General features: G+C 44.1%; 2 protein-coding genes across 5 annotated transcripts; one reads left to right on the top strand and one right to left on the bottom strand.

The window, feature by feature from the left end:
- Nucleotides 1–39,581: 39,581 nt before the first annotated feature.
- LOC136462352 (uncharacterized) lies at nt 39,582–49,430 on the top strand. 2 transcript variants are annotated; one of them, XM_066461462.1, is made up of 5 exons: nt 39,582–39,763; nt 39,840–40,013; nt 47,103–48,300; nt 48,403–48,872; nt 48,979–49,430. In XM_066461462.1, the coding sequence occupies exons 1-5, from the start codon at nt 39,749–39,751 to the stop codon at nt 49,003–49,005; spliced, it is 1,884 nt and encodes a 627-aa protein (XP_066317559.1). In that variant the 5' UTR covers nt 39,582–39,748; the 3' UTR covers nt 49,006–49,430. The 2 variants fall into 2 exon arrangements, with proteins under 2 accessions (XP_066317559.1, XP_066317560.1); XM_066461463.1 differs by lacking the exons at nt 39,582–39,763; nt 39,840–40,013 and adding an exon at nt 40,053–41,448.
- LOC136462351 (probable chromo domain-containing protein LHP1) lies at nt 43,719–46,519 on the bottom strand. 3 transcript variants are annotated; one of them, XM_066461461.1, is made up of 5 exons: nt 45,903–46,519; nt 45,559–45,797; nt 44,326–44,365; nt 44,200–44,232; nt 43,719–44,054 (listed from the first exon to the last, which is right to left on the bottom strand). In XM_066461461.1, the coding sequence occupies exons 2-5, from the start codon at nt 45,769–45,771 to the stop codon at nt 44,041–44,043; spliced, it is 300 nt and encodes a 99-aa protein (XP_066317558.1). In that variant the 5' UTR covers nt 45,772–45,797; nt 45,903–46,519; the 3' UTR covers nt 43,719–44,040. The 3 variants fall into 3 exon arrangements, with proteins under 3 accessions (XP_066317558.1, XP_066317557.1, XP_066317556.1); XM_066461460.1 differs by lacking the exon at nt 44,200–44,232 and having other exon boundaries at nt 43,721–44,054; nt 44,307–44,365; XM_066461459.1 differs by having other exon boundaries at nt 43,724–44,232.
- Nucleotides 49,431–72,089: the final 22,659 nt, after the last annotated feature.

The following is a 72,089-nucleotide window of genomic DNA, read 5'->3' as shown; positions in this document are numbered from 1 at the left end:
TAATGGTTATCTGGATGGTATGGGATATGCTAAATCTAAGTTGGTAACTGGATGTTATTGGTTAATCAAGTGATTGCTATAGTATAGGTGCTTACCTAGATGGATAGGTCATAATAAAGATGATGTAAAGTACTTAAAATAGTTTCTTCATGATAGCTTATGCTTTTTGCAAATGAGTCAGCTAGCCCACTAAAGAAATCCTTGCATAATCCTTGGTGTCGCTTTATTTTGGTTTAAGACGGGTAAGTCTAGCTGAGTACCTTCTCATACTCAGGGCGTTGTTCCAATTGTTGTTGCAGATGGTCAAATGTACTACGGTTATTGCATTAACTTCCTGTACCCGATGATGGGTGACAACTAGGACCAAAAGCAACGGTCACTCCGTATCTCTCATCTGATGCTTTTGTTGGAGATGACTACCTACTAGCATTGTATCTGAACCAAAAGTGTGTGTGGCTTTAAAACTATTTGCTTCTGCTATTTAAGTTTGAACTTGGGTTGTAATAACTTTATGTTCTAAACTCTGATGTATCCAACTATCATTGCGAACTTTATGTAACATGTGACGGTGATTGCTAAACTTGTATGATCTTGGTTTGTATGTCGATTGGTTTGAATTCCTTCATGGTTTCACGGACTACCGGGTTATACGGGCTTAAGTTTGCTAAATTATCTGCTTCGGTGAAAGATTTCCTTAATCTCGTATAATTGGTCAGTTCTGTTACAACTGGTATCGGAGCAAGGTTTAGCAGGTTACTGTTCCCATGAGCATTTAAAACCAAAATTGTGTTTAAAACTGAGTTTTAAAACTTAATAGTGTGCCAGTGGTCATATCCTATATGCCCAGTTAAGGACTCTAGGTGGCTTATTTAAGTACTAACTTGGGGGTCTTCGCATCATATTTCTATTTCATTGCTCATACGACGTGCTATTGTATGAGTGCCATTCACTTGAGTGGTAATGTATGGATCCATTGCCTCTTCGCCTCGGTAAGTGAGAGTTGTGAGAGCATGATCGGATACACTGCCGATCTAGGGAAGTGCTTATATGATGCCGGATTATTTACATGCCATACGCGTGTTTGTATGAAGGTATCCAATGTGTGGGGAATTCCGTCCTGTGGTGACGTTGCCGTCGATAGGACGATGGTTCGGGTAGTTGCTACCGTTGTATGCATATCTGGGGATGCATGTAGAGCGAGTAGATTACTTTACTGCTTTCGTGCATATTTTTCATACTGTCAGGGTTTGGGCTGAAGTGGATCTTTTGTAGGTACATAACAACGCTATCGTGTAGTATGTATTAGCTACATTTATGAGAGACCATTGTATGCCACCGTCTATGCCGCTAGAAATTGTTATTTTTCCTAAGTTTGTGAGAACGTACGAAACGTGCATGCATCATGTTGTTACATATCATTCATGGCATTGTTCCTCCCCTAATAAGTTGATTATCTCATTTTGATAAAAATGACAACTTAACCTTGTTCTCACATGAGTAATAAAACAAAATTTGCTACAGATGGCACGCACAAAGCAGACCGCTCGCAAGTCCACCGGAGGCAGAGCTCCCCACCATCAGCTTGCTCCATGTACCCATCAGCACCACATGTTTCTTGGAGAGTTTGGGATGCCTACACTCTTATGGAGAGTGCTCAGCTATGTAGGCTATCCTGATGGAATGGGGCCCCGCTATTTTTGGACAAATGAGCAGTTGGGGGAAGGTCTCTTGGTTACTATGGAGGTCGTTGTTCGTCCCCGAGGTGACGGTTCTGAGTGGACTAGTTGGCATTATGAGTCAACTAGTAGGACCGCTAAAGAAGCAGCTGACAGGGTAGCCTTTCGGATACTGAGGGATATCATGGATCGTTTTCCTCAGGAGTTGGTAGCCGCTATAGTTGGAGTCTTTCCGAGGGGCAACCCCTCCACTGACTCATGGCAGCAAGCAAGAGGAAGATCTCTAGAGATTGGTGCAGCAGAAGGACAGAACAGTGATAACCCTGCTATGAGCGCCATGTTCGTAGTGATGAAGGCTTTCGATGGAGTAGAAGGTAGCCTAAGATGTGTGTCTGGTGCTCTTGGTCAGGCCCACGATGACCGACGTCAGCTTCAGAGGGATCATGACACCAAGATTGAGAGGCTCAATGCAGAGATGGCTCAGTTGACTCGTCAGAGGGACCAGGCGACCTAGAGGACTAGAGTCTATGAGGGAGATGTACGTGCACTAAGAGAGTAGGTTGAGCGTCTGACCACCGCCAACAGGAACACTGAGCGCATGTTGATCCATGTGCTCCACTAGAGGAATGAAGCCTAGTCTGCAAAAGATGTTCTGAGAGCTCGACAAGTTGAGCTAGAGCAGTAGCTGGCCAATGCAGAAGAGTACAATGACAACCTACATGAGGAGGTTCATCAGCTGAATAACTGGCTCCACCCTTACGTTCCTCCTAGAGCAGCAGAGATGGATCTAGATGAGGATGAGGATCCTGAAGAGCCTGAGGCACCAGCTGATGATGACAACGATGATGTGGATAGTGACAATGTCGACATCTCCGACTTAGATAGCGACCACGATGAGTAGGCTAGTAGTTGTTGCGCTAGCTACTAGGGTTTCGTTTGTGATGACCTTTTGCATGGTTGGCATGTCTGGCATGTAATAATGAGTAGAAAGACTAAGACCTTGATGTAATGTTGGAAAACTTGGATGTGTTTGTGGCGATATCTGAACATCAAAAGTCCAGTGTATGTATGCTAGCAATTTGGTCATAATGGACATGATGTGTGCGCTTAAGTAATCTAATTAGTGATGTTGTTTTAATTGGAATAACTTATTATGCCCCTATTTTATTGTATGAATTTATTCTCTCCAGTGAATTTAGCATGGCATAATTTTTCATTCACCTGCAATTTCTACAACATCGCCTAATAATTATTGTTGCTGAAATATGCATATGTCGAACACTCACCGTACCGTGTACGACGCTACTGAGGTAGGTGACAGTGCCCCTGGGAATGAGAACCGTGATCCACCACCACCTCCTCCTCCATCATACACCGTGGAACAGTTCTTCGCACAGTTCTTTGGAAGTCAACGCAACATGGAGGGCATGCAGCAGAACATGGAAGCTGCATTGCACCACATTGCTGACAACACCTATTGTGGGTTAAACCTAGGAGGACATGAAGCGAATTGGTATAGTAGTTTCAAGGACTTTATGGATACTAGACCACCAATTTTTAAAGAAGCAGCAGAGCCATTGGATGCAGAAGAGTGGATAAACACCATGGAAGATAAGTTTCGTGTTCTAAGGATGATAGAAGTGTTGAAGACTAAGTATGCAGCTCATCAGCTACAAGGCCCTATAGGAATGTGGTGGAAGCACCATCGCACCACTTTTCCCCCCAATGCCCACATTACTTGGAGGGAATTCACTAAGGCTTTTGTGGAGTTTACATTCCACCTGGTTTGACAGAAATGAAGTTTGGAGAATTTCTAGCACTGAATCAAGGCACCAAGACTATGACACAGTATCTACATGCCTTCAACAATCCAAGTCACTATGCCTCTGACATGGTGAATACCGATGACAAAAAGATCGCTAGTTTCAAGAGAGGTCTGAATCCCAAGATGATGAAGCACGTGGGTACCAACATAAGAACTGGTTTCAATGACTTTGTTAGTGACTGCTTAAAGCAAGAAAAGAACAACAATGTATATGCTACATCCAAGACTCGCAAGAGGGCTTTTGAGTCATGTCCGTCCTAGCCAAGGGCCCCAATGGCAAATCGTTCGGTGTATCGTCCGCCTACCCCTGGTGCAAGGTTCAGGCCACCCTAGTGGAGGAATCAGAATGCCCAGCAACCTTAGAGGAATCAGAAGCCATTCAAGATGGTGGTGCCACAAGCCAAGACCAGACAAGGCAATTCATTTGGAGCTGCTACTCAAGTAAGAGGAATGTGTTTCAACTACAATCAACCTAGGCACTTTGTGAAGTTTTGCCCATATCCCAAGAAGCAGCAGAATTAGTACCAAGCTTGTGTGCACCACACCACCATTGATGACATCCTGGAAGGAGAGCCCGTGACAGTCGGTATGTTTTCTATCAACAAGCATCCTGTAGTCATTTTGTTTGATTCTGGATCATCTCATTGATTCATAAGTCAAGCATTTGCAAGAAAATATGAGCAAAAGATAGTTGAATTGGAATGTGCTTATCGGATAAGTTTAGCTAGGGCCGATCTATTAACTAATCAGATAATTCAGGGGGTAACCCTGAGTATAGCAGACAGGCAGTATAAGCTTAACTTGATAGTTATGCCAGGGCTAGTTCTGGATGTGATTATGGGAATGAACTGGATGAATAAGATGGGAGTAGTAATTGACGTTGGAGGAAGAAGCATTTCTCTCAAGGAACCTATTGGAGAAGGTACATTTCAAGTAACCTTACCTCGGAGAATAGATCTGGCCAGTACAACTTGTGCAGTCCAAACTACTCTTCTAGCCAAGATTCCAGTAGTGTGCGAGTTTCTAGACGTGTTTCTAGATGAGTTACCCGGTCTTCCACCAGACAGAGATGTTGAGTTTGCCATTGAGTTAATCCCTAGAACACCACTGATCTCAAGAAGGCCTTATCGGATGCCTCCAAATGAATTAGCTAAGTTGAAGAAACAACTCCAAGATCTATTGACTAAGGGTTTAATTCATCCAAGTTCATCGAAATGGGGATGTCCCACACTGTTCGTGAAGAAGAAGAAGGATAACTCCTTACAGATGTGCGTGGACTACCGACCACTGAATGCGGTGATAATTAAAAACAAGTATCCTCTACCTTGGATTGATATCTTGTTTGATCAATTGTCAAAAGCCAAGGTGTTCTCCAAGATACATTTGAGATTAGGGTACCATCAGATCAAGATTAGACCACAAGATATACCTAAGACTGCGTTCTCCACCAAATATGGTTTGTACGAGTATCTTGTCATGTCCTTTGGTTTGACAAATGCTCCTACATACTTTATGTATCTGATGAATTCGGTCTTTATGCCGGAGTTGGATAAGTTCATGATTGTGTTCATTAATGACATTCTAGTATACTCAGAGAACAAACATGATCATGTAGAGCATCTAAGAATTGTCTTGACTAGACTCAGAGATCACTAGCTATATGCTAAGTTTAGTAAATGTGAGTTCTGGCTGAAGACAGTTCCTTTTCTCGGTCATGTGTTATCTGAGAATGGAATCTCAGTGGATCCTAATAAGGCACAAGAGGTTATGGATTGGAAGGCACCAAGCATAGTTCATGAGGTTTGGAGTTTTCTTGGATTAGCCGGTTACTATCATCGTTTTATACCGGACTTCTCGAAGATTGCCAAGCCAATGACAAGTTTGCTATAGAAGGATCATAAGTTCGTTTGGACAGAGGAGTGTGAGGCAGCTTTCTGCACCTTGCGGACTTTGCTAACCACTGCTCCTATTCTAGCGTAACCGGATATAGAGAAGTCGTTTGATGTGTTTTGCGATGCATCAAGGAATGGTTTAGGATGTGTTCTGATGCAAGATGGAAGGGTCATTGCTTATGCCTCACGTTAGTTGAGGAAGCATGAGGTTAACTATCCTATGCATGATTTAGAGCTTGCGGCCATTGTGCATGCTCTAAAGATTTGGAGACACTACTTGCTTGGGAATGTGTGCAATATCTTTATAGATCATAAGAGTCTCAAGTACATATTTACTCAGTCTGAGTTGAATATGCGACAGAGAAGATGGTTAGAGCTGATAAAGGATTATAATCTGAATGTGCACTATCATCCGGGAAAGGCAAATGTAGTAGCAGATGCCTTAAGTAGGAAGTCACATTCTCTTGCTGTGCAACCGTTGTTTGAAGATGGGTTCAATTTATTGCATCCTGCTGTGTTGCATAATATCTAGGTTAGTTGTACCTTGGAGAGCAAGATCATTGAGGGTCAGATAACAGATACAAGAATATTCCATATCAAGGAGAAAATGAAGAAAGAACTGACCAAGCACTTTAGAGTGGATGAACAAGGAGTCTTATGGTTTAAGGACCGTCTGGTTGTATCTAAAGATCGAGAGCTCAAGAACAAATTGATGGATGAAGCTCATCACTCTAAGTTGTCTATCCATCCTAGAAGTAGCAAAATGTACCAAGAATTGAGATCTCGTTATTGGTGGATGAAGATGAAGAAGGAGATTGCAGCGTATGTTGCTCATTGCGACATGTGTTGTAGAGTGAAAGCTCTTCACATGAGACCCGCTGGAATGTTGCAACCTTTGTCAGTACCAGATTGGAAATGGGATGATATAAGTATGGATTTTATCACCGATCTTCCCACCACACCAAAGGGGAATGATTCGATTTGGGTGATTGTAGATCGCCTTACCAAATCAGCTCACTTTTTACCAGTCAAGAGCACTTTTCGACCCCCTCAGTATGCTGAGAAGTACATTGCAGACATTGTCCGATTACATGGTATACCAAAGACTATCGTGTCTGACCATGGGTCATAGTTTACCACTCATTTTTGGGAGCATCTTCATAAAGGTTTGGGTACTAGCTTGGTTCGTAGTATAGCTTACCACCCACAGACAGATGGGCAGACAGAGCGAGTTAATGTTGTTCTTGAAGATATGCTTAGAGCTTGTGTGTTATCATCTAGGGGTTCATGGGAATCATGGTTACCTTTGGCAGAGTTCGCTTACAACAATAGTTACCAAGAGAGTATCAAGATGGCTCCATTTGAAGCATTGTATGGTAGGAAGTGTAGGATACTGTTGAATTGGGTGGAGCCTAGAGAGAGAAAGTTTATGGAATCGATTTTGTTGACAAGGCTGAGAAAAAGGTCTGTATTATCCAACAAAACATGAAAGCAGCATAGTCACACTAGAAGAGTTATGTAGATAAGAGAAGGAGACCGCTAGAATTTCAAGTTGGTGACTATGCCTATTTGAAAGTTACCCCAATGATGAAGAAATGGTTTGGAATCAAGAAGAAACTTGCTGCTAGGTTTGTAGGACCGTACAAGATCATAGAGAAGAAGGGTCCCATGGCTTATAAGTTACAGTTACCAGAAGTGATGGGTTCAATCTTTCTAGTTTTCCATGTATCACAGTTGAAGAAGTGCTTGCGTGTTCTGGAAGAGAGAATAGAACCTCAGGGCATTCGGATCAAATCAGACTTGGAATACCGTGAGCAACCGGTTTGAGTTTTGGACACTAAGGACCGAGTCAATCAGAATAAAGTGGTGAGAACATATAAGATACAGTGGAGTAATCACGATGATGGTGATGCGACGTGGGAAACAGGAGAATATCTATAAAACGCTTATAAGGATTTTTATAACAAATGGTTCGTAACTCAAAATCTAGGGATGAGATTCTTATAAGGGGGGAGGGCTGTAACACCCCGGTGTTACGCAAGCATTTAGGCACTGCAAAATCATGAACATAATACATCATCAAGCATCATAATCATACATGCATAATCATGTTAAATAATAACTAAAACAATGCTTTGAAACATATGAAACATGCTCATGAAACATGTATGTTGCATTACTGTTTAAATGAACCTGGGTCATGTTTGTGCTTGTAATGATGTTTAACATGATTGTTTGGGAGTACAAATGACTTAGAAATGTTTCACATACATTTTGGGGCAAGGTTGGTATTCAAATTTTCCCAAATTTTGCTTTTAAAAATATTATTAAAAAATGGTCAAAGTACCTTTTATTTAGCTTTTAACTTCCATCTCAAAAATCTGTTTGGATTTAGACTTTGCACCTTTTGACAAAGTTGTAGAGTTTAAATTTCTAAACAACTTTTATTTTTACCCCAAATCCTGAAAATAGTTTTTGGTTGCTCAAATTTGTGATTCAAATCAGTTGGGAAAAGAAAAATAAAAAAAAAGAGAAAGGCTCTCCTCACCTTGTTGGGCCGGCGCCTCGTTTTCGGCCCACAGTTATTTTTGGCCCGGCCCTGCCGCTTCGGCCACAGCCGCTCCCGTGCGCTCCCCGCTCACGTGAGTCACGCGTGACGCGCTCGCGCTCCGACCGCGCCAGGATGCACGAGCCACGTGGCGGCCATGCGCCGGTGAGCTCGCCGCGCGGCACCACTGGCCTACCCCGTTCCGACCGGCCCTGCCCTGCCTTCAAGTCCCCCTGTCTGAGCCTCCCTCTCCATTCTCGCTCTCTCTCCCTCTCGTTCTCCTTTTCAAAATCCCAGGCGGGCGCTCGAGCTACCGAGCTCGCCGACGTGCTCCGCCGGCGTCAAGCTCCCACACTGCCACCCCATTTCCTGATTCCTGCCGCCAGTAGCTCCGCCTCCACCTCGCGCACCCCATGCTCGCCTCGGTAAGCCATGGAAACTTCCCTTCCTCGGGAATCCCTCATCGGAGTAGTGGTCGAGTTCTTTGGAGATGTGTTGCTCCGTGGACCTCGCCCCTCCGTCCTCCTTCTCGCCTCCTTTTTATGCGCACGAGCACCGCACGAACACGGGGTAGCTCTCAAGCCACTCCCCGCGCCACCTCTCGGCCGGAGATGGCCAGCCGACGGTGAGCCGGGCCACCACGCCGCCATGGATGCTGGTGAGCTTGCTCCTGAGCTCCACTGGCCCCCAATAGATGCACCGGTAGGTCTGCCTTGGCTCGGTGGTCACGTGGGTGGTGACCTCGTCGCCAGCCACCTCGTCGATGGCGAGCTCGCGCCGGTCAGCGCCGCCTCCCCTGCAGCGGGTGGCTGGCAGTTGGGGCCGATTGACCCATGGGGGCCTGCTATCAGCACCTCGGTGTGAACCTAGGTGCACTGCACCGGGTGCACCCAGCGTTTTCAACGATTGGATTTTCGTTTTAAAAGAAAAAGATTTCTAGAAAATGCTTTTAAAGGATTCTAAAATACATAGTTGTTGCTGTGGTGCCCTAATTTTGGTGAAACAAATTTCTATATGCTTCTTATTCTTAGATCTACAGTAGAAAAGTATTGCATGTGGTTTTTGTGATACATTTGTATAGGGTTTTATTTAATTCTTGTATTTGCTGTTATCTTAGAAAATGTCTAGTAAATAGAATAATTATCAGAAAAATATGGTTCCAATTTTGTTAATCTCCTTTAGTGATGTACTTTGTAGGAAAAATATATGTCATGCATGTTCTGTAGAGAAATATTGATGTGTAGTTCAAGTGCCTTTAATTGATGATTTTTTGTTATTTTGATAGAGAGCAAAAATTGTATAAAACATGTGTATGATAATTTTTGTGCAGTGATTGTTTACTGTGTAGAACATAGGAAAAATATTAAATCTATTGTTTGAAACTTTTCATAATACAAAGTATTTTCATGCTCATATTTATGCCATAGCTTGTCATTTTTGTGTAGGCTATTTTACTTATCCAAATGCCATGAAAATTTTATGGTAGTCTACTTAGAGTAGTACTATGCTACCATAATTTTCTCAGATTTTTTTGTGCTACCAAAATAGGTGTTGTTGTTCAAACCTAGTTTCAATTAGGGTTTAATTAACCTTTTCAATGCATGTTTAGTTAATAATGTTTGCTTTGGTGTATCTTTGAAGCATCTTAGCTTGCTATGGTGACTTGGCATGTTAGTACAGTGGTTGTAGTAGTAGTATAGTAGTACATGTTCTAGGATGATGTTGGCTACCTTATAGAAGAGCTTTACTTCTACTATGTCCAATAAAGTTAAACATGTTCATCTACATTCCATGCATCGTGATCATTACATGTCATCTCTCTGATGCACCTATGCATGAGCACTTATACATCTGCATCATATAGGATCGCAGGAGGAGTTGCTAGTAGCAGTTCAGGAAGAGCAGACTGGGACAGATCCACAAAAAATCCAGGCATAGGAGGTGCTAGAGGAAGAGGAGCAAGGAGAGGACTTGTCCGAGTGCATGGATCATCAACCTAGTTCGTTTGAACGAGGCAAGCCCTAGAGCATTTTAAGTCTCCTACTTTATAAAAGCAATTCTTTCTATATATGAGTTTATATATTGTTGCATTAAGTTGTAGGAGTTGATTGAAACCGTTGATGTATTTATTACCATCCTTGCCTACCTTATTACCTTTTTACCCTATTAGGTCAGGATTGAATAACTGCTTAGCCTTGCTTAGACCGGTAGCGATTAGTTATTTCCGGTCACCTACAATTATAGGTGGTTACTGGAAGAATTAGCTATAGAAAGAATGATATTCTGGAATTAACCATGTCTGATGGATAACTGAAGACCGGACGGAAAAGTTGGAGGCAACCAAACAGGGTTCTGGGGTGCTATTAGTTTTCCATCTATGTCGATTAAGGATCGATTGTTGCTCGTCCCTCTTGTCATGTTGAACGTATGCCTCACATTTAGCTGGCCGAATAAAGTACCTTTCGACCATGAAGCTAGTGACACTATTCAAGCTGGGATAAACTCAGATTAGTAGACTGGTGCTGAAGGGGGTATGATGGGGACACGAAGAGTGAGCCCAAGGTGCGTCCTAGCTATTGGGCGGTCCCTGGGTAGTGCGGTCCATGACTGTTAACCCGCGGCTACTTGGAAAGTGTCATTAGTGATCTGTAGCTCACTTGATCAGTGAGTGTGGTTTGTGTGAGGAATAAATCACCAGTTGGTTAGGAATCGATTCGAATCACCATCGCTCCTAGATAGTGAGCACTTGACTCGAGCTACAGCATCGTAGTAATTATGATGGAATACTGATGGTTATCTGGATGGTATGGGATATGCTAAATCTAAGTTGGTAACTAGATGTTATTGGTTAATCAAGTGATTGCTACAGTATAGGTGCTTACCTAGATGGATAGGTCATAATAAAGATGATGCAAAGTACTTAAAATGGTTTCTTCATGATAGCTTATGCTTTTCGCAAATGAGTCAGCTAGCCCACTAAAGAAAGCCTTGCATAATCCTTGGTGTCGCTTTATTTTGGTTTAAGATGGGTAAGTTTAGTTGAGTACCTTCTCGTACTTAGGGCATTGTTCCCATTATTGTTGCAGATGGTCAAATGTACTATGGTTATTGCATTAACTGCCTGTACCTGGCGATGGGTGACAAGTAGGACCAAGGGCAATGGTCACTCTATATCTCTCATCTGATGCTTTTGTTGGAGATGACTACCTACTGGCACTGTATCTGAACCAAAAGTGTGTGTGTGGCTTTAAAACTATTTGCTTCCGCTATTTCAGTTTGAACTTGGGTTGTAATAACTTTATGTTCTAAACTCTGATGTATCCAACTGTCATTGCAAACTTTATGTAACATGTGACGGTGATTGCTAAACTTGTACGATCTTGGTTTGTATGTCGATTGGTTTGAAATCCTTCATGGTTTCACGGACTACTGGGTTATACTGGCTTAAGTTTGCTAAATTATCTGCTTCGGTGGAAGATTTTCTTACTTAATCTCATATAATTGGTCGGTTCTGTTACATAGGCTAGGTCTCCACTCCTCCCACACAGGAGGTGGGGTGATGCCCAGTCCCATCAGTCCTTGGCCGCTTTCAAATAAGTATAGATCAGTCGTGTTCAAAGAACTCAACTATGAGATCGAAAAAGAACATAGTTGCATACCTAGACGAAAGCGGCAGGGCCCTAAAGCCCTAACCCGCTGGCGACGAGCTCGCCAGATGAGGACCGCTCATGGGTTGTGACCCACGCCACCTCATATCAATCGAGGAAGGAGCTGACTCGGCCAGTTCTTGATCGGCCTACGAATGGCTGCGACCGCTGGCTCTTGGCGCACCCACCGAAGCACCTGACGGGGCATCTCCCCATTGTGGGTCGCGCACATGCACTGACCCCGAAGATGCGGGTGTACAAGCACGCTCCTCCAATCGGCCGGTGTGCCCCACCACGCTCGGAGCAGGGGGTGTAGAGCTAACAATGCCTCCAAAGGGCGTGGCACCCACACCCACTTCGCCTCTCGCTTGACGGTGGTGTCTTTGCTCATGGCATGCTTCCTTGACATGGGAACATCACCGTGCTTCTTTGTATCCCACCCACCGCTGACGAACGTGGTCATAGGCTCATGATGCTCCACCGAGGTCGCAACTACGCCCCTATCTCCTTCATCCTCAGAGGTACTCACATCACCACCCATCTCCATGGGCTCCTTCAACTCAAGCTTCGCCTCCACATCGCTCCTACTTTCACCCGCCCAGACCCACCAGCCAATCTCCTTCTCCTTCTCAATCCTCCTTCAGGCCTTCTCAGCTCTCTTCTTCTTTTTGGCAAGCGCTGCCTCCTTCAAGGTAGCCTACCAAGCTACGCCCTCTGGCCCCCTCGGAAGATGCAGCCAGGATTTGTAACTCACGAGTCCCTACAAAATGGACAAACTCGAAATCAAAATAAAGGAGAGCAAAAGGGAAAAGGTCATGGAATAGGGAGAGGGGAGCATACCAGATTAGACAGCTTCACGGCATGAAGAGGTCTGAGCTTTCCTTCGAGGGAATCTTTATCCCTTAGTTGTAGCATCCGGTCAAGTTGACTCTAGACTTTGTCCTTCAGTAACACCTCCGGTGATGCACAGTTGGGATCCATTGGGCCAGAGTAGGCCCACATCGACCACCTCCTCTTCGCCAGTGGGGTGACTCAATGGTGGAAGGTGTGGAAGAATCATAGCCCATTGAGGCTGCGCTGCACCAGCTTCTAAAGCTCCACCCCAGTGACCTCTAGCTCATTCTACCTACTAGAGGGACCCCACGACCAGCTCTCCCGTCTCTCTAGCCTTCTTCTGGTGAATGGCGGGAATGGCACCTCTGCTGGGTTCCTGATGTAGAACCACTCACCATGCCATCCCTGATTGGAGTCATAGGGGGAGTACATGGAGTAGGAGCCCAATGACCTTGGCTTCTTCTACAAGGCAAAGCCCCCAACCAACGCAGTTCTGGGTGGCTTCCCCTCAGACAAGGCTCTCCCGATGAAGATCCACCAAAAGAGATCCACATGCGGCTCCATCCTGAGGAAGGCCTCGCAAACGGTGATGAAATCGGCAATGTGCAGCACCCTAGTCAGATTGAGGTGCTACAGCTCTAGGCCCCGCTCATTGAGGAGCCCGTGCAAGAACCAGTGCATGGGATATCCAAGCCCATGCTCGTGGAAGGCAAGGAAGGAGACAACCTCATTGGCCCATGGTCACAGAATAGCTTCCTCTAGCGCAGGAGCCCTCTAATGCGCCACCTCCTTTGGTGGGAGCAGCCCCTTCTCGATGAAGGCGGTCAGCACCTCCTCGTCTACGTTGGATGGCCTCTAGTTTGGCATCACGCCCTAGATTCATGAGCAAATATGTGAGTTCTCCTCTCCCTTACTTTACCCTCTCTCTCCCCTAGAAACCGCCACGATGCATGAACAGGCTTGGCCAAAAGGAAGAAGGAGGAGAGGCAGCAGTTGGAGAAAGGCGAAGGAATGAGACGAAAACCCTCTCCCTTCTCCTATTTAATGCAGATAGGCATGCGGTGGGACGTGTCCTGACTGATGGGACATGCCCTGCCCAATGAAACTTTGCTTGGTTAAAATGGGATGTGGCCTAGGTAGGGCCCACCACTATAACCTAGGCATAGGAAATAAGGCGCAGTCGCATGCAAACGACCCTCCGCCTTCCTAGGTAGGGTTTGGAAGGGCCCACCAATAGGATCTCTATCGAGGAAAGGCCAATGGGCTACCTAAGTTGATCGGATGGCTCAGGCGACTGCCAAGAGACAGGTAAGGAGTAGTGGGATGCCCCATGTGGGCTATGCCGACTCCATCATGAATGATTGACATGGATCCCATTAAGACATATCCTATAAGAGCTCCTCAAACCTACCACTCGAGTCATCAAGGTATCTTTACCAAACCTTCCTACATTATTTTATTTTCTAATGCATAATCATTCATTCGTCCTTCCTCATACATGCATTCACACATTCATCCCATACATCCAAAGCATTGCATATGCAATTGATGTATCACAACGCTTCGTGTTGCATCACAAAGCGGCATTCACCTCATTCGACATGAGCAACGACCAACTGGGGTTTGAAGGCCCCTCGCAAAGGGCTTAAGGCCACCTCACATCAAATGGAGCTAAGGGAGAAAATACAGATGCGCCCCAGCAGCCTTTGCCCAACTTGCTTCGAGGCAGACAAGGTCATCTCAACCTTCTCGTTCGATCCTAACCTTGAACCATGCCCACAGAATCTTCATCGAGGGGAGGCCAGCGAGGCTTAGGCATCTGCCAGGAGGCAAGTTAAGGAGTAGTGGAATGCCACATGAAGGCTATGTCAACCCTGTTATGAATGATGGACCTAGATTCCACTCAGACATACCCGTTAGAGAGCTCACCGAGTGCGTCACTTGAGCCATCGAGGCAAGTGGCATTAGCTCAGCCCCTCTGGTTGTGGAAACCGTAGATGGGGTAACGCATGAAACTAAACTAACCCCTCAGCCACGCCCGACACTTGGGTCCATGCTCCATCACGCTTGACCCCCCGGCTATGCCCAATGTTTGGGTTGGTGCCCGACACCTATGTCCACGCTCCTAGAAATGATGGCTCAGAACATTGGTAAGTCAAAAAATCCCCTAGGAAATTCTACCCGAATCGCCTGGGGGCTCAGGGGCTACACCCACCGGGTGCGCTCGTGTGCACCCGCTGGCAAGTTAAAAAATCCCCTAGGTGATTTCTAGGACCACCAAGGCCACACCCCCTGCTGGGCTCCACCTCGTTCGACTCCTGAAGGTTGGCTCCACCTCGATCGATGTCTGAGGGTTGGCCCCACTTCATCCGATCCCTCAGACATGGTCCCTAACGAAAGCTCATGCCGCCACTAACCACAATGGGCCAAAAAGTATAGCCCCAGGTCAAACTTCTAGCATCATGTAGGGAGCAGTCACGTCTCAACATGACCCATCTCCGTGACATGATGTTCTAGGGAACTCACATCAACCCATAGTGATGGACGCATGGTCACTATACTGCCTACACCCTGTACAACCACTGATCAGCATGCTGGTTCGTCGGTCCGATGCCTAGGTCCATGCTCCATCATGCCTGACCCCATGGCCATGCCTGATGCATGGGTCCATGCTCCATCACGCTCGACGACGACTCACAATCTTACACCCATCCGTTGCTCTCATACAACGAGTATAAACAGCCCCTTCACAACTTTGTAGAAGTCCCAAAAGGGCTCGGGGGCTCCTATCAGGTTCATAAACCTAGGGTCCCCGATGCACCCGCTTCCTAGCAAAAGCTCGTCCTAGCAGACGGCATTACAACAAATGTGTGACTCCTAGGCCGGCCCAGATACCTAACGATAGGCTGAAAGAGCGATCCAGTCTTTAACCAAAAGACCTAGCCAAGGAGGGGACAATACTCGCTTCTGACTCTGACCTGCTTTTCTGACCGGGAATACACGAACCTCTACCTACAGCTCTTCTCTGATCGGTGCGGTCGGAGCTGACTAGGAACGACCGACTAGGGACGCCCGCTCGGTGAGGACCCAAGAATCAGGCAAAGCAGATAAGGCAAGGAGCTCAAGTCAACCGTAATACTAAGGACCATACCCTGCACACCTGTAGGACAGTACCACTAGGCCATGCTAGAAGGGTGCTTTTCAACCTTTCAGACATGTCCAAATAGGAACAGTGTTGTAGGCACCAACATTTGTCCTACAGTATGGTAGGCGCTGACATTTGCCATACCAGAAGAACACGATAGAGCCTACCACATGCATCTGGGCATCAATAGTATTGTGGCACCGACAAACTATCTTGTACCTGATGGCGTAGGCAACAAGACTAGGAAGCACACACACACTCTCTCTCTCTCTCTCTCTCTTAACTTGTAAGGTCATCCCCTTCACCTATAAAACGGGATGCGCTCTCTCCTAAAAGGAGGACGATCATTCTGACTCTCTCTCTACTAAGCTTTAGACATTCTGAGCACTCAAACAGTTCCATAGCTCTAGAACTCTAAAGCTACACAAAACATACGCTCTAATACTTAGCGCACGTTGGAGCTCCCGTCACTCTTGGCCCTTCGGTTCAGAGCCTGGTCGGACCTTTAACACCTCCTTTTTTTATTTCCACTCATTTGTAACCTCACAACAAACTTTGAGCACCTGGGCTCAAGAATAAAGTCACTGACTGATTGGAACTAGACATAAGGCACGTTGCCTAAACTAGTATAAACCCTGTGTTATTGAGTGCTAGGCCACATCCGATCACAACGTATGGCAAAACTATAAATATTTACTTGTTGGTCACTTTTTGCACCGACACCTTTTCTTTCTACTAAATGATTTCCAACAAGCACTAAAACTTAAACTTTATCTTTATCTTAAGGTTTGATCTTGATCTTCAATTTGAGTACCAAAAGTGTGCCAAGTACACTCCACAATCAAATGGCCTTATACTCTTTGCTTATCATGCTTTAGCTCATCTCAAAACCAAACTTAGGTACTTCAATCACTTATAAATATGTTTCCAACTTAAGGACCTTTCAATCAAAGTGACTTTAGATGAATCCAATAATGGTCACTTTTCTGGCAGATTCTGTACCCCTTAAAGAATAATCCATAACTCCCAATGAACAGATCCAAATGCCATAAAATTTGGTGGAGATATGATTCACTAAGTCATCTAGCAATTGTAAAAATTTGAGATTCATTGGACTTCATATGAATTACCAGCAATCAAATCTTCCACCACTGCCCTATGCTAAAAACTGCTGCACTAGAGTTGACAAGATCTACTCCAAACCGAAGCAATTCTTATCTAATTCCAAGGAAATTTGTACAGCAACTTGTATCATAAGTCTAGAGCATGCATACCAAATTTTAAGCCAATCCAAATAGATTTTATCACTCAAACTCAGACTTGATCTCAGCTAGCTCAGTTTTTCAATTTTGGACAGATTTCAACCAATTGGGCTACACTTCTTCAAATTGAATGAAACTTGAAACTAACTTGTTTGAATACTTTCACAAGACATAAATCCATTTAATTCACTTACTCAAATTCATCTCATGAATTTATCCAACATAAATCAATCCAAACTTGATTACTAAGCTATTTATCCATTCAAACATCCCATAGCAAGCAACATTGCATATTTATCCAATTCAATCAACTCATATGCACCCAAATGAAATGATCAACAAGAGATATACCTTAGTTGGCTCATGATCATCCAATTAGCAAGCTTCAACTCATATTTGCAAGCCATCAAATAATCCAATAAATGACCACAACTACTTGATCATGACACTTGTATGTTGTAGCACATTTGGACTTCACTAATTCTTGACTTGGCATTGGGATAGGATTGCATTAAGCTTCAATACTTGACTCAACATATGATCAACACAATGAATACCACTTGAACCAAGCCTCCAATGCCTATGGTACCTACAAACAATCATCTATGTTTTGATGGTACCCAAACTAGTTTGGGTCCTCTCAAGTTAGAAGCAACATACTTAGGCATAACCTTAGTATGAGTAGCGGAATGTTTTGCAATTGCAACCAATGAGGTACATTGACATCCTTTCTAAGCACATCATGATCATCAAATGAAATGGGCTTAGAATTATTACCTAGGGGACATGAATGACCCATGTGTCCTCTTTCCCGGCATAAGTAGCACTTCCTTTTTGATTGAGCCTTTTCTTCCTTGTTCATGTGGTGCTCCTCATTGCCTTGCCTCTCATGAGTTGATTGAGCCTTCTTCTCAAGCTTGGTAGGACACTTCGAGGCAAAGTGTCATGTATCTCCACACTTAAAGCACTTGATGTGAGCATAGACTTTCTTCTCATCTTCATTTTTGCTCATCATCTTGACATCTTGAGTTTGCATTGGATGCCTTGATTTTCCACCCCTTCTTGTTCTCTTCTTCATCATCAAGTCACCACCATCATGGTTGATCTTGACTTGCTCTTAGGGTGTCTTCTCTTTCTCAACTTGTGGCTTTAGTTGAGGCTTTACTTGTTGCTTCACCAATTGCTTGGTTGGGCACATTGAGGTGAGGTGACCCCAAGTACGGCACTTGAAGCACTTGACATGCTTGAGCATCTCTTCTTCCTTCATCTTCTTGATCTTCTCAATGTTAGGGCATTAATCATGAAGATGACCCACTTCATGGCATCGATAGTACATGAAATGAGAAAGCTTCCCACATGCTTCCTTCTTCATCTTCTTTTCTCTTTTTCTTTTGCCCTTTGTCATCTTCTTGAAGCTAAGGCCACTCTTGTCACCAAAGTTTGTTTGAGTCTTCATCAAATGCTCAAAGGTGACTTTTGAGTTGTAGCATCTCTTTAGCTTGTTGCTCAAATTCTTCACTTCCTTTTTGAGCTCATTATTCTCCTTGAAAAGGTTAGTCTCACAAGACATAGAAGAAGAATAAGCATCTATATGTAAAGAACATGGCATATCTAATAAATTATCACAAGAGGTGGATACATGCTTCTTGCCTACATCACATGGGTTAGCAGCATTATGTGATTGATCATTTGCCCCAAGTGATGAGCTCTCACTAGTTTGAGTCTTTTCATTGGAAAGTTTCTTAGTGAGAAAAGCATGGTCTTGTACCAAGTTATCATGAGCAACACTAAGTTCCTCATGATCCAATTTTAGCTCCTCATGTGAACAAGTAGTAACATAAAGTAGATGCTTTTGTTGTTCACATGTTTTCTTTAGAAATGAGTTTTCATTTTTTTTTCAATTTACTTGTTTTTGCCATCTCATTTCTTAAAGCCTTAGTGAGTTTGCATACAAGCTCAAAATTTGGATCATCACAATCAACAATCACACCACCAATAGATACCTTTGCGTCACCATGTGACATGAAGCAATGTGGTGATGTTGGAGAGCTTGTAGAAGCATCACTCTCATATCTAGAGCATGAACCATCATCATCACCATCAAGTGTGCATGGAGTATCATCATCAATCGCATCACTTGTGGCATCATCATCAACCTTGTCAAGTGATCTTGTGGCATGATCATCATCATCATCACTTGACCATAAGGTAGAGCAATCTTCCACAATCATCGAATTTTGGCAATGCTCAACATCCTCATGTGCCTCCTCCTTGTGATCATCATCATCATCATCGGAGACTGCCCCATATTTCTTATTGAGATAAATCCAAATCTCATGGGCGGACTTCATATCCATGATCTCACCAAATATGTTATCTCCTACAACTAAAAAGAACAAAGCGTGGACACTTTTTGGTGTGACATTTGTTTTGGGGTCATCGCTCTACCCACATGGTGTGATCCTGCGACTCCAGATGAAAGGTGCCGGTCCCACCCCCAAATCACCCTTGGCCTCGGGAAGGCAAGATCAATCCCTCACGCCCATAGTCCTCGCTCTGCCCTCACCATCAGCCTTGCAATAGTGCCATCGCCCTCACCGTCAGCCTCACAGCAGTGCCGTCATCCTCGCCATGCGCTCGTGACATGCACGTTGTCCCGCCTACTTGTCATCGTAGAAGGCGACCCTAGAGCGGTAGCCCCAACATGGGCGGGCTGGGCGCATTGGCCTAGGCGACCGTCCCCCGGTGCGGCGGCGATGTCAGTAGAAGGAAGCTCCCATACTCCTCTCCCACTCCTCTTGGTGGGCCTACCCTGCCATGCCATAGGTACTGCAGCCCCCCGGCCCCCCCTTTCCTCCCTTTCTACTACAGTGGGATCGGGTTGTCGTCTTAGCTGTGCGTCGGGGTCACTGGATCTGGTGTTGCTACGGCTAGGTTCATTGGGCTTACGCACACCACGCACATGATGAGTGTATGGGTGCTTGCGCTAGCCTATGCCTGTCCCTGCACTGTTGTTTCACCTTTGGCGAAGCACGCACGCACGCACGGGAGCACACGTGGGGCTCGCTGACGCTGTGGATGGTGACGATAGGCACCCCGTGCCTATGATGGATGAGCAGGCGATGAAATTTTTTTCTTCTGAATGCAGGGCCGAGTACCACGAGTTCATTATAGATTGATTGAGGTACAAGCATGTTTTCTATTTTTTTATAATCACAATGTGCTAAATAGTTTGTGCCTTGTTTTATATTAAGCTAGGACTCATCATGCTCTTTCATGAATCATGATTGCATCAATCTGGTGTTCTGCTTGCTTCCATTTGTTCTGTTATTCTTGGTTTAGCATCTGCATTTCTGCTTGCATTTGTAGGTGCCTGCAATTTGTTAATAGTAGGGCCGGAGACAGTTGAAACAGTACCAATGGCAATGATTTGGAGCTTCGGTGAGAATAAGGTAACAACATACATTGTCAATGTTCACTAAATTTCATGTCCAAATTGTCAGGAAAAGAAGGCAGCTAAGTCATGAAGTTTTTAGTCAAATAATTTAATAGACTACTAAAATGCTAACACGTTCTGGTGTATCTCCCCAATCACCAAAAGTGCAACAATTATTTAGTAATTATGCCTATGACAATAGGTCAGTAGCCATCACAATCTGATGTTGTTAGTATGTTGGTGTTGTCAATATCTCAGAATTTTTATAAATATAAATCAGTCCTATACTCCTTTCTCGTGAGACCGCAAGCCATGCTGATATTATTTCCTTTAAGATAGAATGACTAAAATGCACAACAGTCCAACATATATTTTAAAACTTCTCTTATATAAATAATGACACATGCTTCTGTTCTTTACTGGGACTCGTAGGAACTAAAAATCAAACCCTCTGCCTGCCCTATCATTCACACAAGCATGATTGTAGGGCTTCAACCAAGCAATGCCTGAAATCAGAGTCTGCCTGACTAGGTAATTTCTTAATCATTCACGGTCCTGCAATTGGATTTAGAAGTAGAGAGGATTCAGTTAGATACGAATTGCTTTCACCGTGTCCCGATTCTCCCGCTTCCTACTCGGTCATCTCCCAGATACTGACGTCGGCATCAGGGATGATGGTCGCACACATGGCTCGCACTACTGTTTCTCAATCAATATATTTATTTTGATGAATTATAGAATTAGTCAACCACCATAAAATGCTAATTCAGTGTTGACATCCATTGACTTTTGTGTTATTTACCTAAATCTGATTTGTTCTCTCTAATTCTATGCACTAATTTTTCAAGATTATCCTGGTCAACTTTTTTAAATGATCAAAGTTATCGGGGTAGTTGTTTCAATGCACTGAATTTATAATTCATACTCACAAACTGAATTTTCAATATACATAGTCCAGTTCAGCCGCACTAAAGCACAGTGCTATAGCCAAACTGTACATGGCATTTATATATCATAATATCACAAACTTGTATGTAGTTCCGGATAGTAAACTTAGAGTTTTGCAGGGAACCTGGATCAGCATAGTTGTAGAACACTCTAGGTTGTTGTTATATTCTTTCTGACAACTATTTGTCTGTCATCATCAAGTTGTTTCACTATAGGATTCCGACTTAAAAAACAATCCATCTCTCAATCCATATATAGTGCCATTGTACAGTCCATTGATCTACTTTCCTAATAGTTCTCGATTACATCTCCCATTTATTGAATATTGTCTGTCATGTGTTTTAATTTTCATGCCCTGCTATTTTTTAGCTTCCTGTTCATGTATGGTCGTTGTGCTGTGAGCCCAAATATGGTTAAAGTGATTGCCTGTTTACCATCTCAAATGCCCTCATTTGATTTTGTCCCAACCTGTGTGGTTGACCGTGGGCTGGTTGACTCCACTCACCCACACTGTCACCATGGGATTTTGGCATGTCCACTATGTGAACTCAACATATGATCACTAATGCCTTTGTGCTATTGTATATTTCGTGTACATTCAAATATGGGGAGAAATTGGTCAAATGGAATGGAAAGGTAGGATGATACTGCAACTGGAGGAGGATTGTCTCAATGTTTATAGGCAAAAAGTGACTCAGACATCAAAGCAGAAGGCAGACCTGCTTCAAGAGTTGTCCTTTAGCGAAGCTGATATGGATAAAATCCTTTATACACTGTATGACCCAGATTTACAGTTTCTTTGGTTAATTTGTAGCTGGTACATCATGTTGCAGCTTCAAGAAAGGGCTTAACAGGTTATTCCCATCTAACATCTAATGAAAGTTGGTTTGGCATTAAGGAATTCAGAAAATCAAAATATCAGATACTTTGATTTATGTTGTGTTTCTTTTAGTTCTTCGCTTTTCTATTTGAAGAGCATCACTAACACAGTTTTCTATTTGCAGCTGCCACACCCTTATAAATCAGGGAGAAGGAACCCTTATAAATCAGGGAGAGGGATAGCTGGTAGGAGAGATTTAGCCTGTATGCCCCTTTGAGATATACAGACTATTGACCTTATGCATGTTTTTTTCTTTGCAGGGATACAGCTGGTCAGGAAAGGTTTAAGAGTTTAATTCCAAACTATATTAGAGACTCTTTAGTTTAAATAAATTTGTTTGTCTCCCTCATGTCAAATATAATCTCTAGATATTTTAAGTCATCTATTATTGTTCTAAAATTGATAGTTTAGTTCTCCCATTTATTTACCCTGTTGTTTGGTACTGACAACAAAATTCATATCAAGCAAAAAATAACTTAAAAATATTTGGATTGCATTTCCTAGGAATTTTCAGGGAGATATCACCCTAAACTTTGTGATTCAAAAGAATCCCATGTGCTGATTGCTGAGTATATCAAGTGGGACCTAGGTCCAGGGCTCAATCTCAGTGAGGCATTTAGTGTGCTCTTCTGAAGCACATATCTTGGGTTGGCATTTAGAGGTTATAGAATCTATATTTCCCGTCAAATGTTTTGTCGTATTGTGATCAGTGGAGTTGCAATGTAATTGTTGAAAAAGAAAACAATTGGAATGAAAAGGCTGGCTACAAACTTTTAGAGGTTACCGTGGTTTGTGAAATATTTTTAATGTAGCCGCTGTAGCGTTAGCATGGGCATAATGTGTCATGTGATAATTCTCTTTTCAGGTAGTGTCGATGGGTGTGTTTTGTTTTTCTAATATTGATTTGTTGTAGACCGGCAAGACTACCAGGAAGGAGTGAAACAACGTGAGTACATGATAGAAGCTCAGAGAAAATTGAAGTAGTACCACAAGCAGATAGAATGATACAAATACAAGAAGATTGATGTGTATTTTTGTTTGTGCATCTAAGATTTTTTTGCACTAAAATAGATGTACATGTGAACATAAAAACCCATGTAATATTAATGACCGGCTACAAATAAAATGTTGCAAATATCACACTTAAGTATTGTTTTTTCCTCGGATGTCACATTTTTAAACTCAAAATATAAGGCATTATTTGTTCCCATTGCAACGCACGGAAAGGCCTCGCTCTCGGTGACTATTAATTTCACGAACTTCGCTTTTTGGATTAAATGACACTTTAATATCGGTATTTAATTTCACAATATTGTTATCTTATCGTGCGATCTGTGTGTTTTTAGTAAAAGGTTGAGGAATCAATTAATCTTGTTATAGTGATATGAACTTTTATGTGCGTATGCACAAATATACAATACTATAAATGCATACCTTGATGATTGCAAATCATCAATGAGAATTTTAGCCATGCACAAAATTCAAATTGTAATATTGACATTCCGAACATCACGTCTGCATTATCTTTTTTTTTGTAACAATACAACTCGTTCATGCTCAAATTATCATGACATTATTTATTCCCGTTGCAACGTACGGAAATGTCTATATAATAGAGTTGGTGAGCCTATAACACCACGCTCTCTGTGACTGTGTTAATTTCATGAACTTTGCTTTTTGGATTAAATGTCACTTTAACATCGGTATTTAATTTCACAGTATTATTATCTTATCGTGTGATCCATGTGTTTTAGAACAAAAGTTTAGTTGTCATCCCATAGCAACGCACGGGCACGCTACATAGTCTTTCATAGATTGATAGAAAATATTAGTAGCTTAGCAATTGAGATGTAGGTATTTCTTTTGCGTTTGAGTTGCATCATTTCTATCAATCGTATGAGAAAAGCCCACATCTACGATCCACCGCATTTGAGGAGAAAATAAACTTAAAATTACAAGTCATCTAATTTCTACAACATGCAAAGTGTGTGCCATCAAATATGTGTGGACACCCAATATCTAGCCCATAGTTTGCATCCTCTCGGATCGGTGAAGACCACAAATGAGAGACCGAGCTCTGATACCACGTGTAGGGTCGAGATGGCGAACTAGAGGGGGGTGAATAGTCTTTTCTAAAACTAATTGCATCGGCTAACCGAAACAAATGTGAAATTAAAACTATCGGTCTTGCCAAGATTACACCTCTCTATTTAAGTTCACAAGCACCTTATAAAGATCCTAATTAGACAACAAAGGTGTCAAGCTAGCTAGAGCTCACCTAACCAATCTAGCTTGCAAGGTCACGTAAACCTATGCAACTAGTACTTCACACAACCGAGGGAGCTACTACACAATCTAGTAAGCAAAAAACACAAAGCCACCTAAGCTCACTAGCAATGCTCAATAACAAGGCTACACAAGCCAAATTAAGGAGCGCAAGTTACTTAGCTACACAAACTAAGCAATGTGACTAATAAGGTTACTCAAATCGAATTAGTCACGCAAGGAAGCTACTTCTATGCTACACAAGTAAGAAGGTAACTAGCAAGCTACATAAGCTAACTAATTACAAGAGCAACTACACAAGCACAATGTATGAAATGTAAGTACAAGCTTGTGTTGCACGGAATGCAAACCACCGAGAAGATGATGAAGACAATGTTGACATAGTGATTTTCTCTCGAGGTTCACTTGGTTGCCACCAAGCCACGTTCATGTTGTGTCGACCGCTCACTTGGTGGTTCAGTGGCTAATTGGCATCACCCACCATGCACGTACGTCGAGCATCGCAAGAACCTACCCCAAAAGTGAGGGTAGCTCAATGACACACTCAACTAGAGTTGCTCTTCACGGTCCCCACAGGGTGAGCACAATCCCCCTCACAAATCCTCCTCTGTAGCACCACATAATCTTCTCGCATGCTTCAACGAAGTCACAAGCCACCAAGCCATCTAGGAGGTGGCAACCTCTAAGAGTAACAAGCACCCCTGGCTTGCAACTCGATCACCTAATGCCACTCGATGCAACCTCATGATGAAAAGCACTAGAATCACACTCACTCGCAATTGGATCGCACTCTTGCAAGCACAAGTGAGTTAGAGGGCTCCTAAGCACACCTACACAAGCCACCAAGGCTTAAGGGTGCTCAGTAACTAGCCCAAGCCTGACTCCACCTCTATTTATAGCCCCCAAGACAAATAGATCCATTGGAGTAAAGTTGCTGGTTTCTGTGAGGGCACTGGACATGGCGGTGCCCCTCCCAACGGTCAAATTCCAATGGCTAGAATGGTCACCGGATAGGGGTGGTGCTTACCACCTAGGCCAATCCCCAAAACACCTCCTCTCTGGATAAAAGGGATGGTGCACTAGACATGGCACGGTGGTGCCCCTCTTTCCTTTTCATGCTTTTAGGAAAAACATGGCGGTGGCACAGGACAGCACCCAGCGGTGCGCCATCGTGCATAGGGCGGTGCACACCACCACTAACGGTGCTAGCACCCAACACCCACTCCTCAGCCTTGTCCAGCTAAGCACCACCACAAGGGTGGCGGTGCAATGGACAAGGGGTGGCGGTGCCACCTAGGCAGCACCTTGAGCCTGGTTTCACCTCCTTTTCTTCACCTTTGCCAACACCTTTGCAAATGTGCCAACACCACCAACTCGTGCACATGTGTTAGCTTTTCACAAACATTTCCCAAAGGATTAGAACTCTTTTCTCCATGCCACTCAATTCTAATACATATGCAAAGTTAGATCGCTCAAGTAGCACTAGATGACCGATATGCAAACAAGTTTGCCCCTCTTGATAGTATGACCATCTATCCTAAATCTGGTCATCAACTTCTCTGCATGCCTATGACCGATGAAATAAAATGCCCTAGGTTATACCTTTGCCTTGCGCATTCCATTTTATCTCCTCCATTGTTGACGCAACACATGCACCAACATATCACTAAATGATATGATCCACTTCATATCATCACGTGACCATATTGGTTCATTGATCTTGACTTCACTTGCTCTTCACCATTGCTTCAGTCCATCGGCACCAAGTCATCACTCAACTTGCCATTCACACTTGCAACTGGTCCATCGAGCCAAGTCTTGTCTTAATCTTCTTCACCTTAATCACATGACTCCATGTTATGTCTCATATGCAATGAGCTCCTTCATCATCACATGTGTAAGCTTTACAACATCTTCGAGCCATCTTCACCGGCATGGCGTGTATTGTTCACACACATGTACCTATGGACTAATCACCTATGTATCTCACATAAACACAATTAGTCCACCTAAGGTTGTCACTCAATTACCAAAACCAAACAAGGATCTTTCAAAGGTGAAGAATGGGGGAGGACGTAAGAAGAAAGAGAAAAACTAAAAGGAAACAAGAAAGCTCTCCAACACCTACACTAACAAGGTGGACAAAAAGGCCTCCACACCTTGTCTCTCTTGAAGAAGAAAAATGACAAGGTGATGGCCATCAAGGTGAACAAGCAAGCCGACAATGGGGCCAAACACATTTTGGTGCCAAAGGAGATCATTTCCAACATGAAGAGCACCAAGAAGGTTTGGATCCTGAAGGAGAAGTGAGAAGTCTGATGGACTTCGGGGAATTTGGAGACTTGGCATAATTTGGGTGCATTTCATGGGGTGCATCATGATGGTCAATGTAATTACCAAGTGGGTTAGTGAATACTATGGACCCAAATTCCCCTCCTCATGTTAGTGTTGAAGGTAGTTAACAACCAGTATAAACCATCAATATAACATGCATAAGGGCATAAATATAATCACCAACAAAAGTCTAGAGGTTTAAACAAACAAATTTTATGAGTTTTGGTGAATCTGAATTTTCTATAGGGTTTATTTAGAAAACCATTAAGGTGGACCTACATGTCAGATTTAATCATGCTTATCCATAGTGAAATGGACACAAGAAGACTCCACGCCAAGGTAGAGAGGCAGAGGCTGCCAGGTAGTCAACCCCACCTGCAGGGCGGTTGACCCCTGGGGCCCACTATCAGCCTCTGTGTTGCAATGTTGGTTCTCCACCGCCTCCTAGGTTGCATCTATGCCATCCTTTAAGTTAGTTTGATCCAAGGGCTCATGTTGGATGCTCTGGCCTATATATACTAGCCCCTGCCACCCCTAGGCATAACCCCAGCATCAAGTCCTTTAAGAAGACAAAAACCCTAATCATCCTCAGAACTCTACCATATTATAGGGCATAGCTAGTTAGGTTAGGTCTAGAGGGAGGCAAGCAGACTTCGTTTGGATTCCCGATCTTGTCAAGAGCGTGGTTTGGTATAATCTTTGTACCCCCTCTCTTTTGTACCTCTATTATTTTTATATGCTAGTTACAATTGTTATGACAATATTGGTATTCATCTTATTTATGTTCTTCGTTATAATGTTTATCATCTACTTTGATTATATGCTTAGTATAGTTAGATTATCATCATGTTTATGCATAAGTTTGTATAGCACTCACTCTAAGGTACTGAAGGGACCATGATGCCTAAGAGGGGGGTGAATTAGGCAAATTAAAAATCTAACTCCTAAACTATGGCCTCTTTTTCTAACCTTAGCAAAACCTATGCAAAAGATAAACTATCTAAATGTGCAAGTACGGTTTTGCTAGTGTGTTGCTATCTCTACTGCAAATGTAGTAAAGTAATCAATGTAAATGCGGAAGCTAAAGAGCAAGGTAGAGATATGCAAACTCCCGTCGACGACTCCAGTATTTTTATCGAGGTATCGAGAAGCGCGCAAGCTTCCTCCTAGTCCTCGTTGGAGCCCCTCGTAAGGAATCCCTCGCAAGGGCCAAGCTCCTAATCGGGTAACTCTATGGATAGCCTCAGGCCTTCCCCACACGCAAGTGGGTCTCCGACATGCCTTCCGGCAAGCCTCTCCCGGATGCTCCCCGTCGTCTTCACTATCAAGCTTCCGGCCGAAACGCCATGGGCCTTGTTCCCTCCAATACACGGTGGTGGCCACACCACAAACATGGTTGGTGTGATCTCACAAGACTTCAAGCCCCTCCAATGTATAACAATGGTGCTCGCAAGCACCGGGTGGTAAGAGGTATGTAAACCTCACTAAACACTAGGCATAAACCTAGAGCAAGCACATAAGCGGTGGTCTAATCAACCTAAGCACTTCGCAATGCACCTACGCTAATCACCTGATGAAACACTAAGCACTATGGAAGTGGAGATCACTAAAATGGTGAATCAACACCCTTGGTATGTTTCCTCAGCTCCACACACCTCAAATGGCTGGTTGGGGGCTCTATTTATAAGCCCCACTGAGAAAGTAGCCGTTGGGGATGAAATCCTGCTTTTCTGCTACTGACTGGACTCTGACCAGCGTCCTATCAGCACTGACTGGACGCGTCCGGTCATGAAAACGGCTCTCTAGAACCTTATTGATGTTGACTGGACTCTGGCACTCAGCATCCTGTGTAGCGTCCGGTGCAGCGTCCTGTGCATCGGAGCGTCCTATGCAGCGTCCGGTCGCTGCTGTTGACTCTGCTATTGCTTGATCGGAGTGTCCTGTGCAGCATCCGGTGCAGCGTCCTGTGCATCGAAGCGTCCTGTGCAGCGTTCGGTGTAGCGTCCTGTGCATCGGAGTGTCCTGTGCAGCGTCCTATGCCCTCTATGAGCTCGTTTCTTCGCGATCTTGCGTCCGGCTTGGTTCCTATCTTCGTCCTTAGACTTTGCTTGATATCTTGTATCTTTTCTTGTGCTCCTAAGGTCTTGCTTATGGTGTTGATCATCGGATCATCACGTCGCCTTTGTCCAAGTCATGTCTTGCACCCTATTGAACTACAAAACAAATACTTGTAAATTCATTAGTCTAATTTGGTTGTGTTAGTCATCAAACACCAAAATTCAAAGTAAATGGGCCTAGGGTCCATTTTCCTTATAATCTCCTGCTTTTTGGTGATTGATGACAACACGACCAAAGCAAGCAAATAATAAAATTTTTGAAATTGAAAAACTATCTACTTGCTAGGATGAACTGCAAGGGACAAGATTATGTGATGCTAAAAGATACTATATATAAGATACTATATGCAACCTTATCTTGCCCTTGCAAATGTCCCCATGTGGCATTATGGATTTAAGCCTTGTTTCCTACAAGTTCTCCCCATTACTTAGACTAATCCATAATCCACTATCCTCCCTTTCTTGAACCATTACCACTTATAGACCAATAGGTCCAATAAATAATGCTTGCTTTTGGTTCTCTAAATTCTCCCCCTTTGGAATCAAACATCGAAAAGGAAGACATTAGTAGCACAAGGGAGGGTCAAACTTTATGATCCTTTGAATGTAGAAAGGAATAGGTCACAAAATTTAACTCTCACATTATATAGATTAAGCTCCCCCTAAATATATGCATACATATGGTAGAAAGCAAAGCATATGCATAATTAGCAATTTATTGCACAAGAGAGTTTAATCTATATAATGCATGGAGAAAGCATATAAATATGAAATGAAATCAACATGATGTTGCCAATTGAAGAATGATGCTTAACTCCAAGGACTCCAATTTCCTTACAATGAGACTACTACACATGTGATAGGTTTGAAAAATTGATACCATTTGAAAAAGTGTTAGTCTCAAAGCATCCAAGTTGTAGATTAAGCTCCCCCTAAATTTGTGCACACAAGTGTTGAATACTTGTAAAATTTGTGCATGTTGATTTAAGTATCAAAATACCACTTGAAAGATGATATTTGGGAGAGATTATCTACAATTTGGACTTTAGCACATATTAGATAAACAAAAGTAAGACAAGCTATGTGCCGTGCTTCTAAGCAATTTTAAACCATGTAGGTTTGCTCCAAGGGTTAAAAATGAGACCGAGCAAGCCTACCATAAGATATACCTAGTGTATGCATGACAAAAGAAATAAGCATGCAAATGCAAACATAGGGATGAAGAGTGACTAGATGCTTAAAGATACCAATTGTAAGAAAATCTAATTGCAAGATGTACCAATTAAAAAGTAATAACATCTAGTTACCCTAACATGGTAGGGGGAATTTGGGTCCATAGTATTCACTAACCCACTTAGCACTGATTTTGTCCATCATGATGCACCCCATAAAATGCACCCATACTTTGCCAAGTCTCCAAATTCTCCGCCGTCCGATGGACTTCTCACTTCTCTTTTGGGATCCAAACCTTCTTGGTGCTCTTCATGTTTGAAATGATTTCCTTTGGTACCCAAAAGCATTTGACCCCATTATTGGCTTGCTTGTTCACCTTGATGGCCACCACCTTGTCATTTTTCTTCTTCTTTAAGAGATAAGGTGTGGAGGCCTTCTTGTCCACCTTGTTGGTGTAGGTGTTGGAGAGCTTGCTTGTTTACTTTTTCTCCATTTTCTTTGCTCCTCCCTCATTCTTCACCTTGCACTCATAAGACTTGTGACCTTCCTTGTGGCACACGTAACAAACTATGGTTTGTCCTTCATCAAGCTTCTTCACTCCCTTGACGGTGTTATCTTGATGAAGTTGGGTTTGCTTCGCTTTGCCTTTCACTTGAGTCAAGTCCTTGGTGAGGCGAGCTACTTCTTGCTTGAGTTGCTCATTCTCCTTTGCAACCTCATGTGTGCATGTATCTACAACAACTTTCTCAACACAAACTTGGTTGCACAAAGGTGAGTCTAAACATAAATCATTATAAGAAGTAGAGACATCCTTTTTAGACATGTTAATGATAGAACTTTTCTTTTTAGATGCCTTGGTGGGGGTTGTGCTAACGGCTTCAAGATTAGCAACTTTATTAGTTAGCTCATCACAATGTTTGCACATGGTTTCCATTTTAGCAAGCAAACTATTATATGCTTCTTGTGAGCTGGCTAACTTTTCTTTTAATTTTTCATTTTTCTTTAAGAGTTGCTCATCATTGATTGTGCATGCATTTGTTGTTGCACTAGTCTCAAGTTTCTCAATTTTAGTAGATAGTTCAACATTGAGATTAGCAAAGTTCTCATATTGTTCAAGCAAGATTTTGTGTGCTTTTTGTGAACTATCTAGCTTTTCTTTTAAACTTTTGAGCTTCTTTTGTTGACTAGTGCAAGCTTTAGCATAATTAAGATTTTCTTGCACAAGTTCATGATAAGAAGGCATATCATCATCACTATCACTCTCACTAGAGGAAGAGCTTTCGTTACCTCATGCCATAAGGCACACACGAGAAGAGCTTGATGATGAGTGCTTGCGGCCTCGCCTCTTGTGATGGGGTTCTTCTTCACTTGAAGAATCATCCCATGATCTTATTAATGTGAGGGCTTGGTTCTTGCATGCCTTTTTCTTTATCTTAGGTGTGGCCTTGTTTGGACAAACTTCCATAAAGTGCCCCAACTCGCCGCATCCATAGCATCCTCTCTTTCTTTGCTCCTTTCTTTGATTTGTGAAAATGAAATCTTGAATTTGGATGGACACACCCTTGACATTGAGCCTTTGGATCATCTTCTCCACCTTGTTGATCACTTTGATTGATTCTTCATCAAGATCGAAGGTGGAGGAGGAAGATTGATCATCACTTGAATCTTCTTCATCATCATCGTCGTCCTCATCTTCTTCTTCATCTTCACTTGAGGAACTTGAGCTTGAGATTGTCTCAACTTGCTTGTCCTTCAGCTTCTTTTTCTCACTACAAGCGAGAGCTTTGCCTTTGCTTGATAAAGAAGCTTCTTCTTGACCCATCTTACGTGACATTTCAAATGCCACTAATTTGCCAATGGCTATGCCCGGGGTCATGTTGCTCAAGTCCTCCATGTTGTGAAGGATGGTGATGATGCTTGCATATTTCTTTTGTGGTAGCACAGAGATGATCTTCCTCATGATGTCCGCATCATCTAGCTTTAATAATCCTATAGAATGGAGCTCATTGATAATTAGATTCAAACGAGAATACATATCACGAACAAGCTCATCATCATTCATAGTAAAGGAATCACAGTTTTGCTTTGCTAGACAATGTTTTTGCTCACAGACATTGCTTGTGCCATCATGGAGCTCTTGGAGTTTTAACCAAATTTCATGTGTCATATTTAAAGTGAATACTTGGTTAAAAACATCCATACTAAGTGATTCAAACAAGCAATATTTAGCTCTAGCATTGAAGTGCATTTCTTTTTCATCACTCTTTGTGGGTTTTTTGGGATTCTTGATGGGTTTCATCCCGTCACGAGTGACTCTCCATACACCCAAATCAACCACCTTAAGGTGGCAAGCCATTCTAGCTTTATAGTATGGGAAGTTAGTGCCGTCAAAGTGCGGAGGATTAGCGGTATCCATCCCAACCACTCTAAATAACGTCGGCTCAATGGCGTTTAAGCCAAAGGTCCAAAGTGAGCCAACTGGCTCTGATACCAATTGAAGGGACCGTGACGCCTAAGAGGGGAGGGTGAATTAGGCAACTTAAAAATCTAACTCCTAAACTATGGCCTCTTTTTCTAACCTTAGCAAAACCTATGCAAAAGATAAACTATCTAAATATGCAACAACGGTTTTGCTAGTGTGTTGCTATCTCTACCGCAAATGTAGTAAAGTAATCAATGTAAATGTGGAAGCTAAAGAGCAAGGTAGAGATATGCAAACTCCCATCGACGACTCCGGTATTTTTACCAAGGTATCGAGAAGCGCGCAAGCTTCCCCCTAGTCCTCGTTGGAGCCCCTCGCAAGGAATCCCTCGCAAGGGCCAAGCTCCCAGTCGAGTAACTCTGTGGATAGCCTCGGGCCTTCCCCACACGCAAGTGGATCGCCGACGTGCCTTCCGGCAAGCCTCTCCCGGATGCTCCCTACCATCTTCACTATCAAGCTTTCGGTCGAAACGCCGCGGGCCTTGTTCCCTCCAATACACGGTGGCGGCCACACCACAAACGCGGTTGGTGTGATCTCGCAAGACTTCAAGCCCCTCTGATGTACAACAATGGTGCTCACAAGCACCGGGTGGTAAGAGGTATGTAAACCTCACTAAACACTAGGCCTAAACCTAGAGCAAGCGCATAAGCGGTGGTCTAATCAACCTAAGCACTTCACAAAGCACCTACGCTAATCACCTGATGAAACACTAAGCACTATGGAAGTGGAGATCACTAAAATGGTGAATCAACACCCTTGGTATGTTTCCTCGGCTCCACACACCTCAAATGGCTAGTTGGGGGGTCTATTTATAAGCCCCACTAAGAAAGTAGCCGTTGGGGACGAAATCCTGCTTTTCTGCTACTGACCGGACTCTGACCAGCGTCCTGTCAGCACTGATCGGACACGTCCGGTCACGAAAATGGCTCTCTAGAACCTTACTGATGTTGACCGGACTCTGGCACTCAGCGTACTATGCAGCGTCCTATGCATCGAAGCGTCTGGTGTAGTGTCCTATGCAGCATCCAGTCGCTGCTGTTCACTCTGTTGTTGCTTGATCAGAGCGTCCTGTGTAGCGTCCGGTGCAGCGTCCTGTGCATCGGAGCGTCCTGTGCAGCATCTGGTGCAGCGTCCTGTGCACTAGAGCGTCCTGTGCAGCGTCCTGTGCCCTCTTTGAGCTCGTTTCTTCGCGATCTTGCGTCCGGCTTGGTTCCTATCTTTGTGCTTGGACTTTGCTTGATATCTTATGTCTTTTCTTGTGCTCCTAAGGTCTTGCTTATGGTGTTGATCATCGGATCATCACGTCGTCTTTGTCCAAGTCACGTCTTGCACCCTATTGAACTACAAAATAAACACTTGCAAATTCATTAGTCCAATTTGGTTGTGTTAGTCATCAAACACCAAAATCCAAAGTAAATGGGCCTAGGGTCCATTTTCCTTACAGGTACCATGGGTGAGTGGTCGACATTGTATAAGCGTGGTGCTTATACGTTGTTTACCTACGGATACACCCTATATTCTGAGTCATGTGGTAGATCGTAGATGTGACACTCCCGTTGAGTCCTTTGTAGTTCACTCCCCGAATATAGGCGCACATAGCGTCCGATTACAAAGAAAGAACAAGCTCTGTTCTTAATCTTCCTTATTAATATCCTTTGTAGTATAAGTTATTAATACATGTCCATGCTAGACCTTCTCTGTGGTAAAAATATAAATAACGATACCAGAAATACTCCTGGGTAAAGTGCTACAATGGTATATATATATATATATATATATATATATATATATATATATTCGTATCTATTCTTCCTAGTCACATAAATTAATAAAGAACTACTTAGCATTATTCTACTAGTAATGCTATATAGTACCAACAAGCATCTTTGGCATCATCACTAGGGATGACAACCTAGTAAAGTAATGTTAGGAGATATAGGTTTATAATAGGTGGCTACTAAACAAGTGACAAGTTAATAAATACCAACAGTTAGGTAACTAGATTTAATTTTTTGCAATCTCAATTAGCATCTAGTTTCTTTTCGTGTCTAGGTTTGCATTTGCATGTTTAATCTTTTGTCATGCATACACTAGGTATATCTTATGGTAGGCTTGCTCGGTATCACTCTTACCCTTAGAGCAAACCTACATGGTTTAAATTGCTTAGGAGCACGGCACATAGCTTGTTTTATAATTGGTTATCTAATATGTGCCAAAGTCCAAATTATAGATAACTTTCCCCGAATATCATTTTTGAAAATGATTCTCACATTCATGTGATGTCAATTTTCAAGTGGTATTTTTTATTCCAAAATCAATGTGCATGTCTCCTACAAGTATTCTATACTTGTGTGCACAAATTTAGGAGGAGGTTTGTCGGTGCAGAAAGTGATCAACACATAAATATTTATAGTTTTATCGTACATTGTGATCGGATGTGGCCTAGCACTCAATGACACAGGGTTTATACTGGTTCAGGCAACGTGCCCTACGTCCAGTTTGAGTCAGTTGATAACTTTATTCCTGAGTCCAGGTGCTCAAAGTTTGCTATAGGGTTACAAATAAGAGGGAGAAAGATGGGGTGCAAGAGGTTCGGTCGGACTCTACACCGAAGGGCCGAGAGAGACGAGAGCTCCTACATGCGCTAAGTATTTGAGCCTGTGCTCTGTGTAGCTTTAGAGTGTCTAAAGCTAGCATAGGATGAATCGATCGTTGGTTGTTCGAATGATTCGAGAGTCCTTGGAGTTCTCTGTGTTTGTGCGTGTGATCCACTGGTCATTGAATCATCTGTGAACCAAAACCTTGGAGTTGTCATTGATGGATCCTCTTCATTGGGAGAGAGCGCATCCTCTTTTATAGATGAAGGGGATGGCCTTACAAGTGAGAGGGAGAGTTTACGTATGCTATTAAGTCTTGTTGCCCACGCCGTCGGGTACAATGATGATTGTAGGCGCCCACAACACTATTAATGTCAGATGCATGTGGGAGGTTCCATTGTCTTCTTCTAGTATGGCAGATGTCGGTGCCTACCATACTGTTGGTGCCCAGAGGCATGTGGGGGGTTTTACCGTGTTCACCTGGTATGAGAATTGATGGCGCCCACAACACTGTAGGGCAAATGTCGGTGCCCTCAACATTGCTTGGGTTCTGACATGCCTAGAAGGTTGCAGGGCACCTTTCTAATATGTTCTGTCGGTACTGTCCTACAGGTATATAGGGTACGGTCCTTGGTATTGCTTTTGACTTGTGCGTCCTGCCTTACTTGTTCTGTCCGTTTCCTGGGTCCTTATCGAGCGGGCGTCCCTAGTCAGTTGGTCCTAGTCGGCTCCAACTGCGCCAGTCGGAGAAGAGTTGTAAGTAGAGGTTCGGTGCATCCTTGGTCAGAGACACAGGTCAGAGTCAGAAGCGGCATTTAGCTAGGCCTTCTGGTTGGAGAAGCGGGCCAGAGTTGGAAGCGAGCGCTGTTCCTCCTCGGTCAGGCCTTCCGGTCAGAGAGGCGGGCCGAAGTCGGAAGCGAGGCCTTCTGGTCAGAGAGGCGGGCCAGAGTCAGAAGCGAGCACCGTTCCTCCTGGCTAGGCCTTCCGGTCGAAGAGGCAGGCCAGAGTCGGAAGCGGGCGTCATTCCTCTTCTGGCCTATCGTTAGGTATTTGGGCCAACCCAGGAGTTGTGCGTCATTCGCAACATCATCTGGTGGGATGAGCTTTTGCTAGAAAGCAGGTCCATGAGGGACCCCGCGTTTATGAACCCGACAAGGTTACTCTACAAGTTGGACGCTTTGAGACTAACACCTTTTCAAGCCTATCATGTGTGTAGTAGTTTTATTGCAAAAAAATGGAGTCCTCGGAGATAAGCATCAAACTTCAAATGATCACCACCCATTTCAAGTGGTGTCAAACAAATTGGTTTCTACATGTGGTATTCCTAACCGATATCATTGTGTTGACTTCAATTTGATATTTATATGTTTTTTCCATGCATTATATAGATTAAACTCCCTTATGCATTAATTTATTGATTATGCATATATTTCACCCTCCATCATATGTATGCATATATTTAGGGGGAGCTTAGTCTATGTAATATGAGAGTCAAATTTTATGACCTATTCCACTCCACATACAAAGGATCACAAAGTTTGACCCTCCCTTGTGCTACTAATGTCTTTCTTTTCGGTGTTTGATTCCAAAGGGGGAGAATTTGTAGGACCAAAAGCAAGCCCAATCATAATAATTTACAAGTGGTAATGGTCCAAGAAAGGAAGAATAGTGGATTATGGAGTTAGGGGGAGGCTTAAGTCCATAATACCATTTTGGGGACATTTACAAGGGCAAGATAAGTTTTCAAAGTTTTTCACAAGTAGTATCCTTTTGCATCATATAAACTTGTCTTTGCATTGCATCCTAGCAAGTAGATAGTTTTTAATTTTTTGCATTTATTATTATTTGCTTGCTTTCGTTGTGTTGTCATCAATCACCAAAATAGAGAGATTGTAAGGAAAATGGACCCTAGGCCCATTTACTTTGGATTTTGGTGTTTGATGATCAACACAACCAAATTGGACTAATGTATTTGCTAGTGTCTATTTTATAGTTCAATAGGATGCAACGCGGACTTGGACCAACTTTGGAACATGAAGAAATTTATCAACACTCAAGAAGAAAACATTGGAGGAGGTGTTGACAGCATAGAAGAGAAGTAAGGAGTCCAAGATGCGAAGATGACGAAGCCCCGACAAAGAAACATGAAGAAACAGTAAGAGGGGGCACCACCTTGGTCACCGCCCTAAGCATGGCGGTGCACTGCAGGGGTGGTGGCACCACCAAACAGAGGGCTGCTGCAGCTAGAAGGAGAGGAGGGCACTAGACAACAACGTGTGCATCGCCCTAGTCACTGCCATGGGGTGGCGGTGCACTGGACAGCGGGTGGCGGTGCCACCACCCTAAAATTCCAGAGAGCAACAAAGGTAGACTCGAGCACCACCCTGGTCACCGCCCTCAGGGTGGTGGTGCACCGCCTAGGTGAACAGTACCCCCAACGGTCGGCCTGTCAGTGAGCAACGGCTAGTCCATGTGGCGGACACCGCTTTGTCCGGTGCCTGGCACCACCCTGTTCGGTGACAACGCCGAGAAGAGGATCTCAGCCACAAAGGCTAGTTTCAATTTGGGGGCTATAAATACTTGCCCCAACCGGCCATTTGGAGAGTGAGGGAGCTGAGTGAAGATAGGAGGGTGTTGTTACACTTCATTTATGCTCTCCACATGCATAGAGCTTAAAGATTACTTAGTGATTAGCGTAAGTGCTTTGCGAAGTGCTTAGGTTAGTTAGAGCACGCTGAAATGTGCTTGCTCTAGGCTTAGGTGTAGTTGCTAGTGAGGTTTGCATACCTCTAAACCCAAGGTGCTTGCGCGCACCGTATTTGTACTCGGTGGGGCTTGTAGTCTTACGAGACCACACCAACCACGTTTGTGGTGTGGCCGCCACCATGTACCAAAGGAAACAAGGCCCATGGTGTTTTGGCTGGAAGGTTGATAGTGAAGACGGCGGGGAACGGTCCGGGAGAGGATTGTCGGAAGGCACACTGGAGACCCACTTGCGCGTGGGAAAGGCCCGGGGCTATCCATGGAGTTACCCGACCGGGAGCTTGGCCCTTGCGAGGGATTCCTGGCAAGAGGCTCCAACGAGGACTAGGAAAAAGGTTGAGCGCTTCTCGATACATCGGTAAAAATACCGGAGTCATCGATGGGAGTTTGCATTTCTACCTCATCTTTACCTTCCGCATTTATATGTTACCTAGGTTGTGTGCTTTACTTTCCTAGCGTAGTCGATAGGCTAGTTGATAGGGTTGAAACATAGATTGCAAGGCTCTTTTGCGGTAGAGATAGCAACACATTAATAAAACCGTAATTGCACATTTAGATAGATTATTTTTCTTGCATAGGTTTTGCTAAGGTGGAATTAGAGGTCATAGTTTAGAGTAGATTTTTAAGTTGCCTAATTCACCTCCCCTCTTAGACATCACGGTCCCCTACAACAAGATCTTTTTCTTAAGCCGAAATACCCGGACGTTGTCTAGCCACCGCGAATCGAGTTTTTTTAATTATCGAAGAGAGAAACTGTCTGGATAGCTCAGTTTATAGGTATATATATAGTCCTACGTGCATGTAGAATGTTTGTTACTAATGTAAATGTCTCTATTAGCTACTATTAGTTGGTTGGAGCAAGCTAATAAATTATTGCTAGTTGGGTTTTTTCGTCTTGTTCGCTTAAACTTATCAGCTATGGTATAGTATTTTTCTCTCACAACAAAACAGCATCTGCTGGCTTATTAGCCGCAAAACCATCAACCGCAATAAGCTAAACTTTTTGGAGCATCTACAACTTTATTAATAATTTTTTTGTTTGTTTTAATTGGCCTTTATATGCTAGTTGTAAATAGTTCTACTCATTTATTACTTTCCAAATGTCAAAAATATCACGACCGTTATTACTCCCTAAATAAAGTCCTGTTTGGTAGAGTATTTTCCAATCGATTTCAACTCTGAAGTCAAAGAAGTTGAAGAAACCACGCTTAGATGGCTTCTACCACGATTACACCCATCTAATAAAAAAATAACAGCTCTTCTCTGTGTAGCTTCTCTCGCAAAGTTGTTTTATAAGTTATGCTCTGCTCGACTTACCTTATAATCCACACTATTTAATTTATTTTTTTAGCCAAAATAATATTTTTTCTCGTAATAATTCAATTAGAATAGTGTTTTTTAGCTAAGTTTCACCAAACCGAACGAGGCCTATTTAGTAGAACTTTGTCAAAAAAAAAATCAAAGCTGAAATCCCTCGAGAAGCCTCGCTAAATAGGTCTAGAATTGCACAAAATGCATATCGTTTCAGTTACGAGGACTCCAAACCAGGCTGCCAAAACCGGCACATTTCCTATGTGCGCCCGCTCCACACATGACACGCCTCCCCTTTGCGCAATTTCCGCAAACCACAAGGTTCTCTCCACCCTGACTGGAACACTAGGGTAGTTGGGCTTCCGCCCCCAAAAATTGGAAACAGGCCCCCTCCACTCCAACGGACGCAAGCAGCCAGTGAAAAGGCGAGGGCGGGCGAGCGCAGCAGCGGCTGCCGCGCCGCGCCCACCTCCCTCTCCGCCTTTCCGTTTTCCCACACCTCTACTGCAACTGCCACAGCCCCCTAGCACCAGCAACAACCAACTCCCCCTTCTTCCCTCCTGTCCTCCCCCAATCTCTTTCCCGCTCCAAAATGGCGGACTCCCAGGTGAAATTCCTCTCCCTGTAGCCGCCGCCGCCGCGGCCGGACCCTGTTCGAGCTGATCGGGGGTTTTCTCGTGCAGGTGGAGGCGATGAAGAAGGCGTACGCCGGGATCATGCTCAACATGGCGCAGGAGTCGGCGGCGCGGGTGCTGGCGGCGGAGCGGCGAGCGGCGGCGCTCGCGGCCGGGCTCGAGGCCGCCAAGGAGAACGGCGTCGCCGCGCTCCTGCGGCTCAAGGCCATCATGGAAGCCAGGGTATGCCTCTCCCTCCCTTTCTCCGCTCGAACCGCTCGCTTTGGTTGGGTGCTTCGTGAATCGTTTCGGTGTTTTTTTGGATTTTGCTGGTGTGCGCACGATGCGAGCAGTTTGGATTGGAGGATGCGAGGCTCTGCGTTTTAGGGGAGGTTTTGGGATTGATTGTATCGGGAGGAGTTCGGAATTCTTGTTTCTGTTCGCCGGATGTTGGTGGTGAAGGCCCATTTCAAATTTGGAATTCGGGTGACTGGAATTTGGAGCTCATTGGATAGGGATTTCGTCTTCTCGGTTTCGTGGCCCTGGTTTCTGTTTTAGGGATGATGGTGGTGAAGGCCCATTTCAAATTTGGAATTCGGGTGACTGGGATTTGGAGCTCGTAGGATAGGGATTTCGTCTTCTTGGTTTCGTGGTGCTGGTTCCTGTGTTTAGGGATGATGGTGGTTAAGGTCCAGTTCAAATTTCGCATTCGGATGACTGGGATGTGGAGTTTGTAGGATAGGGATTTCGTCCTCTCGATTTTGTGTTCCTGTTTTCTGCTATCGGGGTGTTGGTGGTCCAGTTCAAATTCGGCATTCGTAACACCTGGGTTTGGAGCTCGTAGGATGGGGATTTCGTCTTCTGGATTCTGTGCTTCTTGGTTCTGCTATCGGGATGTTGGTGGTGCAGTTCAAATTTCTTATTGCGATGTGATTTAGAGCTCGTAGTATACGAATGATAGATTTCGTCCTCAGGATTTTGCAATCGTGCATTGTTGTTTTTGCAGTGGTATTGTTAGAACTTAGATAGCTTTGTATCTACGCCCTCGGTTGATTCATAGAATCCAGAATAAGTAATACATTCTTTTGTGCGTGGCTGGGAGAATGGTTATTAGACTTGGAATCACAGAATATGTTTGAAAAAAAACAAGATATCATGCTTTGGGATTGTTAGTTACTCTTCACGCAGTAGCTCTACAGATTTGCCACGACTATGGCTGTGCAGTAGACCAGTATTCAGGGTCTAACATACTAACATGTGTAAAATGCCCAGCTGTATGTGCGTTGTCTTACAGTGTTAGCATCTGTGCTTGAGTGCTTCTAAGTTTGCAGGGGCATGCTGCACAATCTGTTGATGTTGTTGGAGTCCTCAAGCATCTGAAGGGGTATTCAGATTATTCTTTTATTCTGATAACGCAGAGGAGGGTGCTGCACTGCTGCTGTGGTTGCTGGAAGCCTGAAACCATTAAACTGATTGGGACGCACTGGTTTTTAATTATTATAGGCTTTTGATGTGCCCTTGGAAGGGCGGGCCTGGTGCAAGCGGTAGAGTCTTACCGCCTGTGACCGGAAGCTCCCGGGTTCAAGTCGCGGTCTCCTCGCATTGCACAGGCGAGGGTAAGGCTTGCCACTGACACCCTTCCCCAGACCCCGCACAAAGCGGGAGCTCTCTGCACTGGGTACGTCCTTTTTTTTATGTGCCCTTGCTACCGTGTTTTCACTGATTTGTTGCATTTGTGTTGACAATACACTTTTTTTTTCTTTCCACCTGTTTGGATGTTTTTCCCTGTGTTAGGAATGTGCTATTTCTGTCTAATGCTGTATGCCTTATATAGCACATCTAGCCAGTACTGGTGATTTTGGCAATACTGCTGGTAAAAAAATGGGTTTATGCTTGTTTGAGGGTAATGCTGAATCAAATAAAATATAATTGCAACCTTTGGTGTCTCCTTGATTGGAACCTAGAGTTGGGGCATAGGGGCAACTGTCCTGTAGAAAATTGCTGCTTGAATATATTATCTTTTGGGTTGATTTCCATGCCACACTATTGTTTTTGGTTTCTGGCAGATTGTACAGTGCAGTAGTTCCCCCTGGTCTTATTGTTAAATTTACACCAATCGTTATGATCATTTCATATTTCTCTGACCATTTTAGAGTGATTCTTGATATTTTAGCAGACTATTTTTTGGAACTTCAGTGTCGACTTCATTTCCATGTAATGCATAGTATTGGAATTGTCAAATGTTATGGCCAGGTCCACTACAGAAAGGGTCCACTACTGTTTCATGCTACCTTCAGAGACTTGGTGCAGTTTTGATTGTGAAGGTTCATGGAAACAATACATTCACATTGTGTAATGGCCAAATTGTCATATGGATTGTTACAATCCAGATAGTGATGCCTCTACACATTGGGTTACTGTAGTGAACTAGTTGTCCCAGTCACAGATTCATTGTATGTTATGTTCTGAACTAGAGTTATTAGTAATTTTGAGATTTGATATATAAGGTCTTTTGCGAAGGGCGGGCCTGGTGCAAGCGGTAGAGTCTTACCGCCTGTGACCGGAAGGTCCCGGGTTCGAGTCGCGGTCTCCTCGCATTGCACATGCGAGGGTAAGGCTTGCCACTGACACCCTTCCCCAGACCCCGCACAGATCGGGAGCTCTCTGCACTGGGTATGCCATTTTTTTTATATATAAGGTCTTTTGCAATGTAAAGTCATTACTCATATCCACCTACTATTTTCTAAGGACGTTGTAGAAATAATATGATGTGTCATTGGTGCCATGTTTTGATTTAGCCTCCTTCTATGGTGCTTACCTATGCTAAATTTGTTAATTTTTTCCCCATGTCATATGGTAATATTATGATCTGGCCGGTTTTTCTTTGAAATGAGGTGGAAAAGGAATAGCTGGATCTGCTCAAAGCATGGATGATCAATTAAGAAGCGTATTTTTTAATTATATAATATGCTAATGCATATTTGATTGTCAAAAAGAGAACAGCTCTGCAACTGTAGCTTTCAACCAATCTAATCTTCAAATCCGTTATCCATGGCTGGTTTAGTGCTATCATCTTGTAGACTTGTACAAGGAGCTACCCAGACAATTTACAAGTCTAGAATGAAGTACAAAAGGTCGTTTACTACAATTTTTTTTCAGAATACGAATAGAAGAAGCTAGCGATAGATCACTTGGTAGACTGCGCTAAATAGCCATCCACCATCCATCCAGGCTCAAACCACTCAACCCGGGCACATCCAAATTTGGGTACCTCCCTGAGATTTCTTAGTTCTTACTAGTGTATACCTTCGGTATCGCCCTACCTTAGGAGCAGCACCAGGGGTACGTGTCTCCCTGTGGTCAGTGCTCTTTTGTTTTTTGGAATACGATAGTAAAAGCCTCTATCTACAAACTCCTCAACACAGCCTATTTTGTCGCATGTATAAGGAAAACTCAACCAACCTAGGAGGGACTAAGTGGCATTGTAAATAAGAAGAAATAAATTCAAGTCAAAGAGGACTCGGACGTGGGTACACCGAGTTAGGCCAGTTCCTGTGTTGCATATCATATGATTTTCGAGAAAATAGTGATTAATTTTTTTGGCTGTGTGTATGTTACATGTTCCAATCGTGTCATGGTATAATTATTCACTAATATTTTTGGGGCTCTTGCGTTTGTACCCTTGTTTTGTATCGAAATTGTGATTTTGCCCCTATTTTTTTGACTTTGTGAATTTACCCCTACTGTGCCATTCACGAAGCACCAGTTTGCCCCTGCTCCGTCATCCACCCCTAACGGTGTTAAACTTTGTACAAAAGGACATGAATGCCCATGCGATTTTGCCGCTGTTTGTTATGCCTAATTATGATTTTACCCTGATTTGGAATTAGACTTTTTATTGTATGCTGACAATTGATTAAATTTGGTCAAACATATTTGGCACAACTTGCAATTATTTGAACTCAGATTTAATATTGATAAATATTCAAAATTTTGGGACCAAAAGGTTCATAATGCTGGGATGGGAGATTACATAAGATGCCACAGAGATCGATTCATATGTAGACAGTGGACTAGACTCGGCCGTGTTTCCGTGTGTCCAGCGTCGGCATAGCCCTGGACGCTGCCGCCTTCTCCTGGTGAAACCTCCTGAAGTCGGCGCCGACATCCACGTCCCGCTGTAGGTCACGGTGTCCGGCGGCGACGACGGCCGCGCCTCGGCCGCCCCGGCCTTGGCCCTCACGGCGCGCCCCCAACGCGGGCGGCCCCTCTACGCGCGTGCCCCTGCAGCCACACACCCGGGCGCATGTTACCTTACAGCCAACTATGTCCAGTAGAGATTGGTCTGAAAATGGATGCTCAAACACTCCAGAAATAAACTTAACCCTCAGAATTCGCTCAACTAAAATTAGAAAATGGAAATAAGTACATTGGCAGGATGCAAGGCTTTGTTTACAGTCCTGTAAACTACAAAGGAGAAGAATGTTAGTCCTATGTCCATTTATAACAATATAAATGAAGTTATCAGCTAATTACAGTATTAATGCACTTTCCTCAACCACTCCTGGTGCACTTTCCTCAACCTTTATCTTTGCCTGCACCACAAATTACAGTATTAATGCAGGTCGGATGTCAAGTTAGCAAGATTTGTTCGAAATCTAAATTTAATCTAGATGCAACTTCCAAATTGAAAAGTTGAGCCAAACCTAACCTAAGTGTGGTTGGCATATGTTCCACATTGACTAATTTTAGTATTAAGAGATAAACGAGCACAATCAGAGCAATATTTAAATCGAGCTTTTCAGCTTACAAAATGCATTTTTTTCAGCCCCAGCTGTCAGCCAAAATCACAGAATCTCATGTCTTCTACAGTATAACAAGGGCTAATAAAATGCTAAAAAGATGTGCAATTTCTTGATTACGGCATCACTTGGATGCCAGCATAACAAGGTTGCAGGGTTCAGCTTCAAACTCAAACCATTCCACCAAATAGGCTTATCTTCCTCTTCCCTATGTTAAAGCCATTCCACCACCAACTAAAATTCTCATGACCACATCTACTGACAAGATAATAAACTTCAGATCCTACCAAATAGGCTTATGCTTTGGAAAAAGCGATAAATGGTTATCAGTTCAGGGCATGTTTGTTTTTTAGCCTTGACCTACCTAGCTAGTGGAAAGGAACTGAAAGATTGTGGAGTAGAGCCAATCTTGCTTGCTTCCAGATATAGTTAAACCAGAAAAGGCTAGGTAAGAAGAGCACCTTTAGAAAGCAAGTGAGCTTGAAGGGTAGCAGTCATTCTATCATTATATGATGCATTATCTAGAGTCATGCAAATAATTTTACTGTCAACTTTCCATTACAAAAGCACATGTGCACTTCATCAGCAATAGAAACCATATCAAGTGGTGGATGCAATTTATTGAACCAATGGTCCTCTTATGCAATTTCCATTTAGCATCAATATAATGAGCAGTAATGCAAATATAATTGTACTTTTGACAATCTTATTTCCAATTATCTGAGGTGAAACTAACTCTGCCAGGACTATTAGTGATAGCTTCTTCAATTACTTCTTTTCTTTCGTTTTCAAACACATAGCCATGGTACCCCTTTTTATAGTGTAACGACCAGACCCATCATCATTTTTCTCAGACAGTAGTTGGAAGTTATTTTTTAACATGCCTCGACATAGATGAGGTTCCATTCTTACTGTCAGCAACTAACTTTTTCTTGCAAGGTAAACACTCAGGTTCACCTTCTGGTGAACTTGAAACCTTTCCATACCTCAGATTTACGAGAATTTGAGGGATTAGTAGATGAATTGGCCGCTGATCTTGCACGTTTCTTTCCGGTTTGTTGTGCCCTTGCTTCAGCTGTCGATTCCTGCCGCTGCCCATCACCCTGCTGCGGCTGCTCACCAACCTGCTGCTCCTCGGCATCAAGCTCTTGGATCTCTTCGTCTTCCTCCATACTCATAGGGCTCCACGGACTGGACATGGTGCCAGCAAAACACCAATCTGAATCTGCCATGGTGACAAAACAAGAGAAAAGTTCAGACCAGATTAATGCACAGGGAAGATCTTGAGAGGGGCAGTGAGGACTGAGGAGTGACTAATGAGTCCCGTTACCTTGGAGGGCCGGGACCGGGTGTCCGGGAGGGCGCGACGGCACGGGTGAGCGGCTGGGCGGCGCGGGCTAGCGTGTGCGGCTGCGCGCCTGCGCGCCTACACCCTGCGGTGACGCGATGGGAGGCCGGGACCGGGAGAGGGCGCCGGCGACGTCGACGGCGACAGGTGAGGAGCGAGCGGCGCGGAGACCCGCTGCCAGGCGCCGTCGGGAGCCGCGTCTAGGCACCGGAGCCGCCCGCTCCGCCCGCACTGATGCCGCTCCGCCCGCCCCTGCAGCCACGAAGCCGGGCCCCCAGAGGAAGAAGACGACCCGCGGCCGGGCGCCGTCGGGACCTGCGGGCGGATGCCGGGACCTGCAGGCGGACGCCGCCGGTGAGCCGCGGCAGGGCGCGCGCACGCCGACCCGCGGGCGGCCGCCGCGGCCTCCCCGCGCCTAGAGGAAGGCCGCGCCCGCACCTTGGAGCCGCGACTGGGAGGCAGCCCCGCGCCCTGGAAGCATCCCCTCCCTGCGCCCGAACCTGGAGTCGTGGCCTCCCCTCCCCTTGGTGCTTCTGCAGCCGCCGCCGCTGGAAAAGCCGCGCCCAAGCCGATGTGAGCGACGACGCCCTATGCGTTTGGGATGATGAGATAAGGATAAGGGGCACTATGGTCATTTGGCTTTTGTTTTTCTGATTTAGAATTTTTTTAATTCGTTTAATCCATGTCTATCTGACGGGCGTTAAAAGCAGGGGCAAACGGACCATTCAGTTCAAAATAACAAGGGTAAAAACACAAAGTTGAAAAAGTAAGGGCAAAATCACAATTAGCTTATTGGACAGGGGTAAGAACACCATTCTCCCAATATTTTTCCCTTAAATGTTCGATAAGGATTCATGGGATTTATCCCCTCCTAGTGTGGGGCCTTGAGTAGGATGACTGGCTTCCCTACTCCATTGCCCTAGAGTTGGGTCAGCCAGTTATGCAAGGGCTCCATGTTTGAGTTTTTTGTTTCTTTTTTTATGACACCAACAGATTGTATGGAATGAATTGAGCCAGTGGTCAGTCAATGCGATTCACTTTTTGTTCTGATTTATTTTTCTTTTAAAAAATTGCTCATATGTGTAACAGCAGCTGTCTAGTTATTTACTTTTGAACTTCATCTATATGTTGTCTTGTTTGTAATGAATGTGTTCCTGAAACTTGTTAGTGTGTCTTCTGCAGATAAAAGAGAAAGAACTGGAAGCTTCGGTGCATGTTAAGAAGATCAAGGAACTGGAAGAGCAATTGCATGGTTCACAAAATGCTATGGCCTCGCTTAAGGTTGAGCTGCAGAGGGCAAATACTGAATTAGATCTGACAAGGAAAACTTTAGCTGATGAAAGAATAAATAGCCTTCCCATATCCAATAATGTTTATTCTAATAAAAACACCAGCCCTCGTTCTAAGATGCATCAACAAGGAGTATCTTTGAAGAATAAAAAGGCTGCAGACAACAGTGATGACACTTGCCTTGTTCCGATAACCGAGAAGGAGAATGAAGCAGTGGAAAACTTGGAGGTCATGGATCGTCGCAGCCCTGATCTGCCATCATTGATGGAAAGAAATAAGAAACCAAAGTTCTATCATAATGGGTGTACACAGCGTATTCATGCACTTAAACAGCAGACTCAAAGTACAGATGCATTCCTGAAGCAAAATCAGAAGCAGGCCACTGCATTAAATAGCCGCTCAAAGGCCAGAAAGAACAATGCTGCTAAAAACCCATGCCACACAAGGTCCATCATGGAACAGATACTTCAAACGAAATTTCTGGGTAAGTTCAAGCGCAAGAGGGGCAGAAGAAGCAGGCCTAGTTATAAGCATGATAATTCCAGTGAGCACGGGGAAGCGGAATATAAGTTCTCTGATAGATCTGAATCTGATGGAAATGGCTGCTTGCTTCTACTTCAGGCACTTGAAGAGGATCTTTCACCTCCAAAGATGTCTGCTGAACATGATGGGGAGGCCTTTACTGACCTGAAGGAAGACTTGAAAATGAATAGGAGGGATGCTGAGTTAAGCCGCTGTACTGCTTTCCCGGAACTGATTGATGTACTTGCAGTCAACAGCGTGCAAATGAAAAGAAGAAAAAGAACAAAGACTGTCAGGGTTTTGGAAGATGATTTTTCTGAAACCAAAAGTGTTCCTGAGCCAGCTAACACCCAGCTTAGGACCAGTGAGAAAAGGATGTCTGGTAATCAATTGGTCTCTGAGATGACTGAGAATCGCTCTGATACCCCCACCAGAAACAGCGGCCCTTTCTTGAAATGTGCTACTGGAAACTTGATGCATCAGACTGATGCTGGTAATGGTCAATTTGATCCTGAAATCACCTCTTCAGTGTTCCTTCAGTCGACCAAAAGTGAAACTACAGATTATGGTACGTCCAGAAAGCTTTTTTTGTTTGCATATTCTATCCTTTCATGTAAAATTGGTCAATTTTTAATGTGGTTTGAATCAAAACATTCTTAACATGATGCAGGTAACTTGGTGGTGGACCAGCAGGAGCTGATAACACCAAACAATAATACTGCAAGCTTGAAAGAAGTTAATGAGGATGGAAGGTGCAGTTTGGCTTCACCTAAGGCTGATGCTTCGACTCTTAGCTCCGTAGATAAAGAAAATTTGAAGGCGTCTTCTGGACTTCCCGTGCAAGCTTTAGAGAAACATGATATTTCATTTGGCAGCTCCCTGAACAAAAAAGAACATACAAAGGCATCTTCTGGAGCTTCCATGCAAGCTGAAGGTGCCAGACATATCAAATACACATTCAATCGCAGAAAGCGCAAGGGTATGTCTATTGACAGCACCCCTCAGCGTGCTGTCCCTGAGGAGAGCAGTGACCTGTGTAGTCCAACTAACAAGCAAAAGCTTCATCCAGATCATGTGGAGCAGGATCATTTGATAGATTCTCCACAAGGTGACAGTCAACTAGTTCAGGTTGCCGAACAGGTATGCGATTTTGCCATTTCTTTACATTAGTGCTATGTACGCACTTAATAGTGAACATCTATCATGCAGTCACATATCAGTATTAACCATTTCTATTGTTTTGCAGCTCATTTTGTTGTCAGAGCATATGTGATTAGAGTTTTGATACATAAAGCGGAAGAAAGGACTGGTTTGGTGACCTAATATTTAGGAGACTCCTGATCAGTGAAATTTTGTAATATTCCAAATCCATTTGATTTCTTCCCTGGATGCGTAGGAGAGTTCCGGTGACGACAGCAGAGGTATTAATGAAGCAGCTCAACTCGAGGGTTGTTACTGTAGCAGAGTGTATAGATTAAGCAGTAAGTTCAGCTGTTATTTAGTTGATGATGACATTGAAGTTAGTGTTTTAAGTAGGTGACAAGTTTTTAGTTATCGTTGTGTAGTTGTGTTATTTATCGAGTCATTAGAATTCAAAAGGGAAAGAATTGCTCCCTGCACAGATGTATTTAAATTTTAAATCATTCTCTATCACTTAATCTCCTTTCCCCCTTAAGTTTTTCTGTTTTTTGGACTCCATTCTCGCTGTATATCCTTTGTAGTTTGTCTTTGTTGCCAACATCATTTCATTACTGTTAATGTATTATAGGATTCTATCTGATACTTGTATCCTGCTTGGGTGGCTCTGTACGCTACTCCATGCCCTATATTACTAGAGGCGGTGTAAGCAAGAACATACACTGTTTCTTTGTGAAACGGAACTACTGGGATAATTCTACCCACAACAGCTACAGTGGAAAGTACCCATTCGCATGGAGTATCACCTTTGGCAGTTTGGGCCTTGCGGCTTAGCAAGAGTAACTTGAGCTCATTGGATCCATTTGTTCAAGTGAATCAAATGTTTCATTCAAGGCAGGTTCCAGTTCCAGATGGATAAGTGTTGAGAAAAAAACGAAAGCCTTTTTTAGCACTTCTATTACTGTGTTTACTTACAACTTGATCTCAACGGACAGAGATCAAGATCGTCAAGTTCTCAGTTCCATAGGGGCAGATGTACCTGCTCTTCTCAGTTCCATAGAGGCAGCTGTACCTCATCGTCCTAGTATTGAGACAAAAGGCTTGAGGCTTGTAAAGCGGAGGGGCTCAAAGCTATACGAAGCAATAAACCAAATAGTAGCCTGTTGTGAAAAAATTTAAGATTATAGTGAACACGGTCTAAGGCCATTACAACGCAACCATTCCAACATGAAAGTAGACAGTTTTAGCCCTGGTAATTGGACATTGGCATGAAAAAATATATTGTGGGTTAAGGTTCTGCAACAACGTAATCATTCTCTGTGTCATGACTTTTTATAATAAAATTTCATTTGAAGACAAATGTTAATATTATTTACTATAAACTTTGTCAAAGTTAAACTAGTTTGGCTGGTACGGATCCTACAATTGCATTCTTTTATGGACGGAGGGAGTGCTAGTTTCTGAATGCCTTCCACTTAACATTGAAGCAAAAATCCATGATCCATGCATTGTACAAACCTTTCCCAAATTTTCCACAAAAAGTATGAGGTGGTAACATAGTGTTTTAATATCAAGAAATGAATCTAGGATTGGAATCATTAGAGCCCTAATGTTTTCTCATTTGCAAGAAACTTCATCAGAATATGGCTAATAGAATACCAGATTTTCATTTAGCCTCATGGAGGCCAAACTAGGTCACGGCCTTCCTTGCCTCTGTTAATAGTGTTATATTCTCTCTTTGTTACTCTAGGTAGCTTCTATACTCTATAGAAAAATTCCTGGCATTCGATGTTAAAACAGGTTCAGCTGATGGAAAATAAAGAGAAAATGCAATTTGCTATGCTTCATAATTTGCACTTAATAATTGGTGCGCAACATGATGCATTTCACCTATGATCTCATTGAACAACTTGGCCCCCGTTTATTTAGTCCCCACGCTCCACCACTGCCCGATTTAGGTCATGTCAATGAACGGATAGCAATATACTAAGGTTTTTATGAGTTCACTTGTAGCACTCATAAGAGTCCCCGCTAACGAGTACGAGGTTACAAGGGGACTTAAATGCCCCTAAAGATACACTGTACCTTCACTCAAAAAATTTATAGACACTTTTTTTTTTCTTTCTAGAACTTCCTAATTTTCCTCCCAACCATGCCTCCTGGGAACACAGTTCCCTAAGGCCCTAACTTCTTTTGCAGAGAGGTTTGCCATTTTTTTGCACAAATTTTTAAAATATTTCTAAAAAAAGTTTACCAACATTTTTTTTTAAAAAAAATATCATGTATCTTTATAGTAAAAAAAGTTGGAATTTTTTTAGAGAAAAAAATGGAGTAAAGAAAGAAAGGATTGAAGGAGGAGGTGATGCCCTTACGCCTACTGCTATCACCTCCAAGCGTGCTCCTTTGCCTTTGTTCTTAAGTCCCCACCTCATCCTATCGCTCCCTCCCCCCCCCCCCCCCCCCCCCCCCCCCCCCCCCACCAACCCCAAACAGCCCATGGATAAGGACCCATGCATCAGTGACAGGATGAGGGGGGAAAGGGGATTGAGGAAAAAAGATGACAGATCCTCTCCATTCGAGGGACCGAGGGGAGATTTTGCTGGATTGAGAAAAATGTAGGGAAAAGGGATTGAGAAAGGATCTGGTGGAGCTGATTTTTTCAACTCATTTCTATATACGGTAGTTTTTAAAGAAAGGAGATTGCTTTTTCTCAATCTCACGGAGATACTCTAAGGTAGCTAGCAGAAAAAGATATCGAAAATGCTTTGATCCGAGCGTCGGAAGTTTTTCCAGAGTATCGGGACACATGGACCTTAATTCTCGTGTACTCCCATCCAACTCACACCACCCCGTCCATTTTTATCCACTCAAATCATCACCCTGTGCGGGACCCATATATCGTCCTATCAACTCTCCTTTCCCCTTCATCTTCCAGAGCACGGATGCAAGAGCTTTCTCCTTCATCTTCCAAAGCACGAACATAAATTCTAGGCTGCTACCCATGGCCATCGCCGCTGCACGGCTTCTCCAAACTTGTCCATCGTAGGGGCCACCCACCGCGGCCTTTTCCACCTCGATGGCACCACACCCGCGTTGTGCCACCATACAGTGTCGTGCTCCCATCCACCTCGCCCATCGCAAAAGGGGAGGCAGGGGAGGCCTGCGCCCCCATCCACCTCGCGTTGTTAGCAGGAAGGGGAGGCTTGCACTACCCTTAGTTCCCCACACAGGTAGGCCGTGGCCGTCGGCGACACTATGTTTCAAGTGTTTCAGGCGTTTTCATACATGTTGCAAGCCTATATTGCAAGTGTTTCAGTTGTTTTAGATGTATGTTTCAAGTGTTTCATGCGAATATTACAAAAGTAGATCGGGATATTGCATATGTTGCAATGGTTGTACACATATGTTACAAGCTTATATTCTCGATGTTTCATCTGTTTTTCAGACGTATGTTACAAGTGTGTTTATCTGGATGTTGCATATGTTTCACACATATGTTGCAAGTGTTTTATCTGGATGTTGCGTATATTTGCAATAGTTTTCAAGTGTTTTTCATGTGTTTTTACAAGTATTTTAGATGCATGTTTCAAGTGTTTCATCTATCTGCACTTGTATGTTGCAAGTGTTGCATCTAAATGCTTTAAAAGTAGATCCGGGTGTTGCACATGGGATACTCGTGGGAAGCGGGAGGGGCGCGAGCGGTACTCACATGCGGTCTGGTGGCACGAGCGACGTTTGGGGCGACGCGGGCCCACTGCTAGGGCGCTCTCTAGCTCACTGTGTGGGCACTGTCCGATACCAATGTCCTGGATCAGATGTTCGGACGCTAGCAAGTCCGAAAAGATATGGCAACTACAATAGTACGCGATTCTTGCAGAAAGGAATCACCGGATGTCATAGATCCACGATCAACCAAATATAATCATGGGACGCTTCTATATGTATGTAGTTCCATGACTTGAAGTCTTGAACAGTGTCTCTCTCTTGACCTATATAAACAATATAACGAAGTTTTGTTTTTATCTTAATTCCCAAATATCATGATGCCCCAAAAGACATGAACATGCCGAATAGCATATGATTCTTACAAGATCGTGTGCACATGTAGGATGCACCAAATCAAACCAATGCAAAAGACCGCATGGCTCACTCGAAGACTTTTGTTTAACAAAGTTTGACTCACCCTCTCACTCCAGAATCTTGACTCTGACTGACTCTTTGGGTCAATACTCAATACTGACAAGTGAATTTTCAAAAAAAAAAAAAAACTGACAAGTGATAAGGATCGAAGCCATGCATGCCAATTGCCACACACGTATCCTATTCCAAATGGGCCGGGGCAGCGGGCTTATCGGCATGTGCCGACCTGATCGTGGCGGGATTCCAGATGGGGCAGTGTGTGTCGTCCATGCAATTCTGAGAATGTTCAAGGCACAAATCATCATTATAGCGCATTCCCAGCTAGCTTCAAGATAAACAATGGTGCGCGAGGACACAGAAAGGGTTGCCGAGACAGGCAGAGGAGATGTTGGAAGGTACACGGCGTGATCGTGATTCTGATCGTGATCGTGTGTGCCCCGCCCCAGTCCTGTCAGCAATAGTTCCAACACACGGTCCGGGTCAATCAGCAACCTTACAGGTGTGCAAGAGCCAACTACTGTCTGTCACCTCCGTTTCTGCTGTGCTGTAATCTTCACCACCGAAAGAGAGAGAATCGAAGATACCACAAACTCGAAGCTTTGATTTTCCGTAGATATATTAAATGTCAGTTCTTATCATGAGCTGCTAGGCTGCTGCTAGCACAAGACGAAGCCTGTGATCGACATCCAAAAACACAGACAGCATAACGCCCTTTAATTTTCTCGACGACGACGTTGCAATCGTGAGCTGCCTGCGTCGTCTTGCACAGACACGTGTCCTTGTTGGATTTAGTCAGAACTCGCCAGCGTGGACCTGACACGTCGGCGCGTGAGTCCGCGTACGAGGGGTCACTTTCACTTTGTAGCTCTACGCGGCCATTCTCCGGGAAATCACGCGGAGAAACAGGGACCGTTTCGCTGCCGACCTTGCATGCGGTTGAGCAAAGCGTGCCCCGGCGCAGCGGCGGATCCAGGATTTGAACTCAGGTATGCCGTCTAAAATTTTTCATATATAATTTGATAAAACTATTTCTATAATAATTGTAAAATTAAATTTAATTTGATATACACACACTAAATTACATGATAAGTATGAAATTGAAAGACATAAATTTTAATATAAATAGTTCAAACATCATATTAACAGTCTCAAATATAAACATAAAAGAGAGTATGTAAGAGACTTATCATACTACTTATCTGACTTTTTAAACTGTTTTCTAAGGGATGTGAATGTTTTGATTATATTATCTTTATTCATTTAAAAATGCCTCTAACAAATTCTTAATTTTGCTTTCACTAAATCATCGTAGAAAATACCCTATCAACAATTACCGTTGTCTAGCAATATCAATAGGCGTTATGTTTTTACATAAAATAAAAGAGAAGAGACAAAAGCAGAGATGGAATACCTCTGTAGCAGCAGCGAAGTAGCTGGGGCGAATTCTCAATCTGACCATCTTAATCATGATTAGTGGTGACGTCGTGTCCTCGTAGCCTCGCCTGAGCGTGTGTACTGCTTCGTTGATCGGAGACGGCGGTGATCTGAGACCCAGCGGCATTGGATCGATGGACTCCTACCCTAAAGTCCCGTCGTGTGGGGTCCTTTCAAGTGACGTCGTGTGGACGTAGGCCGGCCTGTGGCTGGTATAGACCGTGTCACTGGGTGAGGTCGTGGACCTCGAAAGTGAAAAGGCCTCATGCCACACGACGCAGCCTCAGTCAATTATTTTGTAAGTTTTTCTGTTTTACTACAAATAAATATACATGTATATATACTCTATACATGCTAGAACTGAACGGTATGCCTGTAGATCCGCCCCTGCCCCGGCGCCCGGTCGATTGGCAGATTGGGTGCTATGAGACCTTTCAATCAATTCTATGATTACGAAGATAACAGGCATCTTTCGGGTACTGCCGCGTGTGTAGAGCATTTTAGATTTTAGGCCTCGTTTTGTCTCGCTCCCGATGGCTCCGGCGTCCTGCAGCGTCTCCGGTTCTGGCAAGGACCAGAGAGGAGCTAGCGTTGGATGGCTCCGGCGGCTTTTGCCACTGTAGCACAACAGTGCTACTGCAATGCCGGAGCCACACTAAACAGCCCTAGGTTACCTAGGTCCGGCAACATCGACAAGTGATGAAAATAACGTTTATATTTTAAAAATAGATTAATTAAATGGTCAATTAGCGAACAATCATGGATTCACGGGCTAATTTAGCACGGTTCTTTTCGGCTTTGGCTCCTTGGTAAAGTATCATTTCTTGCTAAAATAAGTCGGACAATGCCAGTATTTTTTGCTTCACCGATTCATACGAGGCATTGAAAGCTAGAGCACTTTGGAGCCGTGCCAAACGGACATATGTCCTTAGCTGTTCCACACATCCTTCATCATATGTATTAGCCACGGTTGTCCGCGCTTCGCTGCGGGTGATGTGCTTGGTATAGAAAAAATCTTCAGAAATATAGCTCATATGTCTAATATGTTTTCTCATCACGTTGCTACGAAAGGTTAGTCTCTTTGGTACATTAAATGAAAAAATATGGGAAGGAAATGTAACATGTTTTTTTTTCATTACAATGTTGTAAATGAACATAGATGTTGGTTGTCATTACATGGTGCATATTCTAGACCAGCAAATCAATGACATGTTAGTGGAAAGAAGTATTTGATGGAGTTAGGCTCAAGTAACTAACACACTTAGATTCAAAGCACAACATTAGCTAGGATTACATTATAGGTGGAAAGAGCAAAAACTACAACACAAGTACGTCTTCTAACGTGAGGGTTTATAAAAGGAGAAAATTCCTTCATTGCCATCGAAAACTATAACAATTCCTTCGTTGTCATTCAAAATTACATGTTCCCTTCGTTGCCATCAGTTTTATATTTTCGTTCCCTCGTTGCCACTGCTGTTACAAGAGCAGTCACGGCGTGACTTCGCTGCGCCATGCAGGCCATAGAGCGGAGACCATGTGGGTTCGCTGGCTGCAGGGATTTTTGGCCACACGAGCGCGGGTCTCCCTTTCTTCTCTCCCCAGCTCACTGTCTCTGTCTGCGGCGGCGCCTAGTGCCTAGTGCCCTGCCGGCCGTCTCGATTGGATGAGCGCCCGCAAATGCCGCGTTCGGCCGCCTGGATCTCGCCGGGGCGCTCCTCCGCTGCACGCCCAACCCGTCCGCGGTGCTGGCGCTCCTCTCGTGATGCTGCGGCCTCCTCCGCACCGCACACTCCCTCTCCACCCCACTGTGCTGCTGGACATGTACGCCCGCGCCGGGGACACGACGGCGACGCGCTGAAAGGTCCTTGTTTGGTTTTGGTAATTGAGTGACAACTTAAGTGGACTAATTGTGTTTATGTGAGATACACAGGTGATTAGTCCACAGGTACATGTGTGTGAGCAACATATGCCATCGAGGTGAAAATGGCTTGGAGATGTTGCAAAGCTCACACATATGATGATGAAGGAGCTTATTGCACATGAGACATGACATTGAGTCATGTGATCAAGGTGGAGAAGATCAAGACAAGACTTGGCTTGATGGACCGGTTGTAAGCGTGAAGGGTAAGTCAAAGGCTTTGGAGTGATGGACCGCGTGGCGGTGAAGCTTGAGCAAGACTTGGCGCCGATGGACGATGGCAACGGTGAAGAGCAAGTGAAGTCAAGATCGATGAACCAATATGATCACGTGATGATATGAAGTGGATCATATCATTATTGATCGTGTTGGTGCATGTGTTGCATCGACATTGAAGGAGATGGAATGGAATGCGCAAGGCAAAGGTATAACCTAGAGCATTTCATTTCATCGGTCATAGGTGTGTAGAGAAGTTTATGACCGGGTTTAGGATAGATGGCCGTACTATCAAGAGGAGCAAACTTGTTTGCATATTGGTCATCTAGTGCCACTCGAGTGATCTAACTTTGCATCGTCGCTAGGATCGAGTGGCGTGGCAAGTTGAGTGTCTAACATCCTTTGGGAAATGATTGTGAAAAGCTAACACACATACACTTGGTGGTGTTGGCACATTTACAAAGGAGGTGGTGTTTGCAGGGTTGAGATGGGTTTGGCGCTTTCGGGAAAATGGAATGCCTATTTTCTATTGCGCCGGATGCAAATTCTTATGGTTGGCTCATTGGAGCAAGGGTGAAGAAGTTAGAAGTGAAAACGAGCTAATCGCGAAGACGCTGGCGTCGGTCAACTGACCGGACGCTGGGTTTGAAAGCACCGGACGCTGGCAGGGTGCGTCCGATCAGGCTGACGTACGGTGACGCAGAAGCTGGAGTGTGACCGGACGCTGGCTGCGTCCGATCAAGTGTGACCGGACGCGTCTGGTCGAGGTCGGTACCTTACTGGAAACGACCGGACACTGGGGGTCCAGCGTCCGGTCAGTTGAAGCTGCTGCGTCCGGTCAAGTCAAGTGACCGTTGGAACCGGGACACGTGGCCGTCTGCGGGCGACCGGACGCTGAGGTCCAGCATCCGGTCAACATGACCGGAGCGTTCGGTCGACCCGACAGTTGCCCAGTGAAGGGGTAACGGCTAGTTTAGCCCATGGGGCTATAAATAGAAGTGGCCTTCGGCCATGGCTGGTGTAGAGCACCTTGGGGGACTTTTGTGTCCATGCTTGAGAGTGCTTAGGAGCCCTCCATCACACACATACTTGATAGTGATCATTCGATTGTGTGAGTGAACGATTCTAGTGCGATTGCATCGTGAGGTTGCATTGAGTGGCACTAGGTGATCGAGTTGCAAGCCGGTGGTGCTTGTTACTCTTGGAGGTTGCCACCTCCTAAACGGCTTGGTGGTGGTCTCCGTTGAAGCGCGCAAGAAGCTTGTGCGGCGCTCTGAAGAAGTGCTTGTGAGGGGCATTGTGCTCGCCCCGCGGGAGCCGCGAAGAGCAACTCTAGTAAAGTGTGTCATTGAGCTACCCTCACTCATGGGGTAGGTTCTTGCGGTGCCCGGCATGCGGGCTTAGCGGGTGATGCTAATTAGCCGCCGAACCACCAAGTGAGCGGTCGACACAACGGGGACTAGCATGTTGGCAAACACGTGAACCTCGGGAGAAAAATTATCGTGTCAACCTTATTCTTCCCATTGGTTTGCATCCCATTACACAAGCTTGCAATTACTTTTATACATATTAAGCTTGTGTAGTTGCTCTTGTAATTAGATAGCTTGTGTAGCTTGCTAATTACCTTCTTGCTTGTGTAGCATAGAAGTAGCTCCCTTGCGTGGCTAATTTGGTTTTAGTAACCTTGTTAGTCACATTGCTTAGTTTGTGTAGCTAAGTATTTGCGCTCTCTAATTAGGCATTGGTTGCCTTGTTATTGAGCATTGCTAGTGAGCTTTGTTAGCTTTGTGCTTTTGCTTACTAGCATGTGTAGGAGCTCTCTTGTTGCTTAAAATACTAGTGGTATAGGTTTGTGTAACCTTGCTCCTATAATTGTTTAGGAGAGCTCTAACTAGCCCGGCACCTTTGTTGCATAATTGTTATCTTTGCAAGGTGCTAGTGAACATATATAGTGGGGTATAGTCTTGGCTAGACCGATAGTTTTAATTCCACACTTGTATCGGTTAGCCGACGCGATTAAGTTTTAGAAAAGACTATTCATCCCCCTATAGTCGCCATCTCGACCCTTCACGCGCGTGCTGTTCAAGAGAATGTAGCCGAACACGCCATGCCTCCCGCGCCCACGCTCGTGAGGCCACAACGGAGACCGCGCGTGCCCGCGAGGCCGCGGTGGAGCCTGTGCCCGCGCTTGCGTGCCTGCGAGGCCGCAGCGGATCCCACGCCCACCCTGCGTGGCCGTGGCAGAGCCCACGCGTGCCCGTGAGGCCGTAGTGGAGCCTGCGCCCGCCCTACGTGGCCGCGACTGAGACCACCCGTGCCGGCAAGGCAACGGCGGAGCTCGCACACGCCCGCGAGGCTGCGACATAGCCCGTGTCGGCGGAGCGGAGCTCGCGCTCTCCCCTGCTCACCGTGTCCGCTTTTCGCTGCCCCGGCCTGTGTCCTCCTCCATGTGCTCCCCCGCGCCTACTGCTCTGGCTCTGGCGTCGAGGTGGTCGGGGATGTCGAGCACATCCATGTGGTTGGCTCCGAGGCGGACGCGACGAGTGTGGTGGCGTTGCGATGCCGGGGTGGATTGCAGTGCCGACGGGGCTCTCGTGATGCGGTGGCTCCGGGTCGAGGCGGCTCGAGGCGAGGAAGATGTGCTGGTGGTGCTGGAGCTTGGAGCTGCTCGGCGTAGAGACACCGATGGTAGCTCGGTGCAAGGGACACTGGTGCTCGTCGACATGGAAGATGATGAGGCCGACGGTGGTGGCGTCTTCCACGAAGAGCAGTAGGGCGGCGGCTGGAGGTGATGGCATGCTCGGCGGAGAGCAGCAGGGCTGCGGGGTGGAGCTCAGCATCACGGAGAAGGCTCAGACGCTGCTCAAGGATGGTTGTGCTCGCGTCAGCGTGGCCCACCTACCCCGGTCCGGCTAGCCAGAGCTCCTTCGCCCGGCCGAGCACCGCGCCTAGCTCCCCCCCTTCGTAGACCGCCCGCGCGCTCGCTAGTGGCGGCGTGGCTGGCTCATCGTGGATGCCTGCCCTCGCGCTCGGCTGGCAGCGGCATGCCGCGGACACCCGCCCGCGTGCTCAGCCAGCGGCGGCGTGGCTGCTTGTCGCGGACGCTCGCCTGCGCGCTCGGCCGGTGGCAGAACGGCTCACTCGACACTGTCGATCTCCCGCGTGCTCGCCCGGCGGCACCGCGGTTGGCTCGACGCGGTCGCCCGCCCGTGTGCATGGCCGGCGGCGCACGGCCAGGCCACCCCACCCGCGTTCTTGTCTAGCGTCAGAGCGGCTGGCTCGGCACGGCTACCCTCCCGTGCTCGAACTTGCTCACTCGGCGCTAGAGATGGAGAAGAGAGAAGAGGATAGGGGCAATCTTGCGGCTCCTGGTATGGACGCCGAGGCATGGATGGGACAGCAGGCGGTGACGACGGCGGCTTCCTAGGAGCGTGTCCGCATGGCTCCAGGGTTCGGGCACAAGTGTGGCCGTGGCTTGGGCTAGTTGGGCCGCTGGCGTATGGTGGCTTGCTGACTCGCGAGGGGGCTGGGAGACGTCGGGTATGGGAGCAAGTCACGACGTCGCTCGTCTGTAGCAGCAGTGGCAACAAGGGAACATAAAATCTAAAATTGATGGCAATGAAGGAAACATGTAATTTTGAATGGCAACGAAGGGATTGTTATAGTTTTCAATGGCAATGGAGGAATTTTCTCTTATAAAAGAGTGAATTAGGATCCACTCCATTTAGGCGAAACTACAACACATTTCGTAAATCTGGAATTGCACGAAAGATTACATGACGTCGAATACTAAATTATACCAGGATTTAAAGTTACATGGTTAAGATCAACCTAGTACAACCAAGGCTTACTCCAGAAGTCGGGATAGACGAGGGCAATGGAGAAACAACAAGATAATGATTATCCAAAACATGGCATATGACCAACAGATCCAGAAATAGGAGACTGAGAAGTCAAACATCATGAACCCTAAGACCAAACTAACCAAGGGTAGACTTAAACTTCTTCAAAAACTAGATCCCTTCTTCTCAGATTACATCATTGCCTCTGTCAGACAAACCTAGTTCTACAATGATGACTGGATCTCGTAGCTCTGCTTCGGATTCAAGAGGGATAGGGATGAAGAAGAAGAGCAAAGACCAAGGGCATCTTATAGTGATGAATGGAGATGGGGCACAGCCCACCGGAAGTGGAGACGACATGGATGGGATACACTGCCGGTTAATGCTGTGGGGATAAAGTTGGCCATGGCGTGCTCCCCTATGCAAGCGAGTGGAGGGGGGAATAAAGGAAAGGAAAGAGTGTTCGCTCGACGAGGGAGGCGTGCGGGTGATCATGTCCCTAAAAGAAGAGAGAAGGGAGGGGGTCCAGTGCGGGGACGAGGGCGAGGATCAAGAGCAGACCGGAGGCCCGAAAAAGGAGAAGCGCATAGTGCATGAGGACGGCGAGTGTGGCACGATGTCATGGACATGCAAGGATAGGTTGCTAATGGGCCTGACACCGATGGCATCCACGGGGCACACGGTGACAGCGACCTAGCGTGCGTACCGTGGTCGAGCTGGGCACCGTGTTTGGGACTTGACATCCGCTTAGGCTTTTCTAAGCACTCCCTACTACCCAAGGCTAACTTTTCCTAGGTGTTCTTCTTTCCTTCCCTTCCTTGTCCACAATATGCGTCAACCTTTGTACGAAGTGAGATCGCAACATACATGCTTCCTCCGAAATCACCTCCTCTTGTTTACTTTGAGAGAATACTATTTCATCAACCCATTGTGGATTTCTCGTTCAAACACCCAAATATTGGTATCAAAAGTTGTATGGCAGTGTAACTTGATAAAGGTACTTGGTCAACAACCTCGATACCAGCGCATGCCGAGCAGCATCACCATGCGGCAGCTGTTCCACATGGGCCCTCAGTTTCGTCGTGGCACCATAAGCTATTAACCAGGTAACTACTACCAACTTACACGCAATGAAGATGGTGGGGTCATAGACCACAGAATCAGAGGAGTATTGCAAGGGAAGATTCAAACAACAAGGGTTCCTTTTGCAACAAGGGACAAGGACTTCAAATCCAACAATGGATTTGATTTAAAGAGATTCAAGTGTTCTGCTGGGACATCCATAATTAGTCGATATAGTGTCCTATGTTATCCAATCATGGCTGGTTTGCTCGCACCCGAATGGTAATTTCTCTTGTAACCCACTTAACATCGCCCTTGAAAACCCTAAGCACGTCTAACGAGACTTAAGGTAGATGGACGCAATAACACAGTGAAATAAATAAAATGCATATTCTGAACGTCCTTATGCTGGTACAACATACAGGCACTTACTCTCCCATTCTCGACACATCGTTCACCGTTCATACGATCAGACTACCTCAACAACTACGGACGAAATACAACAAAAAGATTACAGTACCGATGGACAGCGATCAAAGACACTACTAACTACGGGTACATCATCTCAAGGCAACTAATCTACTTTAGACCATGCATCTTCATTCCTGGGTTTGGCGGATTTTTCTACCGCCCTGGCTATGGATCTACCTCCTCTCTTGACAACGGTTGTGTGAGAGGAATCAAGGGTTCTACTTCTAACACTTTTGAGGGTGGAGGTGCTGGCGGTACTACAACACCAGTTCTCCTTCTTTCTGGTGAGTGGACAGGGATCCCCTCCACGATCAAGGGATCCTACCGTTCAGCAGTCAGCGTCCTCCGCTTGGCCCTAGTGACAAGGTGAAAGCTCTAGTTTGGTTTTGGTGAAATGATGAAACCCTAAGTGCTAACCTAGTTTATCAAGTGATCATGAGATAGGTAGCACATTCTAAATGGTGAAGCAAATGAAGATCATAACATGATGAAGGTGATGCCATGGTGATGATCAAGTGCTTGGACTTGGAAAGAAGAAAGAGAAAAATAAAAAGCTCAAGGCAAAGGTATAAACCATAGGAGCTATTTTGTTTTAGTGATCAAGACACTTAGAGAGTGTGATCACATTTAGGTTTGATAGCCATACTATTAAGAGGGGGTGAAACTCGTATCAGAATGCAGTTATCAAAGTGCCACTAGATGCTCTAACTCATTACATATGCATTTAGGATCTAGTGGAATGCTAACACCCTTGAAAATGTTTGTGAAAATATGCTAACACATGTGCACAAGGTGATACACTTGGTGGTTAGCACATTTGAGCAAGGGTGAAGAAGTTAGAGGTGAAAAGGAGTTAGTCTCACTGGTCACAAGGTGACCGGACACTGGTCTCAGGCAGACCGGCGCGTCCGGTTAGTTGTAGCCACGAAGACACCAGTGTCGGTCTCCGACCAAACACTGGGTCGCTCAGCAACCAGACACTAGAGGCAGGGTCCGGTCTTGTTGTCGGGCAGCGCTAAAGAAAGTCACTATGTGACCGGACACTGGCAGGGTCTGGTCAAGCATGACCGGATGCATCCGGTCAAAGAAAATCGTTTCTGGAACCTTACTGGAAATGACCAGACGCTGGAGGCTGAGTGTCCAGTCAGTTTGTGCACTGCGTCTAGTCAAGAGATGACCGTTGAAATCTAATGAATAGTATTTGAAGCAGGGGACACATGGCGTGAATCATGTGACCAGACGCTGAAGGTCAGCGTCCGGTCGATCGGACCGGAGCGTTCGGTCACCCCACGGTGTGCCTAGTGAAGGAGTACAATGGCTCTATTTCTTGGGGGCTTCTATTTAAGCCCTATGGCCGGTTGAAGCATACATCTTTGGCCATTTTCATTAACATAGCAACCTTGTGAGCTTAGCCAAAGCCCTCCCACTCATTTTCATCATTGATTCATCATCTTTGTGAGATTAGGAGAGAATCCAAGTGCATTGCTTGAGTGATTGCATCTAGAGGCACTTGGTGTTCATGTTTTGCTGTAGGATTCGCTTGTTACTCTTAGTGGTTGCCGCCACCTAGATGGCTTGGAGCAGCGAGGATCGTTGAGCGGAGGTTGGTGATTGTCTCTGGCTCCGATTGTGGTGATTTTGAGGGGTTCTTGACCTTTTCCCAGTGGAGAGCCAAAAGATACTTTAGTGGATTGCTCATGGCTTGTGTGATCCTCACCTTGTGTTGGTTGTGCCGCACCCTATTGAGGGTTTGGCGTGTGAAGCCAATTAGCACGTGAACCTCCAAGTGAGTGAATCACCACAATGAGGACTAGCTTACCGGTAAGCAAGTGAACCTCGGTAAAAAATCATTGTGTTCATCATTGATTCTGAGGTGATTGGTCTTCATTGTTATTCATCCTTGTGATTGATTGGTTCCTTCATCTACACGGTGGTATAACCTTCTTGATCACTCTCTTTATATTACCGCAAACTAGTTGTCAAGCTCTTTAGTATAGCTAGTTGTGAGAGCTTGCTTGCTTGGTTGGTGTGGCTCTTTAGTTAGCCTTTGAGAGCACACTAACATAGGGTAGTGTCATAGCTTTTATGTGAATAGATACTATCTAAACTAGAATTGTGGTAGGTGACTTGCATTTTAAGTAGGCTAGCACAACTCTTGCTATGCCTCATAATTGTCTAACTATTTTATTAAGTGTTGTTGTAGAACTTTTATTAGGCTATTCACCCCCTCTAGCCATTAGGACCTTTCAAGTGATATCAGAGTCGAGGTCACCATGATTTGAGGCTTAACAACCTTCGGTGTAAAAATGGCTCAAATCAACAACACCAAGAAGCCACCCCAATTTGATGGCATAAATTATCCTTATTAGAAGTCAAAGATGACCACACACATCAAGTCAATCAATAGAAAGGTGTGGAAGATGGTAGAAACCAAAATTGAGATTAGTGATCCAAATAATCCCACCGCGGTCGAAGAAGTGCTTCTCCAAAATAATGGCATTGCTCTAAGTGCTATTAATGATGCAATTGATGAGAGAACATTTGAGCAAATCAAGAATATTGAGATGGCACATGAGGCTTGGAAGAAGTTGGAAGAATCATTTGAGGGCACTCAAGCCGTGAAGGGTGCAAAGGCTTCCATTCTCAAGGAGAAGTTTGCAAGCTTCAAGATAAAGGAGGATGAGAGTGTGCCAGAGATGTTTCATAGGCTTCAAGTGCTTATCAATGATCTCAAAGCATTTGGAGAAGAGGTGAAGGACAAGGACTTCTTCCACAAGTTCTTGAGATGCTTACCTTCAAGATTTGGCACATTAGTCACTATTCTAGTAAGGTGTGGTTTGGACACCATGACACCAAACCAAGTGTTGGGAGACATCATGACCGATGATACATATAGAGATGAAGATGAGAAGGAAGAAAAGAAGGAGAAGAAAGATGAGAAGAAGGATGAGAAGAAGAAGAGTGTGACATTCAAGGCCACATCATCCAAGGGCAAAGCTAAGCAAGAAACATCAAGTGAAGAGGATGAATCTTGGGATAATGATGATGATGAGAAGATGGCCCTCTTTGTGAAGAGATTTGGTAAGTTCATGGTGAAGAAGGGCTATCGTGCTAGAAGAAAGAAGTCTTCATCCAAGAACAAAGAAGAGTCAAGAAGGTGCTTCAAATGTGGAAGCAAAGATCATCTTGTTGCTCAATGCCCATACAATAACGACAATGATGATGTCAACAAGAAGAACAAGAAGGACAAAAAGGAAAAGAAAGAGAAGAATGACAAGATGGCCTTCAAGAAGAAGAAGGGTGGTTCATATGTGGTCACTTGGGATAGTGATGCTTCCTCAAGTGATGATGATAGTAATGATGACAAGACCACCAAGAAGAAGGCATTTGCAAGCATTGCTATCAATGAGAAGCCTTCTCTCTTCGAATCTTCATCATGTTTCATGGCTAAGGTCACTAAGGTATAAACTAGTGATGATGAAAGCGATGAAGAACATGATGATGAAAATGAAAATAACCATGATAGTGATAGTGATGATGATGAACCTACTAAGGATGAATTATTTGACATGCTAGAAGATGCTAGAGAACACTTTGACATCAAGAGAAGGGAATGCAAAAGCTTGCATAAGGAACTAAAAGCCCTTAAGCAAGCCTTTGATGAGCTCAATGCATCTCATGAGAGGCTAGAGGAAGCCAATGAGAAGCTTGGCAAAGCTCACAAAAAGCTTGAAAAGGCTCATTCCTCTTTGCTTGATGAGCAAAATAAAAAGATGCATGTTGAAACTAGCAATATAGGTTTAACTTGTGATATAGTTGATGAATCACTATCTATGCCTATCATTATTGCTCCTACTAACCCTTCTTGTAGCACTTCCACTTCTATTTCATCTAGTAGTGATGATCTCACTTGTGATGCCTCGCTAGTGGTTGAGAATGAGAACCTCAAGAAGGAGGTCAATAAGCTCACTCACACCTTGTCTAAGGCTTATGGTGGTGAGGACCGCTTGCTTATGTGCTAGGGTAGCCAAAGAGCTTCTCTCTACAAAGAGGAATTGGGCTATACCCCCAAAAAAGGCAAGGTAGCCTTTGCTCCTCACAAGACTAGTTTTGTGAAGAACAATGGTCGGTTTTGCACTAGTAGCAAGCAAGTGGGTCATAAAGAGCAAGAATGCAACAACAAGAGCAAAAATGCTAATGTATCCTCTATAAAGCTTGATTCATGCTATATGCTTACTAAGGGTACAAATGGTGTAAAGGCTAAGTTCATTGGTAAACCATAGATGGGCTCAAAGAAGAAAATCATTTGGGTACCAAAGAGCTTAGTGACTAACCTTCAAGGACCCAAGCAAGTTTGGGTACCTAAAAATAATTGATCTTCTTTTATAGGTCAATTACAAAGCCAGAGGAAGGCATTGGGTTCTTGATAGTGGGTGCACTCAACACATGACCAGTGATGCAAGAATGTTCAGCTCAATCAACACCAATGGCAGTGATGGTTATGATAGTATCACATTTGGTGATAATGGCAAAGGCAAGGTCAAATGGCTTGGTAAGATTGTAATATCCAATGACATGAGCATATCCAATGTGTTGCTAGTATAGAGCTTGAACTTCAATTTGCTATCTGTGGCTCAATTGTGTGATCTTGGATTCAAATGCATATTTGGGGTAGATGATGTAGAGATCATAAGTGTAGATGGCTCTAATTTGATCTTCAAAGGCTTTAGATATGAGAATCTATACTTGGTTGATTTCAATGTTAGTGAAGCTAGACTATCCACATGCTTGTTCACTAAGTCTAGCATGGGTTGGTTATGACATAGAAGGCTTGGTCATGTTGGAATGAAACAATTGAATAGATTAATTAAGCATGACTTAGTTAAAGGCTTGAAAGATGTTGTGTTTGAAAAGGATAAGCTTTGTAGCTCTTGTCAAGCCGGCAAACAAGTTGGAAACACCCATCCTAAAAAAAGCATGATGAGCACTAGTAAAGCATTTGAGTTATTACACATGAATTTGTTTGGGCCAACACAATACACTAGTATCGGTGGAAACAAATATGGCTTTGTGATAGTGGATGACTACACTAGATACACATGGATATTCTTTCTAGTGGACAAAAGTGATGTATTTGCAACATTCAAATCATTTGTCAAAGGCATTCACAATGAGTTTGAAACAACCATCAAGAGAGTTAGAAGTGACAATGGTAGTGAATTCAAGAACACTAGAATTGATGAGTTGTGTGATGAATTTGGAATTAGACATCAATTCTTGGCCAAGTACACACCTCAATCAAATGGCCTTGTTAAGAGGAAGAATAGAACACTCATTGATATGGCAAGGTCTATGCTTAGTGAGTACAATGTGAGTCAATCTTTTTGGTTCAAAGCTATCAACACAGCTTGCTATTGTAGCAACCACCTCTATTGTCACTGATTGAAAGAGAGGACACCATATGAGCTCTTGAATGGTAGAAAGCCCAACATTGCATATTTTTGGGTCTTTGGTTGCAAATGATATATCTTGAAGAAAGGCACAAGATTAGGCAAGTTTGACAAGAAATATGATGAAGGATTCCTACTTGGTTATTCCACTACAAGCAAAGCATATAGAGTTTAGAATTTGGATAGTGGTACTCTTGAGGAAGTTCATGATGTTGAATTTGATGAACCAAAGGGTTCACAAGTAGAGAATGAGAACTTGGAAGATGTTAGAGGCATTCAACTTTCAAATGCCATGAAGAACATGGATATTAGTGAATTAAGGCCTAAGCAAGTGAATGATGATGAAGATGATCAAGTGCAAGTGCTCTCTAACTCAAACGTACAAGATGATACAACTCAAGCTAGTACAAGTGGTTCTCATGATAATGAACAAGATCAAGTGGCTAGTACATCATCTCAACCCAATGATCAAGCAAGTGTAAGCAATCAAGTTCCAATCCTCCAACTAACCAATATTGTAAAGGATCATCCATTGGATACTATTATTGGTGATATTTCAAGAGGTGTGCAAACTAGATCAAGATTGGCTTTATTTTGTGGGCATTTCTTATTTGTGTCATCCATTGAACCAAAGAAGATAGATGAAGCATTGAAGGATGTTGATTGGGTGAATGCTATGCATGAAGAATTGAATAACTTCATAAGAAATCAAGTATGGGAATTAGTAGAGAGACCAAAGGGACACAATGTGATTAGAACCAAATGGGTCTTTAGAAACAAGCAAGATCAAGATGGGATAGTGATAAGGAACAAAGCAAGATTGGTAGCACAAGGCTATACATAAGTTGAAGGTCTTGACTTTGGAGAAACATATGCCTCGGTTGCTAGATTGGAAGCAATTAGAATCTGGCTAGTCTATGCTTGTGCCCACAACATCAAGCTCTATCAAATGGATGTTAAGAGTGCATTTCTCAATGGTTACATCAATGAAGAAGTATATGTTGAGCAACCTCCTGGTTTTGAAGATGATAAGAAGCCCGACCATGTGTACAAGTTGAAGAAGGCATTGTATAGCTTGAAGCAAGCACCTAGAGCATGGTATGAGAGATTGAGGGACTTCCTACTCTCTAAAGGGTTCATGATGGGCAAGGTTGACACCACTCTTTTCATCAAGAAGATTGGAAAAGATTTATTTGTATTGCAAATCTATGTTGATGACATCATATTTGAATCAACAAATCAAGACTTTTATGATGAGTTTGGAAAGATGATGGCTAATGAGTTTGAGAAGTCCATGATTAGAGAGTTAAGTTACTTCCTTGGTCTTCAAATCAAGCAATTGAAGAATGGTACTTTTGTGAGTCAAGGCAAGTATATCAAGGACATGATCAAGAAGTTTGACATGAGTGATAGCAAAGTCATTAGCACACCAATGGGAACAAATGGTAACTTGGATAGTGATGCAAGTGGCAACATGGTGGATCAAAAAATTTATAGGTCTATGATTGGAAGCCTACTTTATGTGACCGCATCAAGGCCAGATGTCATGTTTAGTGTATGCATGTGTGCAAGATTTCAAGCCTCACCAAGAGAAAGCCATTTGAAGGCTACAAAGAGAATATTGAGGTACTTGAAGCATATACCAAATGTTGGTTTGTGGTATCCCAAAGGAGCAAAGTTTGAGTTAGTTGGTTACTCCTACTCAGATTATGCGGGATGCAAGGTTGAAAGGAAGAGCACCTCAGGCACATGTCAATTGTTGGGAAGATCACTTATTTCATGGTCATCAAAGAAGCAAAATAGTGTTGCATTATCAACTGCCAAAGCCAAATACATATCCGCCGGTAGTTGTTATACACAAGTACTTTGGATGAAGGCCACTTTGAGTGACTTTGGAATCAAGTTCAAGAAAGTGCCATTACTATGTGACAATGAGAGTGCAATCAAGTTGACCAACAATCCGGTTCAACATGCAAGAACAAAGCACATTATGTCCGCCACCATTTTATAAGAGATCACCAACAAAAAGGGGACATTTGCATTGAGAGTGTAGGCACCGAAGATCAACTTGCCGTTATATTCACCAAGCCATTGGATGAGAAAAGGTTTTGCAAGCTAAGGAATGAGTTGAACATATTGAATTTCTCAAATATGTGTTGATGCACCCCCTCCCCACTCATATGACATGCCTCTCCTTCGAGCAATCCAAAGTAAAGTTGATTCGCATGACATACATCCTTGCTAAGGACATGGTTAGTGCATCTAGTCACATTTTCAATTTTATTAGGACCTTCATACATCCTTGCTAAGGACATGGTTCTATTTTATTAGGCTCATTCATGTAAATCAAATGAATTTGATGTCTATATGGTATCACTATTGCTTCTATGCTTGACTTGATCTAGTGGTAGCATATGACATGTTTGTGGGCTTGTAAACCTAGTGTTTAATCTAGAAAATTAGCTCTAAGTGTTTAACTCAACATGGTACAAGATAACCCTTATTTGGAGGTGTGAAGAAGCTTGTCCTTGGATCAAACTGAGTTAAATATCTTTGGCAAATATTCTAGTTTGAACCAAATTTGAGAAAATGATCCTCACCCCATTGATGGACATTGATAATCTCTACCTATCTATATTTTAAATCTTTGTGGTCATTGATGACAAAGGGGGAGAAATAGTGTACAAAGATAGTGAAAAGACAACAAAAGGGAGAATTTGATATAGGGGGAGAAATATGACAAAGGAAAGGGATCAATTAAACCTTTGTGCACACAAGTAGGGGGAGCAAGCTCATGAACTTGTATGGTCATATATTTGCTTGCATGTCACAAGTTTTAAATTTCAATATACATGCTTGTGTGGTGTATGCTAGTTGTAGGGTTGAATGATAAAATAAAAAACTAGCATGCATAGGATATCTAATGATTTCATTTCCAAGTATTTCCAAGTGGTATCAAGCTAACTATGGTGCTAAGGATGGTATAATGGTGCACTCCGATAGGTATCACGCTTCAAAGGTCCATCTTTTATACCTTAGCATCATTTGGTAGACATTGTCTCCTATATTTCCTATCTAAGCATATGTGTAAGCTTCAATCCAAACTCTTAGCACATATGTAGGGGGGAGCAATTGCTACCATTTGGGGTTCATGAACCTTGTCCATATTCTTTTACACATGGTAAATATGCTTGGGCAAGCAACATGGATTCAATTGAATTTCAATTCATATCTTTGTAAAAGGGTTGTCATCAATTACCAAAAAGGGGGAGATTGAAAGCTCTAGTTTGGTTTTGGTAAAATGATGAAACCCTAAGTGCTAACCTAGTTTATCAAGTGATCATGAGATAGGTAGCACATTCCAAATGGTGAAGCAAATGAAGATCATAACATGATGAAGGTGATGCCATGGTGATGATCAAGTGCTTGGACTTGGAAAGAAGAAAGAGAAAAACAAAAAGCTCAAGGCAAAGGTATAAATCATACGAGCTATTTTATTTTGGTGATCAAGACACTTAGAGAGTGTGATCACATTTAGGTTTGATAGCTGTACTATTGGGTGAAACTCATATCGGAATATGGTTATCAAAGTGCTACTAGATGCTCTAACTCATTGCATATGCATTTAGGATCTAGTGGAATGCTAACACCCTTGAAAATGTTTGTGAAAATATGCTAACACATGTGCACAAGGTGATACACTTAGTGGTTAGCACATTTGAGCAAGGGTGAAGAAGTTAGAGGTGAAAAGGAGTTAGTCTCGCTGGTCACAAGGTGACCGGACGCTGGTCTCAGGTAGACCGGCGCGTCCGGTCAGTTGTAGCCTTGAAGACACCAGCGTCGGACTCTGATCGGATGCTGGGTCGCTCAGTGACCAGACACTGGAGGTAGGGTCCAGTCTTGTTGTCGGGCAGCGCTGAAGAAAGTCACTATGTGACCAGACGCTGGTAGGGTCCGGTCAAGCATGACCGGACACGTTCGGTCGAAGAAAATCATTTCTGGAAACTTACTGGAAACAACCGGATGCTGGAGGCTAAGCATCTGGTCAGTTTGTGCACTGTGTCTAGTCAAGAGATGACCATTGAAATCTGATGAACAGTATTTGAAGCAGGGGACACATGGCGTGAATCACGTGACCGAACGCTGAAGGCCAGCGTCCGGTCGATCGGACCGGAGCGTTCGGTCACCCCGTAGTGTGCCCAGTGAAGGGGTACAATGGCTCTATTTCTTGGGGGCTTCTATTTAAGCCCCATGGCCGATTGAAGCATACACCTTTGGCCATTTTCATTGACATAGCAACCTTATGAGCTTAGCCAAAGCTCTCCCACTCATCTTCATCATTGATTCATCATCTTTGTGAGATTGGGAGAGAATCCAAGTGCATTGCTTGAGTGATTACATCTAGAGGCACTTAATGTTCATGTTTCACTGCGGGATTCACTTATTACTCTTGGTGGTTGCCGCCATCTAGATGGCTTGGAGCAACAAGGATCATCGAGCGGAGGTTGGTGATTGTCTCTAGCTCCAATCGTGGTGATTGTGAGGGGTTCTTGACCTTTCCTCGACGGAGAGCCAAAAGGTACTTTAGTGGATTGCTCATGGCTTGTGTGATCCTCACCTTATGTTGGTTGTGCAGCACCCTATTGAGGGTTTGGCGTGTGAAGCCAATTAGCGTGTGAACCTCCAA

This window comes from Miscanthus floridulus, chromosome 7 (genome assembly GCF_019320115.1).
Source record: "Miscanthus floridulus cultivar M001 chromosome 7, ASM1932011v1, whole genome shotgun sequence".
Taxonomy (NCBI): Eukaryota; Viridiplantae; Streptophyta; class Magnoliopsida; order Poales; family Poaceae; genus Miscanthus; species Miscanthus floridulus.
The sequence above is the reverse complement of the archived record's forward strand: the minus strand, read 5'-3'. Positions and strand labels throughout refer to the sequence as shown.

Excerpts from the sequence above, each read along its gene's own strand:
- LOC136462351 (XM_066461459.1), bottom strand. The coding sequence starts at position 45,771 with ATGTCCAGTCCGTGGAGCCCTATGAGTATGGAGGAAGACGAAGAGATC. Across the intron at positions 44,366-45,558 it reads CAAATTCTCGTAAATCTGAG|GCAAAGATAAAGGTTGAGGA; the intron begins GTATGGAAAGGT and ends TTTGTGGTGCAG. Across the intron at positions 44,233-44,325 it reads AAGTGCACCAGGAGTGGTTG|AGGACTGTAAACAAAGCCTT; the intron begins AGGAAAGTGCAT and ends TTTGTAGTTTAC.
- LOC136462352 (XM_066461462.1), top strand. Across the intron at positions 40,014-47,102 it reads AGGCCATCATGGAAGCCAGG|ATAAAAGAGAAAGAACTGGA; the intron begins GTATGCCTCTCC and ends TGTCTTCTGCAG. Across the intron at positions 48,873-48,978 it reads TAGTTCAGGTTGCCGAACAG|CTCATTTTGTTGTCAGAGCA; the intron begins GTATGCGATTTT and ends ATTGTTTTGCAG.